The sequence below is a fragment of the Vanellus vanellus genome (genome assembly GCF_965231255.1).
Source record: "Vanellus vanellus genome assembly, chromosome: 1".
Taxonomy (NCBI): Eukaryota; Metazoa; Chordata; class Aves; order Charadriiformes; family Charadriidae; genus Vanellus; species Vanellus vanellus.
Window position 1 is genome coordinate 199,814,062 of NC_138905.1, and position 72,089 is coordinate 199,886,150.

The following is a 72,089-nucleotide window of genomic DNA, read 5'->3' on the forward strand; positions in this document are numbered from 1 at the left end:
CGCTACAGCCCAGGCTTTGATAACCAAGGCATTGATTAATGCATCCCCCGGTTCTACCTTGTTAGTGAAGAGCAGATCCAGCTGTGAATCATCCCTGATTGGCCCAGCCAGTATCAAGAAGTTATCCTTAATGCCTTTCAGAAATCTCCTCGATTGCTTGCATTGTGATGTGTGGTGCTTGTAGCAGATGTAAGGCAGGCTGAAATTCCCCCAAAACCCAGGGCCTGTGATCAAGAGACTTCCTTGTTCCTAGTTAAAGTTCTCCTCAGCAGGTTGGCTGGCCAGTTGGTAAAGATGCTCTTGTCTCATTTTGTCAGGTGGATCTTGTCTCTCCCCAGCGATACAAGATATGACCGATATCTTTTTTCGGACAGGGTTAGTTATCATACTGATGTATATGCATTACAGTGACTCTAACTGCTTTCAAAGCTCTGTCTCCTCAAGTGTACAGAAACACACATGCAATCCTGATCTACTCACCCTTTTTCCTTAGCTGGTCAAATACCTGGAATACTTAATTTGTGGATAATTCCAATCACCCCAAGGGGCTTAATGATGACAATTAAGTGAAAATTTCCAATTCTCTCACTTGTTTCCTTATATTTTACCTCATTTTAATGGTCAATGGTATAGAAAGTGTTTCTGTATTTCCCCTCATTCTATGCAGCACGAGTTCAGTTTGCTCATAACACACCTCATTTTACATTGCATTTAAAAAAAACCCACAGTCTCTCTGAATGTTACTAGTTTAGCATCTTCCCAGCTGCTCTGCTTAGTCTCCAGCCACGATTAGCCCACACCTGTTAGATGCAGGCCAGCATAGCCATACATCCCCCATTCTTTTTCAAATGTGGCCCAATACTCCACAATATCTAAATTTTCCCTTGGAACTATGGACAGAAAGGGCACTTCAAACTAAATATATTTTGTCTTCTTTCTCTAATTTGTGGACATGAAGAAACTTCAAGGCAATCTCTGACTTTCCGTTTGAATGCCTTTTAAGATTCCTGCAGCTTTCTATGGCCTGTATGGTTCCACTTGATGCCACTTTATTGGTTCCAAACAGAATTATCTCCCAGAAAATCTTACAGGCTTCTGTGACAGTGCAATTGCTTTTTGTGGTTTTGCTTCAGGAAGACAGTATGCTGTCATATTTTCCTTGTGTCATTTTTTGAAGACTCCGTCCACTCTGGATCGTACAGGGGTATCTCTTGTCACACATCTGATTAATACTGTAAGGAATCATATTACAGATGTACCTTGCAGCGTTGTATTTCAGTAGCCGAACTGTTGGATATCTGAAGGTTTGACACTTCTAGCTGGCCAAATATCCATTCTTGCTTTTTTGCGCATAAATGGCCAAGCCACTTCTTTTGTTTCTATTCTTTCTCATTCTCCTGATGCTGTCCTCCCCCATGGTTTCTGTGGCAACAGTTTCTGAATGTAGTCATCCAAGAGGCATTCGTTTTCTCAGATACTACACTTTTGAAATATACACTTCTAGACCACAGGTATTATATAAAATAATTACTTGAGGATATTTCAGGTCGCAATAGAGTTCAGTTATAAGACTTTCTAAAGTCATATTCTTTATATTTCAGCTGAAGCAAAATTTACTATTTCCATTAATTTAGTTGCTAAAGAATATTTACTTCTGAAGATCATAGAAAGTATCATGATTTAATGTGATAGATATTATCTTATTTACAGTGCATTTCATCTTCATCAGTGCATTCATCTTATTTACAGATGCATTTATGATCTAGGCCTTAAGTACATAGACATTATTCTTAATAATAATGCATCTTGGTCTGCTAGATGTTTCCCATATATTAAAAAAAGACAGGAGGGAACATTCCATGTCAAGCATTGGACAGGGTGCCCAGCCGAGTGGTGGAGTCACCATCCCTAGACGCGTTTTAAAAGACGTGTAGATGTGGTGCTTAGGGACATGGTTTAGTGGTGGGCTTGGCATTGTTAGGTTAGCAGTTGGACTCGATGACCTTAAAGGTCTTTTCCAACCTAAATGACTCTATGATTCTGTATCTTAGCTAGCTTTATGCTTCTTTAATGCAGATATCAACATCTTGAACAAGTCCAGATTTTCGCTGTAGTCTGCAGATGAACTGGCACGTCTAGATGATTCATGTCATTCCCAAGTAAACACCTCAAGTAGTTGTATAAATGACTACAGTACAGATCAGCTCTATTTACCAACATGTCTGAGGCTGGGGCATGCAAATCCCAGACTCGCAGAAACCAAAGAGCTGGTAATCTAGAGACAAAGCAAGAAAAGAGAAGAATTCATGTGTGTGTGTCCCCACGCCCCCCTCTCCTGGGAGGGACCTTGAAGAACAGCTTTGAGAAGACAACTGCTGTTCAGACGTGAGAAGTCACTTTGAAGTTAGTTTGGCATTAGAGTGATTAAGTTGACAGGAGGAAAAAGTCTCCTCAGTTCTATTTTTTAATTTGCTTTTATCGTTTGCCTATGGGTTATGTCTTCCCTCTCCTCACCTCTCCAGGCCTCAAGGGAACTCTTTCCCTGGAAGCGACTCAGCATTTACATTAAGGAAACACCCACCAACTTCCCTCTTCACCCCCAAACACTTCCACTGCCAGCGCTCACCCGTTAGATTTCAACTCTGGGACCGCAGAAGGAAGACAAAAAGAAAACTAAAGCCGGAGCGCTGAGAGGAACCAGAGAGACACCCCACATCCACCGCCATGCTGGGGCGCGACGGCGCGGCTGAGGGAGGGCCCCGCCCCCTCAGCCCCGCGCATGCGCGTTTGGCGCGCCCAGCGCCCGGGGAGGCAGCGGGGAGGCGGAGACAGGCCAGGAGAGGCGGGGCGCGGGAGCGGGGCGCGAGGCGGTGCCGAGGCCGAGGGGCGGGGTGGGGAGCCGGCCGGTGACCCGGCGGCGCTAGGGCCCGGCGGGAGGCGGGGCCGGGCCGGCGCGGTGCTGGTCGCGCGCGGGGCGAAGGGGAGCCAGGCTCTGTGGTGTCGGTGGAGAGCCGCGCGCCCGGCCGTTGGGGCGGTTGGAGCCGTTTGGGGCAGCGCGCGCGCCGCGGCGGGCGCTGGCGGGGGCGCTGAGGGCTGCCCCCGTCTCCTGCCGTCCTTTCCCTTCCCTTCCCCTCCTACTCCCGCCTGGCCCAGCCCGGCTCCGCTCGGCTCGGCGCTGTGATTGGGCGGAAGATGGCGCTGGGCGGATGGAAATCCTAATGACAGTCTCCAAAATCGCCTCCATCTGTACCATGGTGAGTGAGGGGCCGGGGCGGCCCTCTCCTGCCCTGCCGGCTGCCGGGGGTGGGGACGCGGGGCGGTGGAAGGGGGCCGTGGGGCGGCGGGGAAGGCTGAGTTTGCGCGGCGCCCCCGGCGGTGGGTGGTGCGGCGGCGTGGGGACGGGGCGGCGGGGAGGCGTCCCTGGCCGGGGAAGCGGGAGCGCGGCCGTGGGCGGGGATCGGCGGCGGAGCCGGGTTAATCGGCTTTGGGAGACTCAGCCTTGATGCACGCGCTGATGGGATTGGGTTGGGCTGGGGGCGAGGGGGGGAATCCCGGCTGTGATGAGGATAGGAGTGCGTGGGGTTTGAGCACGGCTTTGCCCCGAAGTGAGCCGAGAGCTGGAAGGGAGAGCTTTAGGACATTGCCTCGAGTTCGGGGTTGCTTATTGCAGGTGTGTTTTTAGGGCAGGGTTTCTAGAAGCGCCCTCCTTCTCCCGAGCCACTTCGGAATTGACCCCAGCTCTCCGAGTACTTCAATCAAGTGGTAGGGCTGTAATTGCCTTGCCTGTTAGCAGGCGGGTGCTCCTCTGGTTACCCGGAAAAGTGTTGGCACCCCGCGTGATCTGGTCAGCCAAGCACGTTCCACGCGTTGGCATGTAATTTGACTTGTTTGCATCGATCCGAGTCCTGATAGGAGGCTTCTTCCAGTGATTGCTTTTTCATTACTCTCCCTTGATAAATTAGAGCTATAAGCGGATATACAGCTGTGATAAAGCTCTCGGGGTTTTTTAAAGAGGGGTGGGGACCTCGGTAGATTCACTGATGTAAGAGTGCTGAATTTAAGGAAGAAAATATCCCTTAGTCAGTAGAAGTTACTACTTGTTATGGAAGAGATGTGATTATGGTTCATAGCTGAAGATCTTGCTTTTGTACTCTTTTCTACCTATTCCTTGGTCGCGTGAAAGTTCCTGTTCCCAAATCCATTTCCATGGGGGAAGAGGTGATTAAGGGGAAAAATGCACTCTGTCATCTAGTTTGTTAATTTGCTGCATTGGGATTGTAACATATAATGTCAAACAGTGGGAAATGCTTACATTTTCTATTATTGGAAACTGATTTATTGTTTTCATAAATCTTGCTGCAAAGAGGCTTTAACATCTCAAACAGACATTTCAGAGGTGGCCCATGAGAATTTTGAATGACTGTCTGTAAGACCATGGGGTGAGATTGCTCAGGTGGTTGTTGATCAGCTGGAGTAACATTTTTTGTGATATGGGAGATCACATCTTTTCATTTGGCCTTGGAGAGTTTGACTTCTTGAATTCATGAGCTGTATACCAAGATCTTTATAAGGCCAAATGTTGTAGGACACACACCACCTACTTCAGGAGGATTTCTTCTCTGAAGTAATTAGATTTTAGGTTAGACTGTTGAGGACTTAAAGTGATTGATCCTTGAACTGGGACGATCTCATTTTATTGCAGTTCTAGCTAATGTGTTTTCACCCACATTTGATCACTAGCCTTTGTGTCAACATAAATGCAGTGCTGGCCTCTGGGTTTAGGTCCACTGTGGGACCTCACTTTTCTGCTTCTGGACAGCATAGAAGTTGTAGGTCTGGGCTGGCCAAGCAGCTAGTTCAAGATTATTCTGTATGTATGGTTTTTAGAAATGACATTATATCATTGACATGACGTCAATCCCAAAACAATTTTTTCAACTAGAAATCTTCTTATGATTAACTAAAGTGTCTGTATCCATGAACGTGAAATTCTGATGGCAATTAGGTGTTATCTGTCCAATCGTAATCATGTGCACTGAGGTAGATAAACTCCAGGCATAAGGTTTTTCCTGTACCTTTCTGATGCATGAGTTTTAATAGTACTGTGAGATGGGACAGCTAGCATAGGATACCTGCTGTAAAAGTTTTTTCAACACTTAGTAGGTAATATAAGATTGCGCTTAAAAATACTTCAGTAAAGGTAGTGTGAAGAAGCACTTGGTATTTACTGTGGAGATGTTTAGAACAGTGTTGTTATGGTCAGGCAGATTTTTTTCATTTTAACAAGTCATATACCCATGTTTAAGCATATATTTTGCAAAACAAAAAAGGAATATAATTGCTGAGTAATAATATTTTTTTTCTGGTGGTTCTTTGTGTCAACCCACTGTTTGATAAACTGCCAGACAACTTCCTAAAAATTCTTGCAGGTTTTTCTTGCCTTTCTCCGTGCCTGCTACAAGAACTCTCAGGCTGTTGCTTCTTTTCTTGTGTTTGGTTAGTACAAAACCAATAACAGGCAACTTTTGTCAAGAGGCAGTTTGTGCCTACACAAACCTAACAGACATGTACATTTATAATCTGTAACAGAACAGTCTGGAACTATGTTGAAGAAGTTCTTCCATCGCAGTCCTGTTTTCCGTGACTTCCTTTTCTGTATCCAAATTCAAGTTTTGCTTCTGCTGACTCACTTAATTTTATGCATCTTAGCCTTTTTCAAGCTCTGAATATTAGAAAGCAATATATTTCATTTTGCAGTACTGGCAGGTTGTGTGGGTACACTGAAGAGTGATATCCAGTATTTTTAGTTTGTTAGCCACAGTGTCTTTTGAGGTGATCTTACAAGAGCACATTCTGTCTGCAAAAGGGTTGATGCTTTTATGTGCTTCACTGATCCAGTGTTCATAGCAGCGATGGCAGAGTCCTTCCTGTAGTACTGCCTTGTAGTGTTGTATCCCTTTGAGTTTCCTTGGAATTCTCTCCTCTACATCACCACTCCTCTGGTTCCTTGTGCTATTCTAAGTCTTAAGTACATGGCTGGAGATTGTGGAAAAGCACTGAAAAATACCTTTGCCCTTGAGTGGTTTAGCCACCATTCTTGTTGCAAAATGGATGAGGTTGAAAGTGTGTGGTCTTTTTTTTTTTTAATGTCTTTGCAGTAAAAGTAGAACTTGGTCTTTTACCCTCATCCATGCATTAAACCGCAGTCAAAGTCTTACCTGACTGAATTATATTGGGTTTTTATGCATGGCTGAGAAATGGTAAAGTAACCCATGCTAACTGCAATGAAGATGTGCCCCAAGCTATACTCACTATTAAAAAGAGATTGAATCTAGTACTTCTGACTTCTGCTTCTGTTGTCTAGAATCCAGCCAATACTTGCCAGCAGTTGAAAGGTATCAAGTCTTATAGTAACTGAAGTAAGGAGAAGATAGAAATTATCTCTTAAAAGCTACAATGACGGTCTCAGACATACAGAAGGAAGTTGTAATGGTAGTAGTACTTTGTTTTTCATTGTTTCTTCTAGAAACTGGTTGATTATGCTAGCACAACCTGAAAAAAGTAATGAAATTTAAAAACGGTGCTAATCTAGAAACTGTAGCATTAGGCATGAAAATATTTTCTTCATGTTTCAGGTACTTGTATACGTGTTCACTTCTCTATCTGCCAATTTAGTATCGTATATACAGGGTCAGTGTAACTGAATGTCTTGAGTGGTTGATTCAACCCCCCCAACACTGGCATCAAATACATAGTTTGTAGCTAGATGTTGGTTGTATGATGTAACAGTGTGTTCTGCATGAGAACACTCTGTGCATATCTGACAATCCAAATTTTTGTTTGTTTTTGAAAGGGGTAAGACTTGTGGAATCATGCTGAATGGCTGGCTATTGTCCTTTTCCTGCCTGTCTCCTGCCTCAGGGTACTGTCACCAGTACCCTTTTGCCTGTTTCAGTCACATTTGACAAGGGTGAAGAAGTACTTAAATTCAAACAAGCATGTGGGGGAAAAAAAGGTGGCTTAGAGGAAACAGACTCTGGAAGTGACCAGCTGAGGGAAGGTTGCAGTACATCTAACTCAGAGCAGAGAGGCTTTATAAAAACACTTGATTGCAGGGAAATTTTATAATTAACTGTGAGATAGGTATACATATACAGACTTCACTATTGCTTAAGGAATTACTTGTTTACAGTAGGGTTTTCAAACCTGATTGTGAAATCTGCATTTAATGTAAATCGATGTTTGCCAGAGTTTGCAGTCAGCCAGAAATGGCCATGATGTACTCACTTCTGTTCCTTCTAATTGCACTGTCTCCCCTGAAACACAAATTATAATACTTAAACATTAATTGATGATCAGGTTAACAGATTCCACAGGAAAGTGTGCAGATGACTCATGCTGGAAGAAGTGAGAATTGAGAGTTACAGCAAGGAAAGGAAAGTTGTGGCAAAACATAGCTTCAAAGTGAGGACATGATAGAAAAGAAAGCAGAGGAGGAGAGGACGAAAGTAACACAGAGAAAATAGCAGTGTTATGGTATTCTTTATCCAGCTGTCTGACTTGCATATATAGCAGGCTTGGCAAGAAGGAACATGTGCTGTGTCTCAGCCACTGCATTTCACTCTGGCATCCTGACCTGAATCTGCCTTGATCAGTGGACTGGAGTGTTTGAGCACGTGTTCTGTTGTGGTGATTCTGTTGTAAGCACGTGAAATTTTGGAGAAGTACGTGTTAGACAGTTGGGGTAAGAGCTTAAACCACAGTAGGGAGGTTCACTCATCTGTTGGAGTTCTTATCAGGAGAATATTTCATGATAAATATGACACCAGGACTCAAGAATGATTGTGGCATTTGTCATAATTTTTGTAGATTAACATGCTACCATATAGTAATAAAAGATGAGTATGTACATTTGCTCTTTAAAATACTAGGTTTGTGACACTGCTTAGTATACTAATTACTTTAGACAAATTTGTTTTAAATTTACATCGAAATATGAATTTGACTCCAAATTGCTATAAAACAAATGTCAAATATGAGACACGAAGAAAAAAATTCCTGTGTAGCTGTAAAGCAATGTTTATACCAGCACAGAGAATTACTTAGTTGGCATATAACTTAGTTGGATAATATCGATTTGTCCTGGTTTGAGGTAAAACAGGACCAATTTTGTTCAGTAACTTTACTTTTTAGCTAGGCCTCTTCTAACTGTTGAAATTAACTGCATGTTTTGCAGAAACTGTTTGCTCTCCAAATTGATAAAACCGATGTTTATAGTTGATGCCAAGGGATGATATGTAGAGAGGCTCTTGCGTACATTTATTGCTATAACACCCAAGGGCAGCTAAATTGGTTATTTGCCCTGTTGGAGGGTTGGAAGCGGAAAAGCACAGACAGGTCCCACCTGCGGGGAGGAGCGGACAGGACAGGTGACCCAAAACTGACCAACAGGGTATTCCATCCCATCTGCCTCATGCTCAGTATAAAAGCTGAGGGATCAAAGGGTCAGGTCTCTTCTTCAGTGGCCCCTGTCTGAAGAGGGCTCTGTCTGTTCATCTGCCTTTGATCCTGATCCTGAATCCAGATCTGTAATCCAGTTCTGGTCCATCATTGACTCAAGTCTGGGACACCCCCAGTGCCAGCTGGTGACATGATTGTCATCCTGGGACCCTGATACGTTTTTTTATACTTTTCATTATTTCATTTTTACTTTATTATTAATAATTCATTAAAGTAGTTTAGTTCCTTCTAAACTCGTAAGTCTCTCTCTTTCCTCTCTTTGAAAAGAAGTAGGGGAGAGCTTCTGTTGTTCCACATGAGTGGCCAATCTGTCCCAAACTACAACACAATTATATAAATGTTCCATTTTCATTTTACCTGTATGTATACATATATTCATTTTTCAAGTTCTAAGCACGAAGAAAACAATGAAATACAAACTTGGACTGTAGTCTTGCAGATAGAATTTTTAGCTGTGTCAGTGGGAATAACTGATCCTATTACTAGAAAAACTTGAATATTTAGATGGTTCATTTATGTAGTCTTCATATTTACTTTTTAAACTACTGAAGCATCTAATTTGCATTAAAATTTCTAGGAATGATTCTGTAAAAATGTGGTAAAAGGATGTCTGTCCATTAATTGATATTGTCTACTTTTCTCTTTCAAATTTGTTGAAGGAAAGAGGTGTATAAAAGCTCTGTATAGGGCGTAACTTTTGTTTTCCTAGCTTAGGAAGTTTGCTGAAGTTACATGCTTTTAACAGATTATTTATTTCAATAAGGACTATCTGATCTTTCAGTGGTGGCGGAAAAAAAAATCTAGGTCTTTTTGTAGTGTAGAACCAGAATGGTGTATTAACCTAAGTAGACCAGAACTGGAAAGCATTTTTACCATTTCTCATAAACTCAAATTCTTTTTATAATTCCATGAAAATGGGAAATTATAAAAGCCACATACTTCGTTTTACAAAACAGGAATTATGTGCGTTAAAAAAGCATCTGAAACACACCACAGTGTGCAGTTTATCAACAAAATTGTTGAGCAAATGTGTTCTTCTTTTTTCTCCGCCTCTGCATTTTGGGTGATTAGGTAAGTCTGATTTTTCTAAAAGATGAATATAATGTTTATAATTGTACTTTTTTAGGCAGTGAGAGATTTCTAAGGTCACCATCAGATCCTCTTTTAAATACATCTCACAGACATCCTATCTTGTCTGCTAGTGTAATTCAACCTTTAACTAAAAGTCTTTGAAGGTAGTAGTTTTGATCTTAATGTCACTTAATAAGTGACATTATGAGATGTGTTGAAAACTCATCTGATTGGAGGAAACTGAAGCAAAGACACCTGATATCATAAACCGTGTTACCCCAGGAATTTTCTGGAATTTTACAGTACAAATACAACTTATGTTGTCTGCAGTATTTTAGTTTTTAGCAATATGATTTCATTCTGTATTGAGTGGGTAGTAGGTGAAGTTTATTTCAAGTTTGGCAGCAATTGGGGAAGAATTGTAGAAGCATCATTATATTTTTTATGTTTTGAAGATCCATTCCACAAAAGAGCTAAGTTCAGAGCCCTAATTCTCCAAGTTTCAGCTTTGTATGTGAGAGTAACTTATCTTTGACTTCAGTATTCAAAACAGATGGAAGTATGACTGTTATCTAGTTGATGTGAAGGAAAATATGTTGTGTATGCTCAGTGGGGCTCAAAAAAATGGGTGTGGTAGACATACCAAATGTGAAGAGAAGGTAATTTTGTGCTATGCTATCATTCTCCTTGCCCAGGCAGAGATGTTTTTGCTTTGTACTCAATAAAAAAAACTGTCTTAGCTGCACGATTGGAATATACAGGACCATGTCTTAAACTAATTAGTTAAGAAAATAACACTATTTGTAAGTATTCAAAAAATACTAACTGAAACTATCCAAATATTTCAGTTGGATTATCAAGTTGTGTATTACTAACGTGTGTTCTTTTGCGAATAAATGAACAACAAGGATTATTGAATCCTACTCAGCATATTTCACTTCTGCTAACTGGGCTAGAAACAGTATCAAAAGAAATGCATTTTCATTTTGGTTAGCGGCTGAAACAACAGATATAAGCTGATTTAATATAGCTATTCTGTTTACTCTTAATCCTAATTCATATAAATACATAGAAAAGTATGATTTCACGTGTTCTGATAAAATATAACTGGAAGAACAGAATTATGTATTTCTTCTTTAACAGAAGATTTTATCAGTCACAGTATTAATTAATGTAAGCTATGACATTCTGTATACCTTCAATAGTGGCACAGACAAAGAAGAATCTGCTAACACGTGGCAAAAAAGAAAAGTGAAAGCACTAGTAAATGCATGCTTCTATGCCAACATTTATTTTTGCTGATTATAAATAATTAAATTAATTTTACACTTGTGATGTTTTATTCTTGTTCAGGAAAACATTGCTATTCCTGGTTACTGACTTTCTTTTACTTGTAATGCCTTTCTGTCCCTAGGAAGAATAAAAGTTCTGTTTTGGAGGGGGTAGTGTTGTTGTTCACTTATCTGTAACTAAGGTCAAGTTTAAAAAGTTGGGCTTACATATACCTATGCAACATGGTTCAGTTATGTGAGTCACCTTTTATCTTTATTGTTCCCTGCTTCTTGAGGGAGGTAGAGAACATTGTAGGGAAGGATCTAGCATAGTACCTGTGTCAAGGGAGAAATGGATCTTTGGAATTTTGACAACAAATGTAAGTTTTGAGTTAAGAAATTTCTTTTAAATGTGAAATTTTTGGTTTTACTCAAGAAATTTACAACCCAATAAAGCTAGAGGATAAGGTGTTACAGCAAGCTACCAAAAAGATGACCAAGTTATCAACTGATGTTTATTCCAGAAATGGATAGATCAACTCCCCCCCTGCCCCATCCCAGTAAGACTAGCACCAGTGTAATCTTCAAAGCACATTAGGCTGTTTATGAATGAAGTATTTGTAAGAGAAATGCTACCTACTAGGTTGGATAACAACAAGGTAGGACACTTTAAAACTACAATTGTTTGCCTGCTTCCTGACATGTTTTTAGACAGTATTTTTAATATAGATTGACGCTTTATTTTTTCTTTAGGCAAGTGCTGGGTGCATTTTTGTTAGTGTTTTAGTTCAGGTAAGGTGTGTGCAATTCTGAAGTGATTCTCCCAGGCATCCCAATTTACCATACTTTGGTTTGCATCTTGGAGTGGTCTTAGAGCATGTAAATTAGATTCTTTTTGGAGAAAACTATATCAAGCAACATAGTTCAGCTGCAGCTGGGTGTTCAGTCACAGAGCCAGCCTAGAACTAATCTGGCAAAAACCCTCTGAAACCCAAAGTGTGTATGTCAGATCATAAGCACCAACAGCTTCACAGATTGGCTCCAATTAATTTATCTGTATCTTAGCTGCATGAGTGTCTCAGGAGTACTAGTCTGACATGTAGCACCACCATGGTGTGACCTCTTAGGCAGTGAGAAACGGCAGTAATAAAAGCGGAAATGGCATTCAAAGATATTGCTTTGGCAAGTGAAAAACTAAACAAACAAGCAAAAAACCTGATCATAAGTCTGGACTTTATTTTTTTCCCTTTTCCAGTGAAATGTACAATGTCAGGTTTATTTAGTTTATTTTAGAACTTTGAGACAATGTGTATCTGTAAAACTTGAAAATCAGGAGAATTCAACTGTTCTTAATTAAAAGATACTACACTTTCCTTTCCCGCTGGGTTTTCTGGGCTTTGATTCCAGTAAACTGAAATAAAACACTCATTTGGTTAATGTTAAATGTGTTAATTTATAGAAACCTTGAGCTCTTTTGAAAACAAAATTTGAGAAACTTAATTAAAGGCCTTCTATGGTAAACATGGATTCTTTAGTAAGAAATTAGCATCTAAGGAGATCTTGGATAAATCCAATAATATAGCCTTTTTTCTTTAACTTGGTGGGGGGGATAAGCAATAAATGTTCAACTGATTTGAACATGGTTAAACTAAGATTACTCATGATTTATCTTCTATCTGTTTGAAGTTAAACATAGGATTAAGTGTATTACACCTAACTTTTATTATATGTGAGAAAACTCTTTTATAATCATTTATATGTTACCTTTGTTTCCAGGATCATTTTCAATAACAAATAAAAGTAAAGCAAATCTTTATTTCTTAGTGTGTTCTTGTATACACACCTTAGTTACTGAACTTTCCACTTTATAAATCTATATTGCATTAACTATGACATCCGTGTGTTCTGTATGCCTGTATAGTTATCATTGTGCTGGAAGAGGGGGTAATGTAAGGCAGCTTTTGGTGATGTATAGGTTTTATACTAATGTAATGCAAAAACTGGTAAATGCCAGTATTAGCTTTTTTATAGCTATATTAGCTTTTTTGTACTTCTGTTGTGCCTTTGTTCCTTCCCACTTCTGGGTAATGACCTTGTGTGCTTCCGCTCAGAAAGGTAGGGAAACTGGAGGTGGGTGTACTGACCAAAGTTGATGATGTTCCTTTCTGTCCCCTGTACAATGTCAAAGTTGCTCTGTGGAGACTGAACATGAATTGTATGGGCTGTTCAGAGAGCCCCAAAGAAGAGAGGTTCATTTGGGGATTTTCCCACATCCCAGTTAAGTAGCAGAGGAAGAAACTCTATACTCTGCAGCGTACGTCACAGACTGAAATCTCCCAAGTCTAGATCCCAAGCCCATTAAGTCCGTCTTGGCTGATGGAAAGAGATAGACTTCACTTCTGCCTTAAACCTGTGCTGTCTTATCCAGAAGATCATATGGTACCGTGATAGTTGGAGGTGTCGCAGTGTTTCCCCTGTGCATCTGTATTTGCATATTGTAGAGTCAACTGGGACTGATAACGTGTACTTTAATGCTGAATGACAAACATCTTGTAGTGAGGGATAGTTAGGTTTTAAAGTAGCTTCTACGGGTCAGATGCAAACATACATTTTCACATACTCTTTCAAGCCCCTGCTGCATACTGTGTTTTTGCTCTCTGCAACCAACACACTGTGCACAGTATAAATGATTACTTTGGGGAGAGGAATAACATCCTTTATGACAGACAAAAAGAGAGCTGTAGAGGGAAGTCTAAGTAGCTTGAGGGTTTTTATATTGGTGTAGAACAGCCGTGCTAGTTTGTAGTAATAAAACATTCATAAACAACGGCATTCAAACCTAGGTAATGCCCTGCTTTGAAATCATGTGAAAGTCTAAGCCTTGAATAATCAGAAAACCATAACAATATTGGAGTATCTTAGCATGCCTGTCTTATTGCCAACTCAGGATCTTACTGTGCTAGAAAACTAAATACAGTGTTCAAGTCTGCACAAAAGAGAAACATCAAAGTTTGTACCATAATACTCTTTCTTCCAAAGATAGAATAAAGCAGCTACTCCACCCTAGCCTTGAAAAGAGAAGGAATTTCCTAAAAGCCTGCTCTTGAATTTATTTATTTTTAAAGAAGTAGAGATTTTAACAATAGGATAAAATGGCTTCCACAGTTCCTTTTTTTTTTTTTTTTTTTTTTTTTTTTCCCCCAGTATATTTGTAAATAACATCCACCTTGCCAGAGCTCATGGGTGTTTTTCGATAAGGTTGCAAAACTAAATATTCAGAAGTCATGGAGTGCTTTAATCTTAAATGAAGCTTTATACCCCTTTTGCTTACCACCATCACCACCATTTGAGAACAGCTTCTAAAGTAGTACACCCTGCAGCCAAATCCCCACTAAAGGCGAGGCTTTATCGTACTGGATAATTGCAGGAGATATGACTGATGAAAAAGCAGCTGGGGCCATGTTGTGAATGGAGCAGAGCTGTACTGTCTCAAGTGTGGAGTTATGGTATCTCTTGCTCTAGTCTAGTTAAAGTTGTTACCTCCTAATGGGCCAGTTTCAGAACTACTAAGCTAGATTGTGTAATCACGCTTGAGCTCTGTAGTACCACAATAGTATCATGGCAGATACCACATAAGAGAGTTTCGTTTTAACTTTATCCATTTTGATACAGTCCTAATTTTAATTCTGTCCCCCTTCCCCCTGTCTATAATTTATCTGTGAAATCCTGTGTGCTGTTTTTAATGCGGTTTGTGATTTTGATTTAATTTTATTGTTGTAATGTCCAGGGCTATTTGCTACATCTTTGGTGTAAAGAAAGAACTTATTGGGAAGGAGTTGCATCTGCTTTTAAGATTCTTTGCTGTATACTATGTGCTATTTAAGCTTCAGTTAGGCCTGACTTTAGACTGGAATATTTATACTCGTGTATTAGTTTGATAGAGTATATATGTGTATCAGTGGTGGTGTATGCAACAAAAGGGATTTAAGGTTGGGTATGTTTGCTTTTCTCTAAAAGCAATCAGTGTAAGAGCTCATAGAAAGCTAGGGGGTTTTGTTCTCTGGATTTTCCAGAGTAGAGGTTTTTCTGTCTCTAAATAAAGAACGTCTCTTTCCTTTGAAACCCAACATTTATTGTACCAGTTCAGTCAACAGTCATGGGCTGGAACCGCAGAATAACCAAAGTTAAATTCTCTGACTTCTTTTTGAGGATGAGACCCAACAGATTTGTTGGGCAAAGGCTGCAGCATTTGTAATGCACACCAACTATAGCTGTACTGTGCTGTCTTTTAATATTACAACTTCAAGGTATTTAACAAAGCACTTTGAACATTTTATATTTTCGGTGTAAAAAAGACAGACCAGTCTCTCTGCTTCCTATGAACAATCTGCATTTCTTAACTTTTTCTGAAATGTGCTGTACAATTTGAGAATTACATCTGTTAAGAGGAGCTCACCATTTGTCCTGCTTTGCAATACTATATCAATGCAATTGTTATTAAAGAAGATCCGCTCTGAAACTAATAAATACAGCACATCAAAACAGTGTAATTGCATGAGAATACATGAAAATAATATAACTTACTCTGAGATGTTTTTGAACAGAACATACTTGGAAACGCATCTCTAAGGTATTTTGGATTATGCTGGAATAATCTTCTGGTGGTAGAAGACTGTTAGGTTCTTTTTTATACGTATGTAAGTATTAAGTTATAGCACAGAAGATGTGCTGCCTGCTCCAAGACCTGTGTGAAATGATTTTGTGGACAATCTAAACACCCTGAGAGTGCAAATCAACAGAGAACTCAAAGGACTGATTTTCCTGCATTGATAGCTGATATTACCCTGCCTACAGGCTTGTCTTTGCATTAAGCAATAGACTGACTAAATAAGTTTGGTTAATTTGCCATGTCAGATTGTTGAGCTCGGTCACAAACTCCACTTTTTCCCCTTCCTCCAGGGTAAAGGCAAGAAGGTGTTTCATCTGTTTTTGATATTTAGTCTCATTTATTTTTGTTCTCCTCCCTCCTGACTAGTGAGAGCTTCAGTGTAAGTGTAGTAAACCTGAAGTCTTATGGTCTGAGATCTGAAGATACTGGTTTGGTGTTGGCAAGGTCTGTAGTTGTGACCAGGGTTTTATTGGTTGGTTTTGGTTTGTTGGTATTTTTTTTGTTTATTTGTGTTTTTTTATTTTTTCTTGTAGGTAAATCGAAATAAATCAACAAGTGTTTGTTTTGGGGGTAAAAATATTTAACTGAGCTAACTGGACAGTATGCAAATGTAAGAATCAGCATTACTGTATCTCAGTACAAATGATGCAAAACGTAGCTGGCTCTTGAACAACAGCTCTTTGCCCCAGATGCCTGCTGTGCCCAGACTTACAGTTGTGACTGTGTTTTAGATGCCTGTGATGTGTGTGAGCTGCCACCCATAGCTGTAGTTACTCATTTTAGAATTTTCAGTGACAAGTCATTTATCCGTGCCAAAAAACTTTACTTCTTTTACTCAAATAGTTAAATTCACTGTGTATGTATTTGCAACACTAATACTTTACTGCTTTTGATTTTTCTAGGGCGCCAATGCCTCAGCTTTGGAGAAAGAGATTGGTCCGGAACAATTTCCAGTCAATGAGCACTATTTTGGCTTGGTTAATGTAAGTTTCAGCCCATAACTTTATTGCTTTGAAATGCCATGAGTGGATTTGTTAAATTACAAGACTGCAACTGAGTGCATAATTAAAATGCTGAAAGATACAGTCATTGAATATACATACTTATTGAAATGTATTTCAGTATTCAGTGTATTCGTTGAAATATGCTACTGAAATAATTGTTGGAATTGGACTGTGTTTTTAATACTTGATTTCATGTTACTAATTGTAGTGCATTTTTAAATCACTTTCTTGCTATGAATGTGTGCGTCTAAAAAATCTGTTTAAAATAAGTAGCTTATAGTTCAAAAGTGAATAAATACAGTAAAAGAAAAAAATCTGTGAAAGACTTTTGATGATAAGAAGTGTTCACATCTGATATTTGTATTAAGATTTAAAAAAAAGTACTGAGCCCAAAGGGGAAAGAAATGGTGGAAAAAAAATTCTGAATTGTTTGATTCAATCATTAGTTTTAAGGAATAATTTAAATTTAATTTCTGATACTACCCATGAAAAGTATATCCTGTTAGAAATTGCATTATTCTGTCTGAAATGAAATATTAAACAATTTTCTTTACTGGATTCAGAAAGTACATATTTAAACCAAGTTGATTTAACAAGAACTATCGTCTTGCTTTTCTTAATGAAACTAATTACTTCTAATGTTTTCCTGCTACTATAACATATGTCTCTACCTCTAGGTTCATAGTACTGATATGGTTCAGAAGTCTGCCATCCCGGTATGCACTATGCAGTCAGAAAACACCCTTACTGATAAGCTGACATACATGCCTCTCAAATGCTATTAGTAATTTTTTACTTTCTCATGAAAGTTGAAATATCTTCAGAATCATGTGTTGTTTCTCTGAAAAGAGGAAATGCAGTAGTTTAACTGTTAATACTTGTTGTAAGTTCCGTAGCAGGGCTTAGGCTTTCCATCAAAGCTGTTCTTATGTTTTTTCAAATCTGTTATCCTGTTCACAGATAACCTGTTTTCCTAATTTCTTGTCTAAGTCCAGACAGGGTATGTCTTTCTGCTCATATCTCAAAATAGATTGGATATTATTGCAGTGTTTGTTTTCTGTGTACAAAATCTGTTAAGGTTAACTTGTACCTAAAATACTGGTTGATATAATTGCTGCATTACTGTCCCTTTTTAGATTTGAATGTATCCCCAATTTTTGGCATTGAAATGTTTCTAGAGAGAGGAAGAGAAATACAAAAGAAATACTTGAAAACTTGCAACATCTTCACAGTCATCTTAAACAATCGGATATCCAAGTGTCTAATGAGTCCACCCAACTTTTCTCTCAAGAGACTGGCACTTCTAAAAGCTTGTACTGTGGACTATTCCAATGTGCAAAAGGCTTATGTTGTCTTGGCCTTGTCTTTTGATAATGTTTTAGCGTTTTTTTTGAACAGTGGCTTAGCTTAAGTCTTTGTCTTCCTCCTTGGTAATGTATACATACAAACTCTTGTTAAAATGACCCAAACATTTGTACAACAAACAAACTAATGCAGATCACATATTAGAGAGAAATTCCAATTCTCTAAATTAACTTTTAATTTCAAATGTTAAACTGGGGATAAATATATGATACTAATATATTTGGACTTTGACTTTTTAAGGTCTTTAAATATGAGGCTTCTTCATCAGTTTAGTCCAAAACACAGGAAAAATAAATTTAAAAAAAAAAAAACAAAATTCCAGTATGAAGTGGCCCGAGCTTTTGGAATATCCAGAATAGTACTCTGGCTCCCCTCTCATACTTGATGTATATTTGGAGAAAGAAATGTTGAACATAAAATCTGTTCTTATCAATAATTAAACTTGTCCAGGAGTGGTTTACTATTTTCCACTGATGTTTTTCTTGGTTGACATCTAATAGGACTGAATGTTTATATTATGAGCGTATATGTGAGCTCAGGTGACCAAAACCTGTATTTACATTTTTTACAAAATCTGTTCTATTCTATGTACTTTATATCTATCCAATAGAAAAAACCAGTCTTTTAGTCTATACAGTATCTGTTATGACTGTAGTTTTATACATGATGTATTACATTAAGACTTAACAGTAAAATTGTATTGTACATCTAATCTTGATGTTTTACATATGTTCTACCCTTAAGAAAAGTTTCAGTAAAGAACAGTCTTCCTAATATATAATGAATATCAACAAATTCTGGCTTTCTGTAGTCCTGAGGGAGTACAAAATTTGAAGGGAGATCTGTCTTTAAGTCATTGTCCTCAACCATACACATAAGAGGCAGGCAGCTAAGATATCTCTTAACTTTCTGTGTAGCACAGGAATGTTGCTTATTTTAGCTTCAAACAATAAAGTTTTATGGACCAAACTTCTTTGAATTGTAATAAATAGCGAAATGGGATTCTATTACATATATGGAACACTGGTGCTGTGTTTTTCAGGTGCAGTGGCTGGCTAAGAAAATTCAGTCATGTTGTTGCTTGGATGGTTTTCAGCTGTTACACAGATTGTGTTTACTAACACTATGGGTGTGCCATAAATGTGTAATAAGCTTGCAGAATTTAAATCTATCAGGAAAAGGAAAGGTAGTCACCTCTTCATTAGTAACCTATGGCCAATGGTCATTCAGAAAGAATGACAGAGCTAATGATAATTAAAAGAAATATTAGATAATTAGATAATAAACTAAGACTTTAGATTAGATTAGACTGAGATTTTTAGGTTAGACTGAGAAGTGATAGAAATCACAATTTATGCCTTCATTGATTTCTCTTAATTGTTTTATAGCAATTACAAAAAGTGAAGCTCTTAGAGGTTCGATAACATTTACTGCTAAATTTTTCTAATTTGTATATCGATTTTGTTTGTCCAAACTTTGTCCAAGTAATGGAAAAAATTGAGATAATGTGGAAATCAATAGCTCTCTTCTAGCTGTGTGATAGCTAGCCATTTGAGATGTCTGGAATGCAGGACAGGATTTTAGATAAAGGTGACAATTCTGGAAGAGAGATCTGTCAATTGTAAATGTAGTGTTTCTCCAGAGGTAGTGTAAAAGATGAGAAGGCAGAAACACTATCTCATGTCCTTTCCAGCTTTGCGGTGGAATCTAGGGATTACTCAGAGGATGTGCTGAAAGAACAATTTGAGAGGTAAAAGAAGAATTAAGAAAGGGCAATTATGGGAAGCATATGGAAGACCAGATGGTTGATGGGATGTTTGACTCTGTCAGTGAACGCTCTAAATAGAATATTCAGCTTACACTTTAAAGGACAATACCATTCACTAAATCAGCAGGAAATATTTAAGATATGTAGTAAGATGAAAATGTTATTAGTATGATGTCCCATGCACATGGACAATCAGGAACACCCAAGTCTGCCTATCATTCTTCTTTCCCTCTACAGTGCGCTAATGCAAACTATTCAAATCAATGTGTTTCATGAATTAAATAAATGATTTTATCCAATAAGTATGAAATAATGAACACTTCTAATCCCATAAGAGCTACTCTGGTAGCTCTTCAGCAGTTTATCAGACTGATAGAGCAGAAAGTTTGATTATTTAGTCTCTTGCAACAGATATGTGTTTTGCAGAAATCCTATTTGCTGGCGTGGACCAATGCAACAAATAAAAGTTGTCAGAGCTGCCAATGCATCAGAGCTGGAGGAACCCTAGTGCTGCACAAAGACAGTGTTATAAGCAGATCTAAGTGCTTGTACACCTCTTGTGTCGTTTTGTAGATCTATGAGGTTCAACAACAAAATTTCTTCCCAGTTGTATGTTGCATGGCAAGAGTAAACTATAAGGCCATAAGCCTTAGTGAGTGTGTGGTGTTTTTGTTGCAGCTTTCCTGATTGTCTCATTTTTTTATTTCCACACAGGTTTGGGTGTTGTTTGGAAATTAAAAAAAAAAGAGGTGTGTGCAGTATTTTTGTGAAAGGAAATAATCTGATTTCTCAGGATTTAGAACAGAAGAACAATATGAACTGAAAAAAGAGAAAATTTGTTTTTTTACTTTTCTTAGATATGCACACCTTAAGGTGGTCCTCACAGAAACAAGGAGGCAAGCAATAAACCAGTTGAAAACATGGGTTACAATAACTCCGCTGTATGTAGTCGCTATTATGTTCCCCTGAATGAGATAGAGGAGTTCCACTATCCTGTACAGGCTGACAGTTTAAGATACAAAATTACAATGATGGTCTTTATTACAGTTTTCTACTGTTATTCTGAGGCAGACTTCACAAGTGTTTCATTATACGGCCAGCCCTTGCACATCTTCTGACAAGTGTTGTGCTTCTGAGGCAGTGCTAACTGTAAAGTGAGGGGAGAAGGAAGGTGTCTGTTGGCCAGGTTAGCAGCAGAGCTGGGTATTGAAGAAGCAGCATTAGAGAGCGAAGGATAGGTGCTCAATAGGTGGTGGAAGAATGGGGAGACTGGAGCAAGGTCTTGAATGTTTTCTAAATGAGGGATGTGCTTTTATATTGGAGTCGAAGATGGGAAGTAAAGTAATAATAGTGGTAAGACCAGCATTTTTTCGTGTTACAAATTCCCTTTTTACTTAGTCTGGAAACGCCTCCACCTTTTCCCCCTTGTTGTTTAGTACAGGTACCTTTATAATTTTTTTTATGATTGGAAGCTTTTATTTTGAAAAGATTTTAGGTTTTGAAGTCATACATAATCACTTCAATATAAAACAAATGTGAACTAATTAAATTTTCTTCAGGAGTTTGTTTTCAAACAAATTTCCTACCCACAGGTATGTAGGTTAACATAGATTCATATTAAATTAATCTGAATTTTGTTTGGTGTTGCAAGTTCTCTGTTGTTTCATATTTTGGTCATCTCTCACTGCATGTTTACCGTTCTAATTAATTTATCATCAGACTGTTCATTTTTAAAATTGGAATATGAAATTTCTAATTTGCTGCCTTTTCATCTTTTGACGCTTGCTATAGAAATTTCCGCACTTTTCCCATTTGATTTAATTTCAAGAACTTTCTTAACATTTTAATGTAGTTCTCTTTTATGGCTATTTCTAATTATAAACTCATAAATAGTTAGCTTACAATATTAAATGTTTTGACATAAACTACTGTGTGATTTCTTCTGCTTCCTTTAAGGAAAAAAGCCCTGGTTTTCCTCTTAAGTTCATTGACCTACTTGAGTGCAGATTTGGACCACAAAGAAGCCAATATAACTAGCTTAAGGAAATAACAATAATCAGCATTCATTTCCTCACTTTTTAACATTTACTCTTAAGAGTAATTAATATCTTTTTAAAAATACATTTCTTATTCTTTGAGCGTGTGTTGGGTATTTAAAAAGTACTTTTTCGTATTTCATTAATTTCAAAGAAAGGAAAACAATTTGCTTTCAAGTTTTGTGATTAAATTGCATGGTGCTATTGTTTGTCATTGTCTTAATCAGGAGAAAGCAAAAAAAACCCAGTTACTTCTCTGTTATTCCCAAGATGTAAATGCTTTTAGTTCTTTTTCTCTATTGAAAGAACCTGCTCTTAAAGTATCTCTAAATACACTCTTTTTGCTATATAACAATCCCTATCACAACACAGTTTTAGAATTTGCTACCCGTGTATGCTGTCTTTATATAAAATGTAAAATATAAATAATAGTATAAGTGTAATATAAAAATATATAATACAAAATATAAAGTACTATAAATATAAAATGTAAACATTATTTTCACATTTTACAGGATGTGTGTAGTAGGTATGTGCTTCAATTTGCAGGTTGAGTGACTGCAGCTGAAAGGTTGGATTACTTGCTGAGGGCCTTATAAAGATTTTTCTCACACTTTCAGTGTTAGATAATAGGTTTCGCTGGAGGAGGGAAGCATAAAATGAGAGTGGCTCTATCCACTGACAGCTTATGATGCCTTTGCAGAGGTGATGGGGAGGTTTGCAGTGTTGGGGTGAGCTGGAGGCAGTGTCAGTGATCAAAAGACTCAAGTGCCTAAGAGCTGGAAGGTGTCTGGGGAAGAGGGACATCTGGAGTGTCCTGGTACAAAGGGGGTTACAAATGCTTTTCTAGCTGTCCCCTTTCAATTCAGTGGCTTGCCTCCTTCAAAATACTCATGTCCAAATTGTGCATTCTTTTCCTTTCAGTCTCGATTTGAAACTACCAATTCTGCCATAGCTAAACAAGCCATGTTGTATTGTTTTAAGAAAACTCCTGGATGCCCATCCTGTCACCCTAAAATAAGAACTTAAAATGTAGGAACAGGTTAAAGCAGTTATTTCTGATTTTGATCGCAACTAATAAGATTTGGAGAATCCAATTTCTGAAATGTCTGAGGAGCACTCAATTTACAGCTGAATTTCTTCACAGTACAAGGTCATGCTGTGCCTGTTCTTTACTGTTGTGGAGGACTTGTGGTAGATGGATAGATATTTTTATCTGGGCGTATTTTGGGAGCTGTGAAATTGGTGGTATTTGAACATTGATCCAAGTAAATGAAAAATATTACTAAGAAATTAAATATACAAGTGAGACAAAATCATGTAGTATTATTCAAATTTACCTATGTTTTTCTTGCATTTACTTACAGCGTACTTGTTAGTCCTTGTAAAACAGAAGTATGGCTTACTATCTTAAAGTCAAGAAGAAATGACTTGCAGAAAATTTGCCCCTGCTTATGCACTCTGTTATACTTTGGATTTAATTTTACATTTTTACAGTAATACAATGGAGGCTAATAAATCTTTCTTTTATTTTATAGTTTGGGAATACATGCTACTGCAATTCAGTTCTTCAGGCACTTTATTTTTGTCGACCATTTCGAGACAAAGTCTTAGCATACAAGAGTCAACCAAGAAAAAAAGAGAATCTCCTTACATGCTTAGCTGATCTCTTCCACAGTATAGCCACCCAGAAGAAAAAAGTTGGAGTAATACCTCCCAAGAAATTTATAACAAGATTACGAAAAGAAAATGGTAACTTTTTTTTTCCTTTTTCTTGTGTAATAATCCTAGAAATTAAGATATAATTCTGAAGATAACATAGCGGAATACCTTCCTGTTTGTTACCCACGGAAAGTGTTCTTGGTCCTGCAGTATAAAGAAGTGACCCTAGAATGAGAGTGTAACCCTGGAGCGGTTTTGAGAGAGAATCCTTATTTGTCTTTCTTCATGAAGAACCGAGTCTATTGTCAGTGGCTGCTTATGAAATTGCTTGCTAATTTTGCCTCTCTGTGAATTGTGTTGTTATAATCAAAATTCACTCTAAAACTTTTGTTCTGTGTTTAAAAAAAAATAATTACTCTCTGAATGCAGGAATCAGTCTCCCAAACTGAGTGTGTGGAAAGGACATTAAAACTTCCCTGCAAGGGAAGCTTAAAAACTCACAAATTTGTAAATTCCTTAGAATTTATGCAATACTTTACTTGACCTACTTTTAAAAGGCTGAATGAATTTTAAAATCACTAAGTATTTTTGGCTATTTTTTTTTAACTGTAATTGTTATCCTAAATTCCAAGAGATTTACAGAGACTTTTAACATTTCTTGTTTCTTATCTGCCGGGAAAATTGGTGGAAATGTTTTAGAAAATAATTTGATGTTAAAATAGAAATGAAAGCTTTTAATAATAATAATCTGTATGAGGTACCATATTTAAGACTGCTGCAATAGACATGTTCACACTGTTGTAATCTCTTGAAGACTATATATGCAGACTAAAAGAGCGTTTAAATGTTATGATGACCATCTCTGTAGTAAAAGCAAGAACTAAAGTAGTATAATGACATTCTTCATTTGAAGTGACCCCTCCAGCAAATGCACACCACAAATTGTAATAACATTCATTGTTAAAAAAAAGCTCTCATGTAATGTACAGTCTCTTATCTATGCAGAATAGAAAACTGTCGTTCAGTTCTTCAGTAAGTATACTTGAGTTGGTATGCTTGTATGTTGATGCATTTACAGAAATAGTTCATTATGTCAATGAAAGTTGACTAACTATGACAAACGTGAAGAATGGTTCAAGTGGAAAGCAGAAAATAAACCACAGGAGCCATTCAATTCTTTTTAGAAAGTATTCTTTTTAATGCTTAATTATGTCATGACAATAAAATTCTAATCAGGAGAAGGCAATTGGAAAATCTTCATTAGAGAAGTCAGATGTGAAGGTTCAGCTCTTGTTGGCTTCTGTGGGTCTCATTGAATGATGATGCTCTCATCTTTTCTACAAATAAATGGCTCAATTGTCAGGCAGCTGAACTGTCAGGACCTCATATATGCTATTAAGTGCTTGTTGTAAAGGTATATAATTTTGAGCTTGAAAGAAGAGTTAGCTAAAGAATCAGGTAGGTAAGCAACACCGATCTAGATTCTGTTCCAGTCAGTATCCAGCTATGTCAGGGTGATGACTGAGAACATAATCTTAATGTATTCCAGACTGCTATTTCATCTTTATTTTCAAAGTCAGAATACAACATACGTATATTAATAACCTTAAAGCTTAACTGGGAAGCAGCTGCTGTCTTGAAGTCAGCTGAAGGTATACTGTTGTGTTTGCTTAAATTTCTTCTAATTGTAAAATGAACAATGTGCAGCTTTCGTTCTGTAGTACTTAAGGCTAATTTACTGACTGGGCATATAGCCCTGAGAGGTTCATGATGTAACGCTGTGAAGAATCTCTGAAGTGTTTTACCTCAAGAGACTTGTAGCTCTTGTTCTGCCTTGACTGACTTGATAAAATAAAGACCTTATAGTTGGCTAGATTGAACTTACTCTTACTTCTCAAAAATAGTGTAGTAGTTCATTAAATAAATTACTTGTTTCATACTCTTCGCTGACCTATTGCACTACTTAATCTCTCCAAATGATCTAGATTAGTAACAAATTCTCCCTACTTTGCTACTAACTCAGGATTTTTTTTTTTTTTTTTTTTTTCTATTTGGAGTTTACTCATGGATGCCATCAAGTGAATGATAGTGAAGCTTCCATGTAATCCCTGTATGCACTTCAAAACTTAAGCTTCACTGAGTATCTTTTTCATTTATCTCTTCAGTCCTGGAAACTATCCCTCCACTGAAAGCCAGTCTCTTAGTATATTCTTGGACTACAAGCAAATTGCAAATTATAATTGATTGAAGTAATTGCACGTTAAAAGACTTGTATGATATTAGCCAATGATATAGAATGCTTTTTAAATTGGCAGGTAAATGTCCTTATAACAATTCCTGGTCAGAGAGAGAAGAGAAAACTATTACTAAATCTGATTCAATGCCTTTGTGGTTTTCTTAGTCCCATTCCTAATGTGAGGATTTATAACAGCAGAGGATTTCTCAGGTTGATATCTGAGGGGAATACAATAAACAATGTTTTCAGGGTAGTACCAATTTGAACATAAACAAGAGAGTAGAATTGTAAGAAAGAGAGTTCAACTTTATGTTTTAATCTGTATCATTGCTATACATCACAAGTATGTGCCAGTGAAACTATTCTCCTTCCACTGAATTAATCCTAAAACTATGATGCTTAGAAATGTTGTCAAACTGAGGACATGAAACAGAAAGCATAGTGAATCCATTATTATCCATCCCACAAGTCCGTCAGTAATAAAGGTGACACATATGCCAATCACCAGAAGTGATATTTCAGATCTTGAAAGACAAATCTATTTCTTACTTAAAGTCCTAATTTGAAACCTGTTTGCTCTTGCTGTGGCTAGAACTTTAGGCTAATTTGACTTGGCTTTTAGAAATTCTACTTTAGTTAAAGAGCTTTGAGAAAGAAAATAGTTGTTTAAAAATACCAGCATCTTTTAAGTTTTTAGTCTTAATCTTGATTATTTTCGTTGCTAATATTGATGGCACTGCATTTATTGACAGAGCAGCAATGGACTTTAAACCCTAAAAGTGAAAATAATTAAAGCAATGTTTGAGCATTTATTGTTCATGCTCTTCCTGTGATAGAACATATAGATAATTAAACATTTCTCGTCATAAGTTCTCAGTTCATTTCTGGAAAATATCAACATCTAATGCCATTTGAGGTTCCCTGTGTTATCCAAGACATTGACCTAAGCTTGGCAGGGATAGCGTAACCCCTGTAGGAGATCCAAGTCATCTGGCATCTGGAGACTGGACAGGGGGGTTGGAACTCGATGATCTTCAAGGTCCCTTCCAACCTAAACCATTCTATGATTTCAGGTGGCACGATACATACACCTGTGTTTACATAGTTGATCATGCCCTAGTTTTCTTGCAGAATGGTTCACTCTTCTGGTAATTCTGATCATCTGAGAGATTTCTGTGAATGTAATCTGATTTGCCCCCGCCTCTTCCCATCCCCTAAATTTTTGGCTTAGTTTATGAAGATCGTGTTTTGGGTTGGTGTTGTATTGTCATGAATAATTCAAGACATGAAATAAAGACCGGTTTTGAAATTCAATTTTTTTTTTAAAGACTTTTTTATAGTATAGCATTAACTGATTAATTAAAAAAATCTTCTGTTGTTTTATCTTGTAGAGCTTTTTGATAACTACATGCAGCAGGATGCACATGAGTTCTTAAACTATCTATTAAATACAATTGCGGATATCTTGCAAGAGGAAAGAAAACAAGAGAAACAAAATGGTCGCTTACCTAATGGCAACATTGACAATGAAAATAACAGCCCGCCAGACCCAACCTGGGTTCATGAAATCTTTCAGGGAACATTAACTAATGAAACCAGATGTCTTACATGTGAAACTGTAAGTCTGTATACACTTCGTAAAATGAATTCTTCCACGTTTCAGAACTTCATGTTTTATGATTCATTTATCTCAACAGACTAACATACTAGATTAATTTATTTCTTTTGAAATCTTATGTTTTTCTGAACATTAGCATTTTTTCTTTGTTAGTGAGAAAATTTCAGCAGCTGATGCGTGAATTATAGGAAAACGCTTTTGGTCAGTGTTAGGAAAATGCCCAATTCATTTTTTTTGTCAGTGTGATCATAATCAACTTCAAAATTTAGATTAGAAAATTCTAAATTGATGTATTCCCAAGAGCAATGAAGCTGGCTACTTGGGGATGTGGAGGACTTCTCAAATTTATGTCTTAATAAATTAATGCCATGCTTAGTGTTACATTCCATAAATAAGTATTCTGAATCAGTTTCCACCTATTTCTAGTTTCTAGTTTTTAAATTTAAAGCTGTTGTAATCAAGATACTATGGTTGGCTTTTGGCACTGAAACAATAGATTGGGATTCTCAAAGAACATAACTTAATATGCAGGAAAAGTAATCCTTTCCTAAATGTCTGTTCACGGGATTTCTTCTAATGCTAGACCCTGAGAAATAAACTCCTTTGAATAAGCTGTACTAAAATTTTCTTTGAGAATAGTTCCACAATAACAGAAAGCATATATTTCAGAAAAACTCATAATTGAATTTTACCTGCTTGAGAAAGAGAAAAAGTGGCACAATTTGAAAATTACAGTAATTCTGTCGTGATCTATACCTTAGATATTGTAAAAAGCTAAATGATGGCATTTTTTTGTATGACTTCATACCTATTTAACTTAATTAGGTAATGCACACATTTCAGCATGACATTGGAAAGCAGGAATTAATCAGATTAAATCTATATATTTCACGTGTAATTTTCTCTGTCTTCTAGAAATACTCCTTTTCAAAGAAAATAGCTTCCTAATGCCGCATGTAATGTAGCTGCAGACCTCAGTAGATATTGGTATTTTGAGTAATTTAGATGCTGATTTCTAGCTACCATATTTTTTTCTGTTAGATTTCCCTTCCCTAATAACTATTTCATGTCAACTGTCAATTGCTGCTCTTTTAGTTCTTGAACTGCTTTTTTTTTCTTCTTGAAACACGAGTTTAGCTTAGTCTCTTAACATGATTGACATCATTACCTTTCCTTACTATGGCATAGTGAATGACCACTGTCACGATTTTGATCTAGGTACAGTCCTTAATTCAATTTTAAAATTCTGATATGCTCTTTGCCAGCATTATTAGTTATCAGGCCTATTGCAATTTTGAGAGTTTTACTAATATTGCTCAGTTCGTTTTTTCTGTTAGCAGTTGCTGAAGAGGAGAAGCTGTGTCTGTCTGCCACTGTGCCTCCTTGGCCAGATGAATTTTAAATTTTGTTGTTCTAATACAATTGGTTTAGTATATTAGTGCCTTTGTCTTCCAAGCCCTATCAGCTTCTGTCTATTCAGTACATCAACTTGTATCTAATTAAAACAGTGACCTAAAAATGGGCACTTAGAAATAAATTTAGACACATTAAACGGGTAATATTACTGTGAATAGTGTTTTATTTTCAAATATAGTGAGCATATATGATTTTTTTTAATGTTTATTGGAAGCTGTTGGTGTTTAGAGTCTTTCTGTGATATAGAAATATAACTTAAAATGTCAGGAGTACTTGGATGTAGCTCATGTAGAAGATTATACAGCAATAGTGGATGAATTAGTGCTTCTTAGTGATAAGACAATAACCTTAGTATATTTTTTTTATTTAAATTTAGAATTTAATGCATACTTAAATACAAAGTGTAATATATCTTTGCTCTAAGTGAGAATAATTATATTCTTCTAACTGGCCAAACCTATTCAATGTTCCTAAAATCAGCATAGCAAGATTTTATTCGAATTTCAATTGTCCTGATTATAACAAAGAAACTTCTTTCCAGGACACACTGTACCATTAGCCCATCTTTAAGATAAAAAATGAACTGACTGAAGTTTTATCCTCGGTTTAAGTATGGACAGTGGAATATAAGGAACATAGATACGATTCTTTAACAAAGAATTTTGGCATGGGTCAAGCCACAGTATAAAAGAATTAAGTTACAAAACAGATTGTAAGTTGTCTTTACATGCTTTTAATGTGATTTCTTGATATCATGCTTTCCCCCTTCCTTGATAGAGGCGGTATGATGATGTAAAAATTACAAAGTTTTGTGGCTAATTGATAAAAATGATCTAGAAGTCCATTGGTTCTACAGATTTCTCTCACAATTTAAGGGAAGAATAAGTACACCATAAAGTAATGTAATTGACTTCATTAAGACTGAATTTGAAATGACTAAATGTGGGCAGTACTTCTGCAGAGAAAAATAGAAAATTGTCTTGGGTCAAAAGCACCAAACATATTGATAATGTTTTTCTACAGCTGATAGTCTTTCTCTTGCATTCAAATGACTCTACAAGGCATAAAAATCTCAGTGGTCTCTCTTTACAGGAGTACAATAGAAGACTTAATTATGCCTTACTTTTTTTTCTATTATTTTTTTGAAACCAAGATAAATCATCCCCTTTGTTTCAGTTTCATTTAAAAATAGTTTCTGTCTTAGCACACAGGGGAGCAGTGAGCTGCTGCACGTTGCTAGTGAAATTCCAAACTGAAAGAAATACAGATTCCATGAGTGTTAGCCTTCCAAGTTTTCTGTTCTGTGTGGCATTCATCATCAGAGTACAGCTGAGCTGTTTGAGTGCAAATTACATCCTTGATGTGAGAACAACATACCGCCACCTTTAGCCAGAATACTGGAACACCCGAATTCTTCACTATTATTCAGATGCTCATATTAGGACCACTCAGATGGCTTTCTGAACACATCAGGGCTTGATACCGCAAGTGAGGAGGTTTTCTGACCTTGTCCATCTTTTTTTCATTCTATAAATGTTTTAAATATATAGCATTAGCAACTTTAATCTAAGGAACTTAGTGATGTTTATCTGAAACAGAACCTCTGCACAAGGGAGGGGCTGGTTAGAGTGCAGCGTGACTTTTTTATAATTTTTTTTTTTTTTAAATTAAAACTGTATGAGTTAATGTTAAAAAAAGTACTGTTCAAATACTAATGTTCAAGAAATCTTAAAAATTAAGAATAGCAATTTCTAAATTATCAACGTAGATGGAAAAAAATCCATTTGATATTCTTTCAATAAAGCCTTTAATGGTTCCTCACGATCCTAAGTGCGCAATGGACTGGCTAAGCTGAGTCAGGTTCTTTAAAGCAGTATTATCAGTATTACCACTAAGAATGGAAGAATTCCTTTTGCGAACTTCTGGTTTCAGTACCAATCTCTTAACCAAGTACAACACATCCCTTTCCTCTTCTCCATCTCCTCCCTGCCCTTAGAGCTTCTGTGTGGGATAAGCTGCCTGTGAAATCTTTTATTGTTTCATGGAATTTTCTGTGATTAGACCAAGAGAGGAAGAAGTATCTAATTGCATGTCTGAACAACACCGATCACATGACTCCATAATTCCAGCTGTCCTAGCTGAAGGCTGCAGCAGAGTATTTTCTAGAACTGACTTTTTTTTTTCTGAACTGTTCTTAATCCCTAGGCTAAGATGTTTTCCACCAGAGTTCTTAGTGTTATAAACTCAAGTTTGATAATTCCAAAAGTGGTTTGCAATGGATATTAATTCTCTAAAATAGTTGTCTTGACCACCTGTATTTTTCTTTTTATTCTCCAGGTATGCTGCCCTTAGCAACCACGTGTTTCTCATCTCATGATAATCAGAGAAAACCTTCCAAATATATTTTTATTCTGAGTTGAAAAGGGAACATAAATCTCATATGTTTTAAAGATCAACTTGCTTTAGTTCTCCTGTAGCTGTTTAACTTTTCCTGCTTTCAATCAAGAAACTGCAGCCAGGCATCTGTTCTAAAAGCATTTACTTTTGTACCTGGGAGTCATAAAAGGCAGAGGACATTCTCATCAGTGGCATTGAGTATCTCTAGATACAGAGAGGAAACACTAGCAGACAAAAGTTAAGGTTGCAGGTGCTAATTCCTAAACATTGTAATAACATAGTTGATTTGCAGGGTAGCTGTGGATTTCGTCCATCACCATTTTTCAGGATTTGTGATGGAATTTTTTCTCTGCTTCTAGGAATTTATTTTTTACTTCAATTATTATTATTGCATTTTTGTAAGAAATGGCTATGCACTATTCTGCCTCTATCAGACCAAGTTCCAAGCTCTCATTTACCAACAAATTTGCTATCTGCTGCTCATTTAAGAGTATGAATCTAGGCAGGAAGAGGCTTCAAAGTATTTGCGCTCTGTCTTAGCAACACTATGATATGCAAATACACAACCTCCGGTTGGAGGGAATCATAGGGGAAGAACAGAGGTGAGAGCACTAAATAGAAGAATCCTAGTGATTGTATTCTTTTGAAAAGAGTAAGGTGTAGAAGGAACTTGGCATTAATGTTGTTGAACTGAAATCATAGCACAATGACAACTGGTATTATATACCCCCACAGACACACATACACTTCCTTATTCCTGATCAAAATCAGAAACGGATATCTAGCAAATCTCTGAAATAGAAAGGCCACTTGTAACAATTTTTAAAAGGCTGTTACAAGGTAAAAGATGCATTCTGTCAATAGAAAATAGTACTGAAAACCAGAGGTAGTGTAACTAATTTTAGCTATAATCTATTGGTTCTTTTTTCCTGCAGATAAGCAGCAAAGATGAAGACTTCTTAGACCTTTCAGTTGATGTGGAGCAGAATACTTCAATCACTCATTGTTTAAGGTAGACGCACAGATCTGAATTTTCGTAATTTGTATATTGTCTGTTACCTAGAAAGCAGGAAGTAAAACTAAAAGCTCACAAGCTTAGCAAATTTTAGCTTATGTAGACTTAAGATTAAAAAATTATGTATATATTGTACTTGTTTATATAGAATCATAGAATTGCTGAGGTTGGAAGGGACCTTTAAGATCATAAAGTCCAACCATTAACCTACCCTGACAAAAGCACTTCTAAACCATGTCCCTAAGTACCACATCTACCCTTTTTTTTAAACACCTCCAGGGATGGCGAATCCACCAGCTCCCTGGGTAGCCTATTCCAACGTTTAATAACCCTTTCAGTGAAAAAATGTTTCCTAATATCCAATCTAAACCTCTCCTGACATAACTTGAACCCATTTCCTCTCATCCTATCACTTGTCACCAGGGAGAAGAGGTCAGCCCCCACCTCTCTACAACCTCCGATGTATATGTATAGTTCAGATGAGAAACTAGTATCTATAGCATTTCTTTTCTTTTTTTTTTTTTTTTAATCCAGGGGTTTCAGCAATACAGAAACTCTGTGCAGTGAATACAAATATTACTGTGAAGAATGTCGCAGTAAGCAAGAAGCACATAAAAGGTACATCAAACTCAGGGAGGGAAAAAAAATAACCCATGTATTTAATGAAAATACTCTTGTATTTCCTTGTGTGCGTGCATGAGTAGCTTCGTTGCATTCCTCTTGCTTGAATTCAGTGAGCTTACTCAATGAGTACTGAGAATCTATGTAAAGCATTTTGGGACTCCTTTGATCATTATTTATTTTACAAATGAGAAAAAGAATGGTCTTAAGACCAAAAGTTAGTTGAAAAGACAAGTTAAACTGCCAGTGACTAATCAAAGATTATGGGTAATGATGAAAAGCCACTGATTTCATGTGCTTTTTTTTAACTTGGTTTTGTCTTGATAATAAAATAATTTTTCCAATTGCTTTAAGAATCAGTTTGATAGCACTTATACCTGATTCAGTCAGAATGAGGCTTGTAACTTTTTCTGTTAACTGAGTTTCTGGTTTCTTAAAAGTGTGCGATTAGTTGTACTAAACTTCTGCTTAACGGTGTTCCTGAAAAACGTCAGAAGCTCTGTGGAAGCTTGAAATTCATTATATTTAAAAACAATTCTTGTCTGCCTAATAATTCTTCTAGTCTTGTTTATACCTTTGAAAAACCTCTTATTTTGTGTACTGTGTGGTATTTATTATCTGAGAGAGAATTACGCTGCTGAGTTGAAGGGATGGGAACACTGACATGCTCTACTGGTTATACCACTGATTCTGGTTATTCAGTTTACTGTAGATTCAGCACGTGGTTTTTGGCATATCTCATCTGCAAAGTCTGCCTTCACACGTTGCCTAAGCTTACTAATTGGTGTGTATTAGAGGGTTGGCAAGCCAGGTCTGTCCTGTTGTTTTCTGTTGCTTTAGCTCTTATATCTGTGTGGGAGGTAATGTGATCCCTGACCAATACAAGCTGTGTTGACATAAATCTGTACTGTAGGCACTGCCATATTGGCAAAACACAGCTTTTAGTGTTTATATTTTGCTTTTCATGTGGAGCTTAAGTTCACTTTCACTGCAGTCATAATTTTCTTCCATCTTTATAACACGGAGCTTATCTGTCATAGTGTCTACTCAACTAACAAAGGCGGTATACTGAATTTCTTCCCCAGTGAAAGAGCTCCTATTATCAAACACAGTTGCTTTATAGAATCATAGAATGGTTGAGGTTGGAAGGGACCTTGAAGATCATTGAGTTCCAACCCCCCTGCCATAGGCAGGGACACCTCTCGCTAGACCAGGTTGCCCAAGGCCACATCCAGCCTGACCTTGAACACCTTCAGGGATGGGGCCTCAACAACCTCTCTGGGCAACCTGTTCCAGTGCCTTACCACCCTCAAAGTGAAAAACTTCTTCCTAATGTTTAACCTGAACCTGCCCTCTTCCAGTTTAAAGCCATTCCCACTCGTCCTATTGCTACATGCCCTAGTAAAAAGTCCTTCCCCAGCTCTTCTGTAGGCCCCCTTTAGGTACTGGAAGGCCGCAATAAGATCTCCTCGGAGCCTTCTCCTCTCCAGGCTGAACAGCCCCAACTCTTTCAGCCTCTCCTCATAGGAGAGGTGCTTCAGCCCTCAGATCATCCTCGTGGCACTCCTCTGGATGTGCTCCAGCAGGTCCATGTCCTTCTTATGTTGGGGACTCCAGAGCTGGATGCAGTACTCCAGGTGGGGTCTCACCAGAGTGGAGTAGAGGGGCAGAATCACCTCCTTTGACCTGCTGGCCACACTTCTTTTGATGCAGCCCAGGATATGGCTGGCCTTCTGGGCTGCAATTGCGCATTGCTGGCTCATGTTGAGCTTCTTGTCAACCAGCACCCCCAGGTCCTTCTCCTCAGGGCTGCTCTCCAGCCATTCCCCGCCGAGCCTGTATTTGTGCTTGGGATTGCCCCAACCCAGATATAGGACCTTGCACTTGGCCTTGTTGAACTGCATGAGGTTGGCTTGGGCCCACCTCTCCAGCCTGTCCGGGTCCCTCTGGATGGCATCCCTCCCCTCCAGCGTGTCTACCTCACCAAACAGCTTGGTGTCATCGGCAAACTTGCTGATGGTGCACTCAACCCCACTGTCCATGTCACCAAAGAAGTTGAACAGTACGGGTCCCATTACTGACCCCTGAGAAATGCCACTCATCACTGGTCTCCACTTGGACATCGAGCCATTGACTGCAACTCTTTGACTGCAACCGTCCAGCCAGTTCTTTATCCACCGAGTGGTCCATTTGTTGAATCCATGTCTCTCCAATTTAGAGACCAGGATATCGTGTGGGAAGGTGGCGAATGCTTTGCACCAGTCCAGGTAGATGACATCTTCCCAAGATCGGTTGCTCTTATGAGAACAGGACTTTCATTTTGGAAAAAGAAATAGAGCACAAATCATATCCATATCTCAGTAATATAATAAAAATGTAGCTCTCGCTAAAAATAGTTGATTCTGTCATCATTCTGCTCTTCTCCAGCTTTTTTCACTTCCTAGTTCCCTTGTGGGCTGTGGAGAAAATTTGAGTCTATCAGTCCTACAGGTTACTATCAGTCTAAGTTTAATGAGAAAAAGGGAAGGAAGATGGGTTTTGAAGGATTTTGTCGCTAGCCCCCTATCTTTTGAAAAAGGATTGTCTTGTGCAAACATATTTCCTGACATTCTGAAAATATGGTCTTAGTAGATGTGTCAAACTTGGGCTGTGTTGTTGAGATTTTTGAGCTGCCTTTTGGAGCTGAAAGCAGTTTGAAAAATTCAGTACAGTGCTGATCTAAGGCAATTAGCTGTGCCAAGAAGCGGAGTACTCTAGCTTGGTTGATCTGTTAGCATGGGGAAATTTATTGCCCAGAGAGTGGAAGTCTGTGTTTGCTGCCAGGCCAGCTGTGGCTGAGGATTTGCAGGCACTGATGTGAGATCTCAATACCTCAAACTAAGCAAAGGGGCCAGTGAGCTCTCAGTAAAACTAGATTATCACTTTCTGGCTCTGACTGCCATGAAATAATGCTGCAACATTTGTACAAAATTACTGTGCTGGAGCACAGCATTATTTTGTTTGGGTAGCATGAGGTAAGGTGAATAACAGTGGGCTATTTGTATCCCTTCACTATTAATGCCTTGATATGAAAACTTGGAGTAATACATATGTAACAAAGTGGTCTAACAAAGCCTATTTTAAAAAGCTTGTTTGACTTGGCTGGTTTGCTGAGAAATTCAACTGGAACAGGATCTCTGGAACAGCTTTGTTGCAATACCTTCACTGTATACCAAGTGGGATCTAAGTTTGGGTTTTGGGAACTCAGGAAGGCTATGGGGACATATATTTAAAAATTGATTCTGTGCTATGCGGTCATCATGTCTAAATTATTATGTGGGTTCATCATGGCTATTCTTATTAAATACATTAGCAAGTCTCTCAGTTGGTAAAGTCCGTCTTTAGTTTAGCAACACAGGACATGTTCAATATTTGTTAAACAGCTGATTATTTTAGCCTCTTTTAATGCTTGCAGAAATTTTTAAAGACTTTGGTAAGACAGGTTTCCTGTTTGTTGGTACCAACTGAATGTTTTGGCTGGGTATTGGAAATACTGTTGATTGTTTGTTTTTTTTCAGGATGAAAGTGAAAAAGCTACCTATGATTCTAGCTCTCCATTTGAAGAGATTTAAATACATGGATCAACTGCATCGATACACAAAACTCTCTTATAGAGTAGTTTTTCCTTTAGAGCTTCGTTTATTTAACACCTCAGGAGATGCCACCAATCCTGACAGAATGTATGACCTTGTTGCTGTGGTAGTTCATTGTGGAAGGTAATAACTATTTTATGCAAAGGATTTTTGTATAAGGTTAACTATGTTTAAAAAACAAAACACCTAATATTACATAATTCTTAATAGCATTTGAAGACCTCTTAACAGAAATGTTTCTTGGGAAAGTAAGTTTTGTGGGGACATGCTACCAATCCTGACAGAACATGTGGCTTTATTCCCATGATAGTTCATTGTAAAAAGTGATAACAGTGTATTTCACATGACAGATCTTTGTATGAACTGAACTATGTTTTTAAAAAACCCACAAAACACACAGTATCATATAACTCTTAAAAAATGTAAAGATCATTTTTTAAAAAAGTTTCATAGGAAGGAAAGCATTATAGAACAGTTTCCTTTATCCAGTATTTCCTTTAGGATGTTGTTTGTTTTTTTTTAAGCCTTGAGCAACAGAAATACATTGATATGAATTTTGTAGATTACTTTGGTTCGATTTGTATTTGATTTTGCTGTGCTCAATAAATGTTCTTGTGGCTTCAAGTATTGAAATCAGGGCTGCTCTACCAACTGCTTACTGAAAATGATGATTTAACATCTAGAATTGTAGAATAATTTACACTGTGAGGACAACTACTTAAAGCTCAAAGCAGGGCTAGCTTTGGCCTTAGATTAGGCTGCACTAGGCTCAGTTTTGTGACTGGGAATGCTGATTTCACTGCCTCTTTGGGCAATTTGTTCCAGTCCATCAGTGTTCTCGCAGTGATTCCCCCCCAGGTCCCTATATCTGGGCAGAATTTCCCTTGCTGAAGTTTGTGACCACTGTCTCTTGTCCTTTCACTGTGCATTTCTGAGAAGAGCCTGGCTCTGATTTCTTTATAACTCTTCTGTTTGAGGTAGTGGAAGACAGCAGTTGGATTCCTCATTTAGTCTTTTCCAGGCTGAATAAAGCCAGCTCCCTCAGCCTCTCTTCATCCATCTGGTGCTGTAGCCCTCTAACAAATGTAGTGGCCTGCCACTGGACTACCTCCAGATTATCAGTCTCTCCCTTATACTGGAAAGGTCGTGTCTAGAATTCTATGTCCAGTTCTGGGTCCCAGTATGCAGAGTGGTGGTGGTTGCCCTTTGTTCCACCCCCACCTCCATTCCTCCTTAGATAGACATAGGATAAGAGTAGAGATAAGATGAGTAGATCTAAAGTTGGCCAGGACAGTTTGTCTTTGTGCCATAGTCTTCTGGGACACTCTTGTTCTGGATTTTAGGGAAAATGGAACCTGTCCGTTTCTGACCGTTCTGTCTAGTTCTCACCATTTCTGTCTCCCTCATTCAAGATGCAGTCTTGTAAACTTACCTGTTCTCTGAGCCATGGCAGGACATGAACCCTGTTTTCATTGGGTTATGTGATTTGGCACACAGACATGTCCCTCACAGATGGCAACTTTCACTCTGTATGAGTGCAGTTACCTGGTTAACGCAGTTCCAGAACTACTTTAACTAGTTGTCCAGTTTCAGTTGTAAGGTTCAGCTATTTCAGAAAGTGTATTATTTCCTTACTTGAAATCTGATTATAAATAAGACACTTTCAAAGTTGGGTGTTTTTTTTTTTTTTTGTTCTGTCATAGTCATGGAGAAATTTCTTGTGTTCCATAAACTAAAGAGTTGCGCATTGTAACAGTTTTAATTTAATTGGGAGCCCTTCTTATTGCTTCTTCAAGAATCTCAAGGATTCTTGAGACTTCTAAACTGTCAGTTTGATTCAGTTTTTGTTTACAGTTGACCAGGTAAGGAGATTCCTGAATGATACTGTAAATGAACAGCAGCTCTACAGCTTTTTCTTTCTGAAGATCAGAGATAGTTTGGGATCTGTTCTGTCCCTATGAAACACCAGATTTTTTTCTTGATTGCACTCCTCTGTCTCTTTTTTTTTTTTCTTTTAAATTTCATTTATATTTTCAATGCCTGTGCTGCTTATTCCTCATTTGAAATTATAATCCTTTTTTTAGCTCAATATTAAATGTAGAGAAGATATACGAAGATATAAACGGAGGGGAAGAAAGAAAAGAAACACCCAAACAGAAATTGTACTGGTAGCCATTTTAATTACTGTTAAGTATTGCTTTTCTACAAGAAAAGAGGGGTTTAATGAAATACGTTTGTACATACCTGTGTGTTATTGTCTGTGTTCTTTTCTAATTTTATTTTACAGTGGCCCTAACAGAGGACATTATATTGCAATAGTGAAGAGTCATGATTTTTGGTTGCTTTTTGATGATGATATTGTTGAGGTAAGCTTTGTGTAACTGGACTTTTTTCTCATACCAACCAGAGTGCATTCCTCTTGTGTATATGGTTACTTAAAGTAAAAGGACTGGTATGCTAATGGAAAGAGGGTTCAACCCCAGTCTAAATGAGCAATAACTGTGAATGCAGAGCTATGTCTTACAATTTGACTGTGCAATACTTTGAATTGCATTCTGGTTTTTATACTTCTTGAAAGAAGCTTCTTTGTTTATGGCTGCTGTCTTTCACCTTTGTTTAATAAGCTATTCCTGTGGCCAGAAGACATCGCAAATAAAGATCTAGATAAATTGGTTTTACTGCAATTCTTTTCTGAGAGCAATTTGTTGGAGCAAGCCATTTGTTTCATATTTTTCTAGGAGCTTATGATTTAATGGAATGCATGTCTGGTATTGAGTATGAGTATTATGAATTGTTTCAGACAAGGTGTATCAAAATAGGAAGCGACTTCAGATTTTTGAGATTTCACCCTAAAATTTAAAAGTTAATCCCAGAAACAGGAGCCTTTTGCCTCTGGTGGTATTCTTGTTAATATTTGCCATGCTTCCAGGAATTCTTAATAAAAAAAAAAAAAAAAATCTAACTAATTTCTTGGAACAGCAGAATTCCCTTCACCAGTTGTGACTTCATTATTTTTGTTTTAGCAGTTATCTTTTATTCATTATTAAGAGAAAGAGCAGAAACTGCTGGTGTCTCTATAATATATAATCTCTTTTGTGTGTGTTCTGTCATCTTCCTTTTTTCCCTCTTGTCTATACTTATGCATCAACAGAAGTATGATTGTGCTGTCCAAGCCCTTTTCCTGACTTTATCTGAATTAATTAAATCTATAAAATGAATAGTTTACATTTATATTACAATACATAAGAACTGCATAATTGAAAAGAAGAAAAATGAGTGAGACAGGTATTGGACTTACATTGTTAATTGGTAGGACCAGTCAAGGGTATTGAAGAGGTCTTATCTCCAAGCCATGTTATGGATGGTTTTTCACACAGGAAGTGACAAACATGGAAATATACAGAGCTGTTAAGAAAGGAAAAGGATTGCCTCTGTGTCTTATCAAGATACACAGTAAATTGAAATGTCTCGACAGGGTCAAAAGTTCACTTTCCTGCAGGGAAAACAGAGCTCTCTGTAGTAGGTATCACATAATTTCACAAACATCAGGGACAATCTCTCCAGTTCCAAAGCAGTAACACCTGCCAGTAATGTATTTTTTTTTCTCTTAGCCCTTCTAAAGGGGAAGGAAAGAAAGTTCTTGTTCTTAAATATAAAACAGATCATTGACTTTTAGGCCCATGGTTCATCAAGTTGGAAGGCTCACTTCTTCCTGAGAGAGGTTTTACTCCAAATAATGGGAATGAGATTAAATAAAATCTGCTTAAGTGAAGGAAAATTTATCTTTCTGACTTTTTGTTGTGTGTAGCCTAATTGTCTTTGAATTTAAAATGTGGCAAGAGAGCTTTCTTTCAATTTCAGTTTCTTTTTTAGCCGAAAATCATGACAATGAAAACTGGAAATACTCTTTTCACCTTCTTAACAGAAGTTTTGCATCTTTCCCCAAAAATCTTGATTATAGGAGGCTCTCTGAGATAAACAGGATCACAAGCAAACATTCTGTGAAAAACATAGAAAAAGTTAGGCCTTCATTCTCTGCCTTCTCCTTATTCTCTTCTGCACTTGATTGGCCTACACTGCTTAGAATTAGAAATGATAGTTTATACTTACATTCTTCATATTGATATAGTGTCTCAATGGGATATTGTTGTCTTTAAAACTTTTCTGTGTGAAGTTTGTGCAAGCAATGCACATAAGATTGCATTCGCAGGAGGTTCACTTAATACTTAAAAACTTATATGTAATATACGTGTAGCCACTTCACTCTGTACGGTTGATGGCAGAGGGGAAACCAAAACATAGTAAGTTTAAGAATTATTTGGATTTTGTTACTTTACGTAGTTATGTGGAAGTTATTTTTGTTTGTCAACAGTTTTTTAGAATGGAATTTAATGTCATGTATATGTAAGATATTCTTACTTTAAATTTTTGGGTTTTTACATACAGAAAATTGATGCACAAGCTATTGAAGAATTCTACGGGTTGACATCAGACATCTCAAAGAACTCTGAGTCTGGTTACATCCTCTTCTATCAGTCTCGGGATTGAGGGGGAACTGTAGTGAAGAGAGATTTTTATGCCTCACATCTTCTCTATCTTGGAATGGAGCAAGCACTGAAAAAAAGAAAAGCAGGGAGCTCCAGGGGCTGTAGCACAGTTTGCACACAACTAAGCAAAGAGTTTGGGATTCTTAAAACCTTTGTATCATGTTCATTTTATTTGCTCAGGTATCATGCTGACTACACATCTCCACTGCATCCCATAAGCAAAAAGAGAGATACCAGCCACTCTTGCAGGAGCTTTCTGTTAGGTAATACTGTCTCTATGGTCCTAATTCAAAGCCCATTAAGGTCACTGGAGAGCCTTTCATGGACTTCAGTAGAATTTGAATCGGGTTCTAACTGCACTGCCAGATTGGTGCAATAGGAGCATTAGAAATCTGTATTTTATACAGACTTTGTGTATAAAAGGTAAAGGACTCTTTGTGAACTTAGTTTCCTGTGCTTAAGTTTAAAAGAATGAGGTTGGGAGGGTTAATGTATAAGGAAGAAGATATATCTGGACCCAACTCAATTGCCTTCTTGATGGTAGTAGTTTAACTGAAGATGTAAACTGGTGTCAGGGAGGCAAGTATGTTTTGCTTCTCTGAAGAAGCTTACGTTATTTATAATGTATGATCGGGAACAATCAGTCAAGATTATGGCTTTTAATCTCCGTATGGGGAAAGATTTGGTTTGTAATAGTTTATTTTTATTTATAAATTATTGTAACTTAGGATCTTGTGTATTATCCTTTATTCTAGCAAGTATCGGAAATTTTATATATTAATTTGAATTAAAACTAATTATGTTTAAATGTTAATGAAGAGCCAATATAAATTCTAAAAACAATGCTTACAATATCTCTAAAAAATGAGTAACACAGAAGAGAGATTTCCTTCTAGAGGAACTGGTATCTAAGTGAGGTACTTTATTTAATTAAATTAGAATATCCTCTTTCCATTAATGGGTGAAAAAAAAGTGATCGAACTGTCACATAGACATCTTTAAGAATGCATATCATAAGAAAATGATGGTGCAGTGGTGGTATACTGGTCTTTATAGTTCTTTAATAATTTGGTAATGGTTCATACTCTAAGCAAGTTAGAGTGAGTTGGATTAAGAATATTATTCCCTCTCCTAAAAATGGATCCACTTCTGTTCCCAATGGCATGGGTGACTATCTCAAAAACCACTCAAGGTCTCAAGTATAAATTACATCTGAATAATAAGAAGAAATAGGCTTGGAATTTCATGAGACTGAAGATACCACATTCCTTTAAAAGTAATAACACTTAAGTCCTGTAGAATGAAAATTTCTGAAACTAAGCAGTTTATCTTGCTTTAGGTTTATGAAACAATAGCATTAAGAATTAAATCTTGACAGAACACCTGATCTGTAAGAAAGGTGAACTATTGTGATTTGACATTCTTCCACTTACCAGTACATTGTCTGACAGTAGCTGAATGTAGTTTCTGGAAGGTCATGGGATATGCATTCCAGATCATGGCAATCAGGTCTTGGATGTCCTTGTCACTCCGTCTTCAGTTACTGATTTTTATGTTATTGTAATTTTCTAAGGTTATTTTATTGATACTGTTACAACTTTTAAAAAGAATGTCTCCTGTCTGCTGCTATAACTGACTATTTACTTACTTGTATCTTTTAGCTCAGGAAATGACTTCACCTATTCACTCAGTTGAACAAATCATTAACAGGGTCACTAAATAAATTGGGCTATTTAGCAACTGTCATGCTGTAACAAATTGCTTTTGTAAAATGCAAAATTTCTAAAGCCTTGGTTTGGCTAGAATTCTTTTATATAAAATTATGTATCATGCTTAAACTACCAGCATTGTAAAGTAAAGCTTAAATATTGTGGGAGATGCAGAAAATATGATTGGATTTTTCTTAAAGGATTCAAATAATTTTAAAACCTTTTTTCAGCTTTCAGTGGGAAAAAGGTTAAGGGGTGAATCATTTGGATAATGGTGCATGTTAGAAGGATGAAGTCCTTTGCATACTAAAGGTACAGTATTGTAAAAGAACTGTCACATTACTTTTTGCTAATTGGAAATGTTTGGATTCTTTCTTCTTTCTTTTTTTTTTGTGTAGTTAAAAGCGGAGGTTAGTTGTTGAGTATTTTATACCCTAACAAAATTTAAAACGTTTTTGTTGTTCCACTGGTTTTACTCCTGCAATGTATTTTTTATAAGATACTGACTTTTATTTTGTATAGGGTTCTTGAGATAGTATTCCAAATTATATATTTCATTTTTCTTTTAGTGCAGCTGAAATAATTGTGAATTCTTAATTAAACTGATATCAGAAACTGCAACTTAAACAAAAAGAAAAGAGGCAGGGAAGTACAAAATATAATGGATTGATATGTAAAACATTATAGGATTTTTTCTTGCCTGTAATACCAGTGGGGAGTGTGGGAAAGTTGTCAGTTGTTGTAAATGGTGGAAATTATTTGCTGTGTAACTATGTAAATGTTAATTGGGACTACAGTCCCATATTTTGTATATTGGAGAAAAAAAAATCTATTAAATAAAGTATGTTCTTTAAAGGTAAGTACTGTATGCTTTGTGGAGCCTGAATGGTCAGTCCAGCTGCCTTTTGTGCTTTTCAGTGTTTTCAAACCTAAAAAGTATCTGGAATTTCCTGTATTATGCTAACTACCCTGAGCCATGGAGGGACAAGTGTGTTTAAATACACTGCATTATAAATCTTTCTAGATGTGTTGTTAAGAAAATAGTTCGGTGGCAGCCATGTTTTTGCTGGTGTACTTCTCTGGAGTTAGTTTTTAAGTAAGTTGTTGGTTTCTGAAGTAGAGGAGAAGGGAGTGTTTTGAAATACTGTTCGTTCTTGACTTCCATTTCCTCAAGAAAATCTGTACCTTGCTATAAAATATGCATCTGAGTTACCTAAGGGATTTCTTGGATCGCCACCTTGTGGGAGGGAAAACAGAAGGAAAGAAAAATAGGAGTGTTTACAGCACTAACATAAGAGAGAGGCTGACCAAAGAACAAGAGTCCAGCATCAGCAGAAAAAGATGCAGCTGGTTACAATATCCATGTATGATTTGGTATCAAGTCATTCTTCACTTGGAATATACACTACTATTTGTAATGAATGTATGTACTTCCAGTTTTACAGACAGTTTACACCCTACCTGATTTGTAGTTGTGATACCCACATCCATATCCTTGAACTGCATGAAAATAGTGACTTTTACGTGTTCAGGTACATGTATGAATGTTTAAATTGAATTGTGTTTTCCAGAGTTTGTCATACATATCTTTAGGTGGCATTCAGATGTTAGCACCTAGGGATTTGATGCCATTTCAGATCTCCTGCCATACCCTTTGTCATCTTCGTAGAACTGGCAGGTATAACACAAGACACAGAGATGATCTGCACCCTTCTGGAGGAGCAGCTTGAAGCCAGACAGGACATCCCAGCTTGTTCCCCATGTCTGTCTCAGTGTTTCCACAAGCACTATTGCATATGCATTATTTGGGTCGTATACAGATGAAAGTCTGTATTGCTTGGTTACATTTTTGTGGTGATGTTTGTAAAGTTTAAAACCTGAAGTATCTGAGGCATCTAGTTACTTTCATAATTCCCTTATTAAAATTAAAGAAACTTTATATTGTGCTACTTGGTCCAGTCTCTCAGCTGTAGGTTTAAGATAATCATGTATAGACTTACTATGAAGCTCATCCTTGTAACTAAAAGAAATTTTGATATGTGAAAACTACAGTCGTCATTTGTTGGAACTTCCTTTGCTTTGTTTCTTACCTTTTTCTACAGAAATTTCCAATTTTCCTTACCAGAAAAAATCTTAACTGTGTACAGTTAATGTCGTAAACAGATCCTTATAAGCTTCCTCATAACTGTTCATTCAAAATTAGTAGTTGTCCCTTAGTATAGTATGCATCCACAATATGGATTATAGAAGAACAGGGATGAATTCTCTTATACACAAAGCTTTGTCTACTTATACGCATGAAGAGGTAACATCCTTTTTTCTGTTTAACTGCTGACTTTGTTCAATGACAGAATTTGGCTTGGGCTGAAAGGCTGAGAGTGGGAACTTTTACAAAGTGCATCAACAACTGAGGATGCCAAAAAGGGTTGGGTGGTGGTTTGTTTGGGTTTGTTTTGGTTGGTTCGTTGATTATTTTGTTTAGATTTTTGTTTGCTTTTTTTTTTTTAAGTTGCCTGAGAGCAGTTATTTGAAACTAGTGTGTCATCCCTTTAAATGTATTCATAGATTAAACCAGCAGTACATTTTACCTGTAAGAGGAGGAAACTTCATTTCAGTACATGTTAATAATCTGTGGGTTGCAGTATTACGTTGCAGATACTTTTGTGACTTTTTTTTTTCTAAAAGTTGAAATAATCCAGATACGGTTTGTTTGCTTTCTAAGAGTGGCTTTACAGTGGAAGCTGTCCACTCCCCCACCCCCCAACTCCCTTTGGCTGGGTTGATCTTAAGTTTGTGTGTCTTAGAAATTCAGTCTTTGTTTTCCCCCTTGATAATGCAATATGCACATTTATGGTGCCTGTTTTACAAGGCTTCAGAGTCCTCCAACCTCTCACAGCATAACGTGAGATGTATAATACATTAATTTTTGCATTACACGCAAACCTCCAAGTACTCAATTATTACTGAAATTAATATTCTACATAGTCTGTATTCAAGGGTTGTTCATTTTGCAGCAGCTTTGCTACTGATTGATTGTTATAAATTAACTATGCTGGTCGACTACCATGCAAACAAACACAGGCTTCATCTTTTAAATACAGACATCTCTCGAATCTATTGTTTCCAGTTTTAAAAATAAAGCATGGTAGGCAGAAATAAATTTTCTTTGGTCTGTATTCAAAAATGTCTGCCAAATCATCTGCCTCATCTTTTTTTTTTTTTTTTTTTAAAGTGACTTAGGCTAAACCTAAGAATCTGCTGTTATGGTTGATAAATCCCTTTGGGGGAATTGTGTAAGAATGTGTTGGATATATAAGGAGGATTGTTTGCAGACATCACCAGTTTTGAAATTAACTGAGTAATATCTTCCAGTTTCTTCCCCAAAGTACAAATAAATTATATTCTCTCTCTCTCCCTCTAATGGCTTGTGATTGCTGCCTGCATAAGAGATTGTAAGGGCTCAGAAAAGGGCAAGGTACTTTCTACATAGCTCTTTGTATAGACCTTGTATTGACAGCATTAGGGAGCTTTAATTACAAAACACACAGCAGGATCTGTCAGAGAATATGGAGAAGTAGCTTTACAATTTACTAACATACTAGATATAAAAGCACCATTTCCTAAAAGATAAAATGTTACATTTAATGCAGATTTCTGGTTTTGGGAGAATTTAGGGAGTGCTCAAAACATCCTGCCATTTTAGGCTTTTGTTGCTTATTAAAGAGTCATGCCTTTGTGTATGTGCTTAATTTGCTATTTAAGCCTGTATTTGAAATTTGCGTCTGTACGCAAATTTGTTAGGTTGATGTGATTGTATTAATGAGTGCTCCTCCAGAAACGTTTTACGCATATATGTCAGTCAAATGGAATATAATTTTTAATAGTCTGATTTACAAAGCATTTTCAGCTATTCGCTAGGATTCATTTTTAGATTTTCTGTTACTGATTTTAAGTTAGAAAAAAAAGATCTCCAAATATTTTATTAGCATGCTGTATTATTAAGTGATTCAATATCCATGGATGCCTAAAAATCTTACTGCTGTCAAGAATTTGAATGTCATCACATTGTAACGCAAGTTGGTACTTGAGCTGTGATCGTTACGTTATTTCAACTCTATTTCACTCAATGTTGCTTTATTGTAATGGCTGCTTTAATCAGCTCTCATGAGATGTGCTAATGACATTCAGCTTGAGTTGCATACTTTCATGCGTGCACATTTATTTGTGTTTCTAGAAGCTGATTATCCTAATGTTATGTCACGTCAGTCTTCTTTCTGCGTTTTTCATGTCAAGGAAGGCTGCTGATACGCAGCTACAGGAAATGTTTGCTGAGTTACTGAATAGTATTTCAGAGATGAGATCAATGTTTAAGATTTTTGCACTGAAAATAGCTGGAGCTTTTTGTCTTCTAATCCTCATGCCTTTCTGGTGAAAATACTCTTCAAAATCAAAACCCCTTTTTTTGCAGTCATGAGGCTGAACAAATAGAACCTTGATGTACCCCTTTCTTCCTCTCTTGAAGGAGACTCTGAAAGGCATTCAGCGTTTCTCCCCAAGATTGTTACAGAACCAGGAACATACTTGAAAAAGGAAATGTTTGTTTTATATCAGATAGCCTTCAGATTATTTTTGAATTTGCTTAGAGTTCAGTGTGAAGGCACAGGGATGTTGCACAGAGGTCTATCAGAATGAATTGCAGGTTATGTTAAGACCCATTAGGAGCTGGATACCAAGGACATATCACTGTGTTTACTAATCCCAATGTATTCCAGCAGGACCCAAATTTTGCTAGTATCTTCATCCATGATATTTGCAGAGCAGCCACCAAGAACCTTCAGTGACTATTTAGAGAAAACCTGCATTCAGCAGGACTGTACTTACTAGGCATACGCAAGGCTCCAAGATTGGCCACTGCTCCTTTTCATTCCTTTATTGTGGATGAAAGGGAGACCATTTTGAAGATAGAATTTTGACATGTATACATGGCTGTGTATTCACTCACTTTTTTTGGTGATAAAATTCTGGTAACTTTTTCTGAATTGCGGAGTATTGGGAGGAGGGACTACATAAGAGGCTAACTGGTGTTGCCATATGTTTTCCTATGTATTACGTTTAGAAAAAGTCATAATTCACCAGAGGAGAAATGAGACGAAAGTGACTATAGTTCCCAAGATGTCTGTTGTCTTTCTTCGTTACGGGATTTTCTGCAAGATAATACATATTTGGGGGCAGGGGGGGAATGTTAAAAAAGAACTTGGCCATTTAAAAAAATACAATGCATGATAATTTTCTGCTTCAGTGAGTAATAGTAATTGTTCAAGAATATAAAGCCAAAACATGCTTTGGGCCAAGTTTGGTAATTTTTGAAAATAAAACTCACTAGCATACTGAAACTTTATTAATAAAGATTAGAGCAAGATGAAAAAAAGCCCCAAAGCCTTGAAATCTTCTAAAAACAATGACCATCCTACCAGACTGGAAGGGAAAAAAAAAAAAAGGAAAAAGCTGTTTGTGCAGGCTAATAGGGGCAGTCTGTATTATACAGATTATCAGCCTGCACTATGAGTGTGCCTGTCAAAAAATGGTGTCACCTGATGTTTATGCTGTATGTCAGAGACATTTACATACATCAGAAGACTTTCATTTAATGGAAGACTTCTGTAACAAACGTACCTGTGATAATAGTTACAGCACATGAATATTTATCTTAAACTGCACAAATATAAAATTATTTTTTTTAAAATTGTCTGAGAAGGAATAATGTGAAAACATAGTTGCTGTGTGTCCCCAAAAAAGAGAAATCTTGGGTTTATGGGGTTGTTGAGTACCATTCTTCAGAGTCCTGAGTGATCCAGTCCCACTTTGGTGTTTCCCTTCAAGAAAATGTGTGTTTTTCAAAGAGCTGCCACAAATCTTCCTTGGAGGACCCCAGCCTGCCTGCCACTTACTCAGCTGTAGTCTAGGATTATAGCCACTGTTGAATTTGGCACTGTGTCCCCTACATGAACTACACATAAAAATTCTATCTTATAAAACATTACTTCCAAAATTAGTGGTCAGACCAGGTAGAAGGCTACGTAAGCTGGTCGCCTGCTCTTCCACTTGTGTACAACAGGTACAGCAGCTTCTAGGACTTGTGTGTATCCTTTCTGTTTTTTCTGTTCAAGTCATCCTTATTCTGACTTGCTCTGTTTGGTGGTTTCTAACTGAGGGGTGTTTAGCATCTGCTCATGAAGATTATCTCATTAAACCATGATCTGACTCCAATTTCCATTGCTGGCAGGGCATGGATAGAAAGCACTTCCTGATGTTGCATGGCTATTTCCGTAGGTTCTAAGAGCAACACTGCATTTTCCGTTTAGTTCCCTCAAGGGCTGGATAAGATTGTAGGAGTCGGCATGCTGAGAGATTACAAAAATCATATTAATCATTAGATTTAATAGGAGTTGTGTATTTTAAATATCATTGTCAATAAGGATCAAAGATAGTATAGTGCAAAATCCATAGTAATTTCTGCGGAAGCAAGGGGTGCTGAAAGTTTGTGGTCTTCAATATCCGAGAGAACAAACCTTCCAGGTGCTCTGTAAGAGCATATGGACCCTCAAGAAGCAACAATTCTCCCTCATCATCATCTTGGAGATGCCAATTCAATGCAAATGACTTAGCATTTCTGGTGAAATGAAAAGTAATGAAGCATTTTTGCCATTGTGTAAGCAAGATCCACATAAATATTGAGGCTGGAGATGTTCTTTGAAAATTAGTTTGATGTTTTGTGATTAATAATTTACTGAAACACTCCTCATAGATGATTAAGTGAATTAAAGTTTTAAGTCTCCAAGTCTCCTTATATCAATGCTTGTTTCCCATTGTTGCTGTTATATTTTTTTTTTAATTATAGTAAGGAAGATGTGGAGATTAGAAGTCAGCTGTCACATTAGCATTCTGTTTATTTGGCAGATTGGTCTGTTGTGGATGTCTAGATAATTATATGTAAATCACTGACTCCTGCTAATGGCCAACTTGAGGTTTTTTTTCCACAAATCTGTCAGTTCTTGAATGTTTCTCCTAAAGCATGAGAAGGAATTAAAAAACGTTTTGACATACTCGTGCAAATGTAAGCTGAATGTAGACATGCAAATGCTTAAACTCTGCAGTATCTAAATATGGATGTTTTCAAACTGCTACTTTTATACTGGAAAACAGGCTATGTATTTAAAAACAAAAACTTTGGAAATGCAGGTGCCTGAAACTAATCGTCTCAATATGATTTAAAATTCTATTTGTGTTCTGAATGTTTTTTTTGGCGTTAACAGTAGAATTCCCCTAAAATGAAAAGGAGCTACCAACTTCAATGTCTTTGGAAAGGTCATTTTGATGTAAATGCCTAATACAGAGTTGGAAGCTTAACTTTTTACATAGAGTTAACAATTTTGGCCTGCTTTATTAATAGAAGTTTTAAGTAGCTTCCCAGGTAAAGAATCCATCTCAAGGATTGTGGTGAAAATATACAGTTCCATACAATTGAAAAGAATTTTTTGCATTATTAAATCCTAATTTTTTAAAATCACTGGAGCTAGTAATAGCAATGGTCAAAGCATTAGGAATGTTCTAAGTGTGGCATAATAGCATCTGTGTGAGCACAGATTTTTATTTATGGATGATTAATGTATTCATACAAAAATACTAACATAACAGCAAGAGCTTTCACAGCTAGGTGTGGGAGAGAAGCTCTGTCATCTGTAGTCTTTTGAAAACAGTCTTTCCTCATTACTGTGCTCAGTTAATTGCACAAATCTCTCACCAGAATTGAATCTAGTCTTCTTCAGAAACAATTTGGGGCTTGCAGAAAGAATTAACAATAAATTTGGATTCCTTTATAAACTCAAATGAATGAGTTTCAAACTAAAACTGAGTTGATGAACTCAGTCAAACATAGTTATGATTAGTGCACTCACAGTTCACTAGTAACTCTCTTACTGGATATAGAATTTTAAATCTTCAGAACTGAATTAATAATACTTAGAGAACTGTGCTTATTTTGTTTTCTTATACTGTGGACCTTAGGTTTTTTGGTTTTGATAAGCATTCATGCTATTTGAGAAGAAAAGCCCGCTTCTCTGAAGTGTAGTAAACTAAATTACAAATTTATATAAATATATACATGTAATTCTATAAAACCGTGTATGTCATTCATAAAATTTAGAAATAAACTTTTATGATGATTCTGATTTAATAAAGTGCAATTCTGAGGTACAGAATGACCAGCTACCTGGAGGGTTTGGGGTTTTTTGTTTTGTAAATCATGCTTTGGCTGCTGGATGTAAATAGTAAATATTGGCCTTTGCTGCGTGCCTGTCTTCTGCTCTTTTCAAAGAGCCCTGGGAATAAAAACTAAATCTGGTGCTCCTGTTGCTGGATTAGAACTGGCAAGCAAAGAGGAATACTGGCACTGTACATATTATGTGTACTCAATTTCATACAAACTGTGATTAGTGTTGCCCCTTATTATTCACAAGGCAAACTGAAACACTATGCTGATGGAACAGATTTATCCAAATTCATGATTTCATGAAAAGCCAATTGCAGGTTCACCCTGGGACAATCCTTCAGTGACTCCCAAGTGATGCTAACTGAAGAGAGCAGGTGGTCCTGCTGGGACGCCCTGTTACCTGGGCTCCAGGTATGGCTCTGGCTGTCTTGTGGGAGGACAAACATTACACTCTGCTGCAGAATTCAAAAACTCTTGTTAAACCAGTCCTCCCAAGGCAATGCCACATACGGTATCTGTTAAGTATTTGGCTGTCATCAGGAATTTCACTGATGACTAATGGTGTTTTAGGGATTTTTTGGTTTAGAGTGCCGTTGTGAGGAAAAGCGGTTGCATTCATGTCAGTGATACATGCTTCTAAAAGCAGGGCTGCACGAGTAGCTTTGTGAAAAGAGGGAATCTGGTTCTGTCGAAACATGTTTCACTTTTGGTGTCAAAAATGAAATCCAGCAATTTGCTTGGGCAAACAATGGGATTGCAGGAGAAGCTTTGAAGGAGTTCCAGCTTGTTGAGCATGCAGTGGGCCACCTACCAGGCAGAACTTGTCACAGTAAACCCAACACCCCCACACTCTGAGCCCTGTAAGAGCTTCCAGTAAGACACTGGCTTAGATCCACGTGCTACTCCTGGTCTTTAGAGTGCTAATGGAATGTGCCTCAACTTTCTCAAATTCCATCCTTCTCTCTCTGATTAGAGTTGACAGAATGGAGATGACAAAATGATCAAGGGCCAGGGTAAAAACCACTAGCAGGGTACGGCTTTCTGAAGAGGGACAGCTCCTATTGTGTTAGAAGTCCTACTGTCTTCAGAGCTACAGCTGGGTAGGAATTTTCCAGCAAAGATAATTTTGTCAGAAATCAGTGAGTTATGAAAACATATTGTTTTGTGGGAATGTCATTCACCAATTTGTGGTGAAACAGCTGCAGAGCGAAGAGAGCACTCAGTTTGCTTGCTTGCCAACTCATCGGAGAAGTTTACAGGGAGCCCAGATTTTAGGACTTGAGCGTAACTTTACTATGTGAACTCTTCAGTGGCAGGAGATCCCACCTGGTGGAGCCCTTAGCCCACCAGGCTACGGCGTAGTCATGAGGGTTTAAGACAACATAAATATCTGAGGCTGCTGTGATTGTTTAAGGTCTTCACATGCTTCAGTGGCTTCAGTCGAAGTATTTGGGTGTTATTGTATATTCACCAGGAGGTTTAATGAATTCTACTCTTTGCGTGCTTGACTTTATGAACTTGGTAGTATTCACCAGGGTTTCCTTATAGCTTTCTAGATTTTAATGAAAGCCAACAGGGAGAAGCAGGGGTGTTTTCTTGTGCTGGTAATTTATCAGTCCCTAGAAGGAATGGAAACTTTGGATCCGTCTATAAAAACTGGCATTTGAGCTAACAGAGCAAGAGCTAGGATGGCTGTCTTCTGGCCAGTTTGATATGAAAAGAAATGAGTCATATGAGATTGCCAGTGGGCTTCACAGAGACGTTCCGAGTGACCTTGGAGCAAGTTTCTGACTCCCCAGGCTGGAGGTGACTGTTTTCCACTTAATCCTTCGTTGTCTCATGCCTGCCTGTGGCAAGTTTTCTGATTTGCTTTCCTATGCCATCCACCTGTTTGCTTTTAACTCTGGGGAATTAAACAGTTGGTTAGTGAAAGAGCTGGAACCGTTTGCTTCCCAAAGCTGTGTTCAGACAGCGTCTGTGGTTAGACCAGGTTGCTCAGGGCTTTCTCCATTTAGGTCTTGAAAATACTCAAGGCAGAGACTCTACAGCCTCTCTGGGCAACTTCTGCCACTGCTTGACTGCCCTTGCTGGGGAGGTTTCTCCTTGCAAGTCTGAACTTCTCTCTCTTCAATTTATGATGATTGCCTCTCATCCTCCCACCGTGTACCACAGAGAATAGCCAGGCTTCCTTTTTTCATGTTTTAAAACCAAAGAACTATTATTACTTAATGTGACCTCTTGTGTATCACAGAACTATAAATTTCATCCAACTGCTGCTGTGGGACACCTCTAAGTGGTACGTGACTCTTCATTTAAGGTGCCTCTTGATGGCGTTTCTAACTAGGCTACTTACTGGAACTCAGTAGGCTTCTCTCCTGCTGCCTTCACACTTCTCATGTTACGTTTTATATGGTCAGTCTGAACCAGCAGTGTCCCCCTCCCATCTGGCTAGTCTCTCCTTCCCTATGTTTGCCTTCACTTTGCTCTCCCTGACTCTGGTCCCAATTTCTCTGTGCATGTCTGTCTCATTTTCTGTATGACCAGCTACCCACCTCCGAACTCTACCTGCATCTCAGGGCAGATGTCTGCACCCATGTGGTTCTGCTCTCCATTGAACAACCATGTCAGCTTAATTTTCCTAACAAAATCACAATACCTTTTTCTCCATCTCCATTTATGCGTAATATGAGTGCTCTGCTTAAAATTTAGTCATCTGTAAACTAAAAGCATTGACAAGATGACTTCATTTCATTATCTCCTTCCTAGAGCAAAATTATCCTTGAAACTCACCTGTAAAATCATCTGATGTACTGTGTCTGCTGCTAATAATATCGTAATCTTTCTGATTTTCTAATTTTAAATTTGCACCGCTCATATCCATTTATATCTCCCAGTGAGTTACTGTGTTATCCTGAAACTGTAGAGGGGAACAGGTTATTACCCCTTCTATATACAGCATTAGTCTAATGGGGCTGAGGCCCTATATGCTGTGGGAGGGCAATCATGGCAATCACTATCTATGGAGGATATTAGACACTCAAATAGGAGGCATTCATTACTGTTGAGCTCAGATTTATACTTGTACTCACAGAATCATAGAATGGTCAGGGTTGGAAGGGACCTCTGCAGATCATCCAGTCCAACCCCCCACCAGAGCGGGGTCACCTACAGCAGGTTGCACAGGACGGCGTCCAGGCGGGTTTGGAATGTCTCCAGAGTGGGAGACTCCACAACCTCTCTGGGCAGCCTGTGCCAGTGCTCTGCCAACCTCAAAGGAAAGAAGTTCCTCCTCATGTTAAGATGGAACTTCCTATGTTCAAGTTTGTGCCTGTTACCTCTTGTCCTATCACTGGGCACCACTGGAAAAAGACTGCTCCTATTCCCCTGGCACCCTCCCTTTAAGTATTTATAAGCATTAATAAGATCCCCCCCCCCCCAGTCTTCTTTTCTCTAGACTAAAAAGACCCAAGTCTCTCAGCCTTTCATGACAGTGATGGAAACTACATTTTTTTATTTTGTGATGAAATTAGTTCAGTATTATTTCTAACTCTGGTTTTTTTTTTTTTCCTCCTTTGGTGGTGGTGGTGATTTCCATCTGCCGTAGGCTTCCTCACTCATGTAATGCGTTGCCATTTTAATGTTCTGACCTGCGTAGCAGGCACATTGGGGTTTCCTGCTGCTCTAATTAAGCCATAGTGGTGGAGGTCAGGGGCATTGTGTGGGGTGTCCCGGGGAGGTGGCCGCAGGGTGCAGGGCTCCAGCTGCTCTGCCGTGACCCCCGACTTCAGGCAAGGGTGGCTTGCCCAAACAGCATCACCCATGAAACCCGACAGACGCCGGGTAAGGCAAGGAGGAAAAACTGCACTGAAACAAACTCAGTGTTACAACATCTTTTCTGTACACAGCTGCCGCATCGCTGCTGGGTTTCACAGCAGGCCTGTCCTGCCTCTTCTGCAATAGCTTGCTGGAGGACTGCTTTCTGACTCATGAAGGGCATGCAACCGGTGCTGAGAATTTCTGGTTTTCTATCAACGAGTAATGAGGGGATGCAGGATAGACCCCTGAAAGTTGTGCCTTTTGTGTTCATGATGGTGAATTAGTTGTTAGCATCCATCCAAACAACACTCCAGTGTGACACACTGGTTTTCAATGAAGAGGGATGGAGTTTTCCCAGGCGCTTGCTCACGGGATGTTGCTGCTCCTGATTTAGGCAGCAACTGCCTCTCCAGCCCCCCGCTATAGCAGCTTCCCCAGGATGGCTAACCACTGCAGCAGGGGGCACATCTCCCCAGAGCCCCTCACCTCCCTTTTCTTTGTAAAAATATCACCTCTTGTCCCCCCCAGGGGAGGTGAACAGCTTGGCAGCAAGGCAAAAAAAGGTCAGAAACAAACTCTTGAGGAAGGGTTTTATAAACATTGTGCTAATTCTTTACAAAACAGCGTGAGGCTGTAATCAGGAGTAATGAGAGGAGGTGCAGTTCCAGCATGCCGCTAATTAGGTACTAAAAACCTGAGCGTAGTTGTCAGCACCTCTCTCTCCAGCGATAATTCAAAATGTGGTATTTCTCCCCTGACAAATCCCCCTGATGAATAAATAAACTGACGTTCGGTTATAATCACCTAAAGTTATGGCAAAACCCATTCGCTTTAAGCTGTTACACATCTACGAACGGTCTCTGGCAAAGTCAAGAGGACTCATTCCAATTACACTGAAACATGAAAATATATTGCTATCTTTTTTATAAACAGTTACTGAAAATTGCACTTGTTATTTCCCCACAGCCGATGGCAGTAGCGCCGCTTCCTCGCTTGGCCGGGCTCCAGTCTCAGCCTGCGCTGCGTGCCTGCCATGGCTTGTTTGGGAAATCAGCTCCCGAGCTGTAATTTATCCCTCCAGCTGGTGCCTGTGCAGCATTACTGTAGGGATGTGCTAATTACCCGGTATTAATTCAAGCCGAGACAAGCACCCTGCACTTTCTAATTTGTAGGTAGGATGAAGATGTTGGACGTTGGTCCTACCTCTAACAGGCTTTTGGTTTGCTTTGGTGGTTGTGCTGGGCAAAATGGATGGTACCAGCTTGCGGGAGACTTTGATACTTGGATTTTATTTCCTCTCTATCCCAGCTAAGAACAAATACACAAATGTTGGAAACTTCCTCTGAGTGGGAAAGCCTCAACATGCTAATTTTTAGATTTTTTATTTTCCTCTGAAGTGGATGTTATTTGGAGATTTGTGTTTTCACTTTATAGTGGTTTTGACAAACCATGATGCAAAGGGTGCAGACAGTCCATATTTGTTGCTGAAATCCTGGGAGAAGGGCAAGTGGCTGCTTCTGTTTAGAAAATCTTCTCTTTTCTAGATCACACTCTCATCTTCTGTGTTTCCAAAGGGAAAACACATGCACCAAACACAGAGAGAGATGCTGGGTGGAACCGAAGCCATCCAGAAAGTGAGGTCTGTCTGCGAGGCACCAGGGATGCTCAGGAGGCTCCTGGTCCTTGGCCGCTGCCGTGCTGGACTCTCTCCACCAGCCAGCAGCTCCCCAGGGGCCTGGGGTGACAGTCCACCCATGCAAATCAAGTCTCCCAACCTGGGGGACACCTCAACATGAACAACAGGGAAAGGTTTCATCCTTGATCCCCAACGGGTCGAAAATTCACAGAAACCCTGATGATTGGCATTACTGTTCTTGGTAACAGGTTGGATTAACTGAGAGGTCTAAGGGGGCTGTGGCTCCCTGATGATCTGGGGCTCAAGACCCGTCCCCTCATTCCTGCTGCTGCTAGCCATGTCCTGGGACAGAAGTACATTTCCCAGAGCTTTGAAGGCTGGGAAAGTAGAGGTGGAGGTGTTTTCCTCTTCCCCTGACATTTACCATAGAAGCAAGAACAAAATCCAGATCAGCGATGGCAGACAGGTCAGCAGGAGCTGCTTAACCCAAGAGGTTGACAAGCTGAGCAGACGGGTTGCTTTTGCTTCGGAGATGAGCGGGGTTTGGGCTCTCAGCCCCTGTTGATGTGCCGGAGTGTCAGCTGCTATGCTGGTGGGCTCCACGGGATCCTCTCCTCACCCTCTGCTCCCAGCGGCGCCTCCCTGCTGCAGGGCAGCTTTTCTCACCTGAGAGACCATACCTTGGAAAAGCTTTCCCTGAATTTTGTGCCTCACCTGCAGCCTTCCTTCCGTGCTGTTTCTGCAGCAGCTTTAGAACCAAACTTGAGCAAAGTGCAGAGCTCTTCCAGCTCATCCAGTTTCTCCACACTTCATGTGTGCTGGTGGATGGGTAAAGAAGACCCAGATTAACTTTTTCACTACTTGTTTATTTTACAGTCTTCTTCATTTACATTTTTCTTGAGGTATTGGGGAGTGAAAACCATCTCTGAGAGCTGAAGATGGAAAAAACAGCTCCCTGCCAAGTGTCAGTGACTTTGCCCCAAATCCCAGGGATGTCTCCTTAACATCACTGCCCTCCCAAGCTCTTCAAATAGTTCGGGTTTTTATTACAGCACTTCCCCTTTACAGAGAGGACTATGCATCTTTTTAGGCTGAATCTCATTTTATTTCCATCCTAGGTTGTGTTTTCCATTTTAAAAGAAATCCTTCCTCCAATAGCTCTATTAAAACACACGTCAGTGCTCATTTTTGCTGATTATTTATAGTCCTTCATTACGCTTATGCTGGGTCTTTTCTGAGAAGCTTCCATTAGGGGCCCTTAAACCTCAGCATGGGGAGGATGGTCAGAGATGGGGCAGGGTTAAATAATGGCAGGATGTTTTGATTCCATGTATGACATGAAAATACCAAAGCTGGTACCAGCGCTAGGTCCTCAGTTGGGGTCAGTCTGCCTTGCAGTGCTCTGCTGGTGTGTAGCTCTCTTAGAAACATCCTTAAACTAGGGCATACTCTTGATATAAGCAAATATCCCAGGAGTTTGCAGCTGAACTAACCTCCAAGCCCTCTGCTGTGGACAACATCATTGAAATTAAGGTCAGTGTCCATAACCAGGTGTAATACCGTTGCTGAGACCGGCCCACCTGCCTTGGGGACCATGCTGCAGCTCTGCACAAAGCCGAGAGTCGGCTCCGCTTCCCACCGGGCTGCGATCGAAGCTGCTGAGTGCGGCCAGTGTTTGCATTTCTTTGGGTGCTCCTCTAACCCATTAAACCGCACTTCCTGCTTTGAGGCTAGACGTATGTATTAAAGTCCCACAAATATTTCAGCTGTCATCAAAGGCAGAAAGAAACGCGCAGGCAGTCATTTATTTTTAGAGCTGATGATAAACCCATGGAAAGGATTTTGCGGTTGCATCCATGAATATCTTTCCACTTAACATGAATTATTCACCCACTCTGCCACAGTTTGCTTGTTTGGAGTAAGCAGTGACTCGGACTTCCAGTCATAAATCCTCGCTTGCCATGTCTGAGGAGCCCTCCTGGCATGGCGTACGCCGGCCGGCTCGGTGACGGGCTTGCGTCAGCCCCTCAAGTATGTCTGACTAAGGCACAGGAAAGACAAGCGGTGTGCCGGCTCGCTGCCATCGGTGGGAAGGAAGGGGATGCGATGCGGCAGAGGCTGGGGACCGGGGCTTTTCGTCTCTCCCCAAGCAGCTGAGGATTGCATGTTGCTGTTAGCAAAACGGCCTGTCCCCCTCTTCTTTAACTCTGAAAAATATAACCCATTCTTCTGGCAAATACTTCTAGAAAATCAATGACCGCAGGGAAGCACCAGGGAGAGGAGGAGGAGTTCTCCAGGCAGCAGTACAGATGTCTCCTGAATAGACAGGCATGACAGTGCCGCGATGGCTCTGGTCTGTGCAGTTATTCCATCTCTTAATTAATTGACTGATATTTTACAAATTGCTAGAATGTAAAGATAGATGATTCTGTTATTCAAGGTAGAAATACAAGAAAGAAAGCAAGAAAAGGCCTCTGGGCTGCGATGAGCAGTGGGCGTACGGGCAGCTGCGGTGAGCGGTGCGTGTATGGGCAGCATGGGCAGCCCCAAACACGTGGCAGCTACCAGCCATGCTTTCCCCTTAGGGCTTCTGTGAGACTCAGCTTGTACTGAAAACGCTAAAAACTGCTTGCAGGCAGTCCTGACAGTGATACTGAATCTTGAGCAGAGATATGCTCGATCTGGAATGAAATAAAAAGTCCTTGGGGGTGGGGGTGAAGAGAGCCTCCTACCCCATGCCCCAGAGCTTAGCCAGGTTCTTTTGCCGGGAGCGGTGTTACAGACAGCCATTGCTGCCCTTCTAGGTTTGGTTCTACACAGGTCTATTAGGTATAAACCATATATAGAGACCAGGAACCGTCCCTCTGGCAGAGAGGACAACGCTGGCTTGCTATGAGATTTCCCCTTTCTGGGTTTCCACCTGCGTGCTGGGTGGTTTGTGGTACCGTGCCCCCGTGCAGCAGGAGGAGTGCTCAGGCCAGAGGCTCAGCCTGCCTTCCCACCCCACGGCAGCCAGGTCGCACAGCGGCACGGGCATCGCCTTGCAGACTGGGGACAGGAGCCTCCAAAAGAGATGGCAGGTTTGGGTCCCTTGCTCTCTACTCTATGCCACCGTGGGGTGTATTTTATTCCAGTGGGGGAAGGAAGACAAGACGGGACAGATGTTGGAAGACTGTACTGCAAGTGCCTCGGTTGCTTACCGGACCTTTCTGTGAATTATTCCCACTTCACATGAAATGTCCTTATTTCAGGTATATTATGTGAGAGATGTAATTAAGGAATGAGAGGTGCCCAGACATGCCTGCAGCAGAGAGCAGGATACGTTGCCTGCGGCCATGGGAGCCCTGAGGATCTCGACGTCGGGCAGCCGGGGCTGAACATGGGCAGTCACCTATTAGGCATCTCCCTACGGCTCTGCAGAGCCCCAGCTGCCCACGGCTCGGTAGCCAAGCTCTCATCTGGACAAGGGTGTTCATGTCCCCCCGCAGACAGGGCAGAGGTAACACGCCCTTCCAGAGGCTCAGCCAGAATTTTCCCAAAGAGACAACCAGACCCAGCTTGGGTTAGCTAAAGCAGCACGTTTCTTTTAAGGCACAAGCAAGTAAAAGATTCAGCAAGACCTAAAGGAAGGTTTTCAAAACTGTTTTTTTAAATCCAAGTCTGTAGGAGGTAAAAGTATTACATTGCAGTGCTCACCTTGGGCTGTTTGGTTTAGTAGGTCAGATTGAACAAAAACGTAACTTCATTCCTCCCTCTTCTGCCTGCTGTCCTCAGATAAAGGCCAGCTTCCCTTGAGATATGGTCAAGTGGTAAAAGATCTGATTTCCAAAGGTCCAACCTACCTGTACCACCCGCTGCCTTCAGCAAAGGTCAGGGGTCCCCAGTGTGTGCGAAGAATCAGAGCCTGGTACATCACCTTTACACGCAGCCTTTTCTTTGTAGGTCCGCAAGGGCCCCACATCAGTTGTTGCGTGAGATCCCTATGGAGAAAAAAGTTCATCCGAATCAGTGACTGGTTCAGGGTCATGCTTTGTTCTCCTGCTCTTCTTGTTGTGCCACACTAAAGCACGTGAAGGGTGGAGAAGTGCTCACCCATATGCGGCTGTTTGGAAGGGAAGTGTGAAGAGAAGGACAAGCTGGCTCTGCTGGCGTGGATGCCATGAGAGCTGATGGCTACAGGCAATCATGGGCCCTCTGTGGTTATTTTTGGTGGGCATCGCAGAATAACCTGGAGAAACAACATGCAAACACTAGAGCCTGTCAGCTCAGGCCAGGTACTCTCTGGGGGTTCCCTGAGTCACCCCGCTTGGGTCTCCTCCAAGAAAGGCTCTTGCTGTTGGGAAGTTGGAGGGTCCCCGGGGGCGCATCTGCTTGGGAAAAACAGGCACTGGAAAGAGAAGTACCTTAAAATGAGGCAACACAAGTGGAATATCCTACTACATCACAACCAGAGGAGCAGCACAGTAGTGGGAAGACAGAAAGTCTTCACGCTACGTCTCTGCAGCCTGCTTCAATATCCCCTACCTCTCTAGGGGAATAACTTTGGGGGGATTGCCTCAGAGAACTGGGCATTTGCTTCTCAAAATGTGCCGATAAGCATGAAGGTTTTTATGAAACCTTCTGGCATTACCATCTCCACATGGGGAGTACAAGACAGCCCAGCAAGGGCGCGCAGATAACTCTTGCTACACAAATTTAATGGAGGACCAGGGGGGAGATTTTGCAGTGTGCTGGAGGGGTGCAAAAACAATTACATCCTGACCTTCTAGGAGGGTGGGAGCACTGACAAGCCAGAGCTTTTGCCAGGTCTCTGCCAGCATGAAGTCTCTCGCTGCAAGGCTCATGCTAGGAAGAGCAGTCCCTGCTCCTCTCCACCAGAAAAGCAGCATGCTCCTGTCTCCTTCCCTTTCCTCCCGTTAGCTCATGTGAGATCCTGATCTGCCCACTGGGATGGCATTAGTGCAGCTATAACTTCTATAGCAATATTATTTATTTCAATTAACCTGTTTTCTGGTGAGAGTGATCAAGCCAGCAGTCACACATTCCATAGAAAGGGCCTTCAACATATTTTTTCCATCACTAATGCTGTCAGATGAGGAACCTGGGATCCAAGTGCTGAAGTGTCCTGGGCTTGCTGCCTTCTTGGTCCTGTGTCCACCACAGGTGCTTTCTTGCATCTGGCTGAGTCAGTATGTCAGTGCCGTGAGCACCAGAAGAGCTGTGAAGAAAAACCCTCTTCAGCAATATCAATATTTTCTTGTGCCACCTGTAGTGTCCAGGAGAGCGCCCGCTCGGCTTCTGGGCTGAAACTGCAAGTGAAAGTTCATAGGATCATAGAATGGTTTGGGTTGGAAGATACTTTTGAAGATCATCTAGTTCATGACAAGACATGGGAAGGGATATCTTTCACTAGACCAGGTAGCTCAAAGCCCCATCCAACCCAACCTTGAACACCTCCAAGGATGGGGCATTCACAACTTCTCTGGGCAACTTCCCCCAGTGTCTCACCACCTTCATTGTAAAAAAATTCTTCCTTATGTCCAATCTATACTGAAATATCTTTCGGTTTAAAACCATTGCCCCTTGTCCTGTCACTACAGGCCCTGGTAAAAAGTTGTGCCCCCCTCATCATCTGCTGTATGTGGTATGTGGCTATGGGACTGTGGTCACTCCTGTGCACATACCGAGGTCAGTCCCTGTCTGCAGTTCAAGTGGAAGGACCAGGAGGTGGTGGCTGGCAGTTGTGGCACCTTCTACCTGCACTCCCCTGTGAGCACTCATCCGAGGCTGGTCTGCAGGAAAGCTGCTGGGGTGTCAGGAATATACCTTGTGCCTACAGTCATGATGAGAACCTGCATCTTGTTGCTTTTCTTCTCAACAAATTGTATGTAGGTGGAACCAATTATGTGTGATGTACTCCAGCTTCCTAAATGCAAAGCATAGGAGGCTAAAATGTGCCCCAGATTGACGTCAGCAGTATATCAAGTGTGTAGCTGATATCCCTTTGATATCTGTCTATTAGTATCTGTTTTGCTGATGTCATGGGTAGTTTTTTTCTTCTATTCGTCTGTTTAGAGTTTTCTAAACTGTATTTTAAGTAATGATTTTCACCAGCAGAATGAAAGAGAATTAGCAAAGACCGAGGTGGGGGGGCGTGTAGCTGTTTCAAGAATACGATGCTGTAGAAAATATTCCTTCGAGCTTTCTGCGTTCAGAAATAAGCCCAGAGTCACATTCTTTGGAGATGTGAAGTACATCACTCACAAGCCAGTGGACTTTTACCTGTGCCCGTGTCTCCCTGCTCTTGAGGATCCGGGTAATGCTTTTGCTTTCATAAGCACATCTAGTCAGTAAGAAATGGTTTCTCAGCAGCTTTGGCAATGCCAGAGCTGGCTCAAAGCTGCTCAGGCAAATTCCCTTCTGTAGTGGGCAGCAGACAGGTGGTAGGGAACAGGCAAAGGGATGAGTGTGGGGCATGGGCAGTGATTTTTGAGGGGCTTGGGGATGGGGAATAGCCTTCAGGGGGCAGGGGCCGGGCTTTCCAGGGGCTCTTGGTAGGACGCATCTCTCTCTGCCCCACACCACCTCCTCCCTCATCACCTTGGGGAAGGGACAACCCCACGTTAGGCTCTCCCAGGTCTTGAGAGCCAGTGCCACCCTTCTGCCCACGCAGCTGCCTCCCCTCGGCCCACCAAATCAGCCCCCAGGGAGAAGGTAGGGGATACACAAGCAGCCGGGAAACGTAGCTCCCCTCTCCCCAGAGCCACGCAGGAGACCTCCTGTGGGTAAACACACAGCTCCCGCGAAGGGTGCGAGATGCAGCCCTTCAGCAGGACACTAAGCAAACAAATTGGAGCTCCTGGGATTGCACAGCAGGCTATGGGAAGATGCACACTTCTCGCTTGTATAGAAGTTACTATTAATTCAGACAAGGACAGAGATTCATTTATGAGATGCTGGGCTTGTTTAGCACACTCAGTAACCAGCCGTCTCTTTTGCACCAGTCAAGATTTTACCGCCACTTCAGGCATCCCCCAGCGCCCATATCCTTCATTGCTACCAATGGTTTCCCTGCCTGGGGGAAAAGATGGAGAAAAGAACAAGGAGATTTGTCTGTCTTCAAAAAAGACCAGACTTTCAGTAGCTGCTGACCACCTTCAGTCATATATTTCAAATGCTAACATAATATTCATAGTAACACTTCATGCTCTGGATTTGGTATTGTCAATAGCTCTGCATATGCTGCTGCTTCAGAAAACTCATATCCACCAACTAATAAAGTGTAATTAGTAACTGGGGCCTTTAACGATGTTATCTCAAATAGATTGTTCTCTATGGACAGTAACAATGTCAGTCTGTTCCCTGTATCATTTCCTTGAAAGCTCTAACAAGTACTTCTGCCCTCCTGATAATGCCACTGCTGGAGGAGTTGAGAAATGAGGAGTGAACCCGAGCACACAGGCAATTAGTTGAAAGTACATCTTATCCCTTCAAAAGCTGGTCCTATTAAAGGGCACTCAGCCCACCACACTCAGGCCTTACAGGAAATAAGAGATCGGGAAAATTTGTTATGCAAAACCAACATGTACCAAACCCACTCAGGTAAAAGGACATTTGGGTTCTTGAGAAGCCACCAGCCATCACCCTGAGGGGCTCTCTATGCCAACAGCTCCCAGCAGCCCCTGTTCCTCCCAGTGCCCTTCATTCCTTCTCAGCATCCCACAGCCATCACACACCGCTGTACCCAGTGTCTCTGCCCATCCCACCCCACCGGCCCTGTTTTCCCCAGCTCTCTGGCACCACCTGCCTCTCACAGCCACTTCACCCATCCTCCTGCCCAGTCCCCAGGACTGTCCTCTAACCCCTGCCTGCAGCCCTGCTTACTGCTGGGACAATTCACCCCTGCAGCAGCAGCAGTTGGGCGAGTCATGGGTGGCCACGGAGAAGCTACTGGAGCTGTGAGTGGATGTGGGGGGATGAAGCTGTGCAGAGGGATGCATCTGAACACACCAGGCTCAGGGAGGAAGGAGATGGGGGCTTCTGAGACCTCTCTGCCAAACAAGTGCTGACTGAGGTTTAGAAGCTGGTCAAAGCTGCACAGGGCTCAAAAGCAGCGTGAGTACTCCTGGAGTGCCAGTCACACGGGCCAGCGGCCTCGGGGATGGAAATGTTTCTCCAGAAGCAAGTCCTCTGAAGCTGCTAGTGCTGAGAACTGTGGTAGTTCCCCATATTTCATGCTTGCAAAATGGCGTGGAGCAATTTCAGTTCAATCTGTTCCAAGTACACCTGAATCTAATACCTATCCTGGAAAAGTCAGCACAGAGTTAAAGCTGATAAATTTAGACGCAAATAAAACCTTCATAGCAGGAACTGTCTGTACAGTGGGGAAAGGCTCAGCCTTGTCGAAAAGGACTGTCCTGAGTCCTCTGGTCTGGGGACCATCTCTCCTCCAATGAGTAGGAGGAAGATAAGTAAACTGCACGGATGCAGAGCGAGCAATGCCACTTTGCTCTGTCTCCTTGGTGAAGTCACTAGCCGTGCCGCGTTTCATCCCGGAGAAGTATCCAGACATAGGCTTGCACTAGGTTTATTTTCTTTCTATTGTTTCTTTCTCAGTCCCATCCAGAAAATGTACCTTGCCCGACTGATAAGAGCTGCCACCATCAACACCATGTTTGGTGCTAAATGCAGACAGATCGTTCCCTGGGCCTCGTTTCAGTCATCGTTACACATGAAAGCCGGCAAAGGATGCAGCAGTAATGAGCAAAGCAGCAGAGAGATCGGCAGAGCAGGGATGCTGCAGCAGGGACGGTGGTGGCATAAGAACCTCATTAGTCAGAGGGACAGTCATGCTGGGGTGACTCAGCTTGGGAAAAATGTGCTTTTTTTGATGAAGGTTGTGTAGTTGTTTATTTATTTAAATAATTGCTATTACTGACTCATTGCTCGTGGATGTCAAGTACGAAGGGAGCATGATGGCACTAGCTTATCTAGCAGCCTTGTAGCTATCACTTCAAAGTATGCTCCACGTGGTGCCACCTGTAGCTTAGGCTCTCATTTACACCATCCCCGTGATTTTGGTGGCTTTACAATTCTGCCAAGTAGGCACCATTTGAACTGAGTTTTCCCATGCTGGTGGTATGCCTTGAGCTTGTCATTAGTAACAGGATTGTGGTGTTTCAGCTGTTTCTAAGAACTAAATTAGGCGAAACCGTTTTGCAGATGGCTGTTCTGTACATCACAGGACCTCACAGTAGAAGATTTGGTCTCAAAACACCACCACAAATCATGAATGCTTTTGAAATTTATCAGCCTCTGCTTTCTCAGATCTCACATGTTCCCTGGAGACTTCTCCAAATTCAACGTCTCTACGGATGCTTTATGCCAGCGCTGAGCCTGCTCTGCCCCGGCACGTCCCCGGTGCGCTGCCCGTCCTGCACACAGGCCATCTCTAAGGGATGCTGACCCATGCTTCATCCACAGGTCAACGTCAGAGCAGGACTTCCTCAGCAATAATTTATTTCAGCTGCTGGGTGCCATGGACCCGAGGCCAGAAAGCCTCTCAACCCTCTGCTTTTGATACTTCTCCAGTTGGCACAGAGGGGCAAGGAGGGAAAGGAAGTGTCTTTGTTTGAATGCCAGACAGAAATAAGTTCATCCAAGGATAAAAGGTATGGGGGGAGAAGGAGGAGGGCGCTTGGAGACAGACAGACTGGAGACAGAAGGGGCAGAAGGGGTCAAGCTAGCTTGGAGGGGATAAGCAGTTCAAGAACAGCCTGTGACCAGTACGGCACACTTCTTTCTTGAAACTTGGAACAGGACCCAGCACTGGCAAGTCTTCACATTCCTCTGCAACCAGCAACATCTCCGCCATCAGCTGGTGGAGATGGCGTGGGGTTAGCAGTCAGGACGCACAAGCACTGGCACACGGACATCCGCCGTGGGTTCTCCAGCAGCTTGTTGGCCACCCAGCCGTGCAGTCAGCTGCCACATCCCTGCTGAAAGCTCCTGTGAGGCCCCTGGGGTTCAGCAGAGGGGAATTACTGCTGGTACGTGCTCTGGAGAGGGAAGAAGGAAAGACAGGAGGGAGAGGGCTGTTCACGCTGCTGTTCTACAACCTCTCTGCAATGATAGAGAAGACACTGATAATACTGACAGCACCTGGGAAATGCCACCACCCATGCAACTTCCTCTCCATTCCTCAGAGAGTAGGAACGATCCTTTCTCATTTTATTCCTCATTTGAGTAACCCCATGCCTTAATTGCCAAACCCAGGTGGCTCCAGGAGCCTACAGCACACCTCCTGCTGTCACGGCTGACAAACTCCTCACCCTTTCCGTAAGTCATTGAAGTCACCAAGGGAGACAACTTGGGTCTGGTCTTCCTGCTTATCCAGGAAGACTCTCTCCCTGGCTCTCACTTTTCAGTGCACTCTTCAAATTATGATTGCCAGCCTCAACTTATTCAAGTTTTTATTCAGGCTTTTCAAAGTCTGGTATACATCATGTACTATGCAGAGGGCAATCTCTATGCTAATAGGTGATTCCCCAAAGAAGCACCAACCTGAGAGTCAGCGTATGATTGATTTTTTTTATTACTTGTTCTCCTACTGCTTGTATTTGCAACACTGAGTATTTTGAGAGATATTACACTATGTTAGCTAGAGTTATTGCACCAGACTGAACTTAAACAACAGCAGTACGCTGCCAATATTGAAAGTCCAAACTGACTGAGAATCCAGCTACGAATCTACTAACTTTCATAGAATCACAGAATCATCAAAATGTCTAGGTTAGAAGGGACCTTTAAGATCATCGAGTCCAACCATTAACCTAACACTGCCAAAACCACCACTAAATCATGTCCCTCAGCACCACATCTACACATCTTTTAAATACCTCCAGGGATGGTGATTCAACCACTTCCCTGGAAAGCCTGTTCCAATGTTTGATAATGCTTTCAGTGAAGAAAATTTTCCTAATGTCCATCCTAAACCTGGTGCAACTTGAGGCTGTTTCCTCTTGTCCTATCGCTCGTTACTTGGGAGAAGAGACTGAGCCCCACCTTGCTACTACCTCCTTCAGGGAGCTGTAGAGAACGGTAAGGTCTTCCTTCAGTCTCCTTTTCTCCAGGCTGAGCAACCCCAGTTCCCACAGCTACTCCTCATAAGGCTTGTTCTCCAGACCCCTCACCAGTTTCGTTGCCGTTCTCCAGACACACTCCAGCACCTCAGTGTCTTTCTTGTAATGAGAGGCCCAAACCTGAACACAGTACTCGAGGTGGGGCATCACCAGTGCCGAGTACAGGGGGCGATCACACCCCTAGTCCTGCTGGCCACACTATTCCTGATACAGGCCAGGATGCTATTGGCCTTCTTGGCCACCTGGGCACACTGCTGGCTCATATTCAGCTGGGTGTCGACCAACACTCCCAGGCCTCCCAGGATGTTTTCTGGTCTTCTGTTCTTGTTCTGCTTAAACTTAAGCCCAAAGCATCTCAGAGAATACAGGAAATGCTTGTGGGAGCTGCAAAACTGAAACTTAAGCTGTATATCAGTCTGGAAGACAGATTAAACAGTGAATTTGTTTTATTGGCTGTTTAAAATGTAACTAAATAAAACTATAAGAATGTGCTCTAAGAATAATTCAGCATTGGCAGAAAGACCAACTGTAACATCTCCAGACCTCTTCAATAACTTTTTCCAATTCTCAAGAAAAGACTCCCAGGTCCTGAGAACAGAGGGGCATCTCTGGAGACATATCTCAGAGGGGTAGCCCTTATGTACATACTGGCCTCCTGGCACCTCCTTTCAGACAAAATTGCCCTTTCTTTTGCCAAAGAAGCATCACTGAGCATACAGGAGGTTTTGGGGCACAGGTCAACCCAGAGCAACTGTTCACCTTCTCCCCATGCCCTAGGAAGCCCCACTTCAAAAATTCCAGCTTTTGCCTTCCCTGCAGCTTTCCCATGCCCACCTAGCCTTGGCACCAAGCCTTGCTTTTTGGGAAACATTTTCTGCCTTGCCCTTTGAGTCACATTTTCCTTTTTCCTCTTTTGTGTCTTCCTCACCCTTCTCCCTTTCTGCAAAATTTGGCATTTGCTTTCCCTCACCTTCACTGTCAAATTAGCTAGCCTGCATGTGTGTGTCCGTGTCCATGTTCCTCCGTCTAGTACACAGGTATTTGCAGACCTTTCTGCTCAAGCATCCCCTTACTCTCCCCAACCCTACAGCTAAACCTTACAGGCTTATCTCGTCCCACCTGTCCCCTTTCCTCCAGCATCACCTAAATCACTTTATCAGCTCCATCAACTCCTCACTCTCTGTTCCTTCACCCTGCTTCAGGACACCCCCATGCTGGTGCCTTGCAATGTGCTGGCTGGGAACCCAAGAGGATGCACAAACCTCTGCAGATATTCCATGCCTGTCATTGACCTCCTTGTGCCAGTGGGACCATCCAGCTCACGTGGATTTCAGGTCCATCATGGTGTTGGTCTCCACAGCATGGTTCTGCTTGCAGCAAACCCATTATTGGCATGCCCTGTGTGTTCCTGGTGCATCAGGCTATGGCACAGACCAGCCTCCAACAGTGACACCGAATTGCTTGTAAGCACCATGACATAGAATCATAGAATTATAGAATAGTTTGCGTTGGAAGGGACCTTTAAAGGTCATCTAGTCCAATCTCTCCTGCAATGAACAGGGACATCTTCAACAAGAGCAGGTTGCTCAGAGCACTGTCCAACTTGACCTTGAATGTTTCCAGAGATGGAGCATCAACCATCTCTCTGGGCAACCTGTGCCAGCATTTCACCACCCTTATCGTAAAACATTTCATCTGTATATCTAGTCTGAATCTACCCTCCTTCAGTTTAAAATCATTACCCATTGTTCTACTGCTACAGGCCCTGCTAAAATGTTCACCCCCATCTTTCTCGCAAGCCCTCTTTAAGTACTGAAAGGCCGCAATAAGGTCTCCCTGGAGCCTTCTCTTCTCCAGACTGAACAACCGCAACTCTCTCAGCCTGTCCTCATACGAGAGATGCTCCAGCCCTCTGATCATCTTCGTGGCCCTCCTCTGGACCCACTCCAACAGCTCCATGTCTTTCCTATGTTGGGGGCTCCAGTGCTGGACGCAGTACTCCAGGCGGGGGTCTCACCAGAGAAGAGTAGAGGGGCAGAATCACCTCCCTCCACCCTGGACACCCCAACCATTCCACAGCACCACGGCTGGTCTGGGTGTCCTTCAAGCAGGGGATGACCAAAGCCGCATCCCACCCCACCACCCAGCTGCAAAAACAACCAGATGTCCCCAAGAAGTCCTGTACTCCGATCCTTAACAGCTGAGGCTGAGGCTCTGCTTTAACTGAAGATAAAGGTGATGGAGGAGACACCACCATCTTTGGGGTGGGGGTGGGGGGAGGGGGTGGGGTGATGGAGGAGACACCACCATCTTTGGGGTGGGGATGGGGGGAGGGGGTGGGGTGATGGAGGAGACACCACCATCTTTGGGGTGGGGGTGGGGGGAGGGGTGGGGTGGGGTGGGGGCGGGCTGCGGTGCCACAGTGCCACCTGGTGGACCAGGGTGGCTCCTCGTGCTGCCCGGTCCCCTCCCTGCCTGGCTGATGTTCAGACAGTCTCCCAGCATCGGCAGCCACCTCCCTCCCCAAGTTTTATTGCCGAGCACGATGTCATATGGTCTGGGATATCCTTTTCGGTCAGTTGGGGTCAGCTGTCCCAGCTGTGTCCCCTCCCAATGGCTTGTGCACCCCCAGCCCACTCGCTGGCCTGGCAGGGTGAGCAGCAGGAAAGGCCTTGGTGCTGTGTGGGAACATCTCAGCGTAACTAAAGCGTCCTTGTGTTAGCAACACCGTTTTCAGCACGAATCTAAAACTATGAAGAAATTTAACGCTATCCCAGCCAAACCCAGCACATTCTCCTAAAGATAAATGAGGGACTCGGTACCCCTGGTAACATATACCCCCGAGGACACTTTGAATTCCATCACGTTGTAAGAGCGGGCAGTGTGACATGTGCTTGTGTCATACTGACTGGTCTCAAGTCATGGCAATTCATCAGCTCTGCCCATCAACCTTGAGAGAAATGTGACTCAGCCTTGGGTCCACACTGGTGCTCAACAAGGGGAGAGCTGGATCTGAAAAATCCGGTCGCCATCGCCATTACCACGTTACCAACTTTACCCACCCCTCAAGCCTGAAAAGTGTTGGAAACCTTGAAAAGGCACTGTCTTTGCTTGCAGAATGTGCAAAATGTTTCCCTCCGTACAGGTGACTTGGAGGAGGGTTAGCCAGGAATTAGCAATAACACAGCCAAAAGGCTCCTCCGGCGTAGTTCCCCCAACAGAAAATTTAATCAAAGCCTATTCCTGCACAAACCCAAGGAGCGCTTCTTGGAGAGCAGTGAGATTCCCACCTCCTCTGCTTCCACTCCTGCCATCTATATGCAGCACATTTGCACACAGAGGCAAATTAAACTCACCGCTGCCAAAACTGCTACAGCTCTGCTGCTCCTTTGCTCTTATCAGGGATGGCTGCAGCCTACTACAACTCCCCCCTCCCATTTCCATTAGAAACAGCCACGTATTTTCCTTGAAGTTTTATAAAACTCCTGCTGTAGGTCCCATGGGAAGTCAGGCCAGTCAGATGGAGGAACAAGCCCGGGACACAGGGAAGGACTGAACTGGGGCTCACAAATCGTGAATTACAACCTTGCCCTGCCACTCCTACGTGTCACCCTTATTTCTTCTACTGCAAAATGGTAAGAATAAGGGAACCCTTTTTTCTGCAAGCCTAATGAGATCCCCAGGAAAAAAAAAAAAACAAAGACTGTGGAGGCATGGTCTGAAGCTCTCCTGGTGAGACCTAAACATTTTGGGGAGAACTGTGCTTGTGGGCTCTCCGTTTAGCAGCAGATGTGTCACCTGCATGCGGGCAGTGCGTGCCACCTCCCCAGGGTCAGCAGACCCTGCCACTCTGCCTCCCCTGCCTGCCACACATATAAATGTGCCATTGGAAAAGTTATGAGCTTTTTATTGTCACTTGTGGAGTGAGATATTGAACCATTGAAGTGCTTATTCATTTCTGGTTATCTGATTGTCGTAATGTTTCTAAACTGCCAGTTGGAGGTAAGAGATAAACTCCGGCCAGCCTCAGACTGAAAGGCGCCTTTGACGTAGCTAGGGTTTTTTCATCAGGGGATGATATATTATTTATTGACCTACACAGGGTCACCTGGAAATACTTCATGCAGGGAATCGAAAGGGAAGAGTAAATACTGAAATCAAAGGCCTGCAGGACTTCGTTTCGCCAGTGAGACGGTTTTTCTCTGCTTGTGTGGCCGTGGTGGGCCGGACTCCATGGCTGGCAGCTCTGGTTCTCAGAAGCAAGAGGAACTCCTATGCCCTCTGTTATTCCAAGAGGAACAAATGCAGCACGGAGCAGAACAGGCAGATATATTATTTATTTCTCATAGAATTCCCTTTCCCTGCTTCCATAACCTCGTTCCTTCACACCAGCTTGGACATGGTAAGCAGAGATTTAGGGAGCGAAGTGCTGTTCACAGCTCCTTGAAGGAGTGAACGGCAGGGATCTCCTTGGAGGTGGTGGGGAGACCCAGCACTGCTGCCGAAGGAGATCTGGCAGGAGGGAGCCTCCCTGTCCTCTAGACTTCCCAGGGTTGCTCTCTGTAAACTAATACAGATGCATCCCTGCGAACCAGCATTCACATCGTAAAATGAAAAAAAGGCTTTTCCGAGTCTCAGGGGAGTTGTGTGTGCGCAGGGCGTTCAGAGAT

General features: G+C 40.5%; 1 protein-coding gene across 1 annotated transcript; it reads left to right on the top strand.

Moving 5' to 3' along the window:
• Positions 1 to 3,206: 3,206 nt before the first annotated feature.
• USP12 (ubiquitin specific peptidase 12) lies at positions 3,207 to 40,849 on the top strand (the record flags this gene model as incomplete). The annotated part of the gene is made up of 9 exons (XM_082488682.1): positions 3,207 to 3,254; positions 16,434 to 16,514; positions 23,243 to 23,456; positions 26,994 to 27,220; positions 31,969 to 32,045; positions 32,583 to 32,666; positions 36,227 to 36,424; positions 38,589 to 38,667; positions 40,748 to 40,849. 9 exons carry the CDS (start codon positions 3,207 to 3,209, stop codon positions 40,847 to 40,849), a joined length of 1,110 nt encoding a protein of 369 aa, XP_082344808.1.
• Positions 40,850 to 72,089: the final 31,240 nt, after the last annotated feature.